The sequence below is a fragment of the Orcinus orca genome, chromosome 9 (assembly GCF_937001465.1).
Source record: "Orcinus orca chromosome 9, mOrcOrc1.1, whole genome shotgun sequence".
NCBI classification, from domain to species: Eukaryota; Metazoa; Chordata; class Mammalia; order Artiodactyla; family Delphinidae; genus Orcinus; species Orcinus orca.
In genome coordinates this window covers 34,547,069-34,619,157 of record NC_064567.1, presented here as the reverse complement: position 1 = coordinate 34,619,157, position 72,089 = coordinate 34,547,069, and the positions used below count along the sequence as shown (strand labels likewise).

Sequence of the window (72,089 nt, the reverse complement as noted above, 5' to 3'; positions counted from 1 at the left end):
CTTAAACCACTGACTTCTTTTATTTGGTCTTTGGGTGCTAATAGACGAATGACAAATCTATTTAAAAGTAATTCTTTGGCTTCCACATATTCCCATTGATATTAATAGATGTTTAATTATGCACAATGAGCACAGAAAACAAGGGAGGGCAAAATATGTGTTGGCATGTTGTTTATTTCTCTGTATGTTCATCATTGGTGGTACTTACTTTCTTCTCACAGTGTCTTTTGCTCTGTGAGTTTGAACTGCTTTTTCAGTCTTTCACTACACAGCTGAGGAGACTTTTATTATTGCTACTTCTGAAAGAACAGACATTTTAAATTTTGGTGCAGTCATAAGAATACTAATAAAAAATGTTTCCCTCTCTGTGAATCAGAAGCTGACTTTAAAAAATCCAATTATAATTAAACAACATGGATGGACTTGAGGGCATAATGCTTAGTGAAATAAGTCAGACAGCAATAGGCAAATACTGTCTGACATCACTTATGTGTGGAAGCTAAAAACTAAAAAGCTAGTGACTATAACAAAAAATAAGCAGACTCACGGATGTAGAAAACAAACTAGAGGTTACCAGTGGGGCAAGGGAAGGGGAGAGGGGTAAGATAGCGGTAGGGGATTAAGAGGTACAAGCTACGATGTATAAAATAAATAAGCTACAAGGATATGTTGTACAGCACAAGGGATATAGCCAATATTTTATAATACTTATAAATGGAGTATAACCTTTAAAAATTGTGAATCACTCTGTTGTACAATTGAAACATAAATATTGTAAATCAACAATTCCTCTGTTTAAAAAAAAACCTTAAAACTCCAATTATCATTAGAATTAGAGAATATGGATACTATCCTATAGTGATGTTTAACAGATATGTGGCATTTCCTGACCTCAATACCAAATACAACATCTTGTTTTTCAGAAGGTGATTTTCAAAAGCCTACAAAGTAACTTGAAAAAAATAACAATAAGGCTAATGTAACTAAAGGTACTTCGCAATTGCTTGGTTGAACTTCATGAGATTCTTGAATTGCAGTCATAAGTTAAACTATTTTTTCCTCTTTGTAGTATGCCCAATGAGTCAAAATTTTTAGCTAATTGAAATCAGTTTGAAAGCAGCTGTCAGTTAAAATCAAGTAGCCCAATCAGCTCAGAGGTTTGCTTCCATCATTATAGGAGTAGGTCACAGTAGAAAAATTGGCAACTCTGCACATGCATAGGTTTTCAATTACATGATATATCTGTACCTATAAGCAGAACATAAACTAAAAGAATGTTGTTTTTTTTGGGTTTTTTTGCGGTACGCTGGCCTCTCACTGTTGTGACCTCTCCCGTTGCGGAGCACAGGCTCCTGACGCGCAGGCTCAGCGGCCATGGCTCACGGGCCCAGCCGCTCCGCGGCATGTGGGATCTTCCCGGACCGGGGCACGAACCCGTGTCCCCTGCATAGGCAGGCGGACTCTCAACCACTGCGCCACCAGGGAAGCCCTAAAAGAATGTTTTAAGAAGCGTATCATGTGGCTCAATAGTGAGGTAATCAAAGTCTTAAATACCCGTATGCAAAATTAAGGAGCATTTACTTTAAAGGAGTTTTTATGACACTTGAGTGTGTTTATGTGTTGAGGACAAATTGGGCAGATGGTCAGAAGATAATTCAAAGAAAATGACTAATGTGCCCGGACACTGGAGAAAAAGTGGACAGAAAGATGGTCAGTAACCCTGGTGCAACCCACCAGCCAGATCTCATACACTCATTTCGATATATATCGGCCCCTAAGGCAAAGCTTCTTCAAACAATATATATATTATTTATTTTGAAATGTGGAGATCTCTAGCTGCTCTATGAGGGGAAACTCCTCACATGGTGATGGAAAGACACCCAGGCTCAGCACACCCAACGTGCCAAGGCAGAGATGCCCCCAAAAGCAATAAAAAAGAGAATCCCTTCTTGGTTCTTTTTATCTCTCCTTTGTGTTAAGTCTATTTGATTTTGCTATCAGTGTGGCTTATCATGTTCTGAGTGCAATGAAAAATAATTCTGTGAATCTGCTCAATATCTAAAGGAGGTTTCAAACCAACAAGGGTAAAGGCTATTTCCCTCTCTCTCCTGTTTTAATTGTCTGAAAGATATGCATAGGCTGTTTAGAATGACTATAAGAAGGCATGTGTGCAAAGAAAAATCCTGGTCAAGTGCTCTGCACTTTGCTATTTGCCCAGGGATGGACAGTCCAGAGATAAGGGGTAGGGGGGAAACCTAAAGCGCGTCAATCCCAGAAATCTTTTGGTAAGCAGTAACCGAGGGCAAAATAACATGCAGCAGACTGACATAAAGCGAAGCTACCTTGCAAATTTAGGGTCCAATTCTCTTCGCCCGTCTCTAGTTAAAAACCAAACAATTTTTTTTCATGTAGCTTCCAATTGCAGAGCCTGTTGAAAACTCATTATCTTCAAATAGGATTACATTCTGTTAATATGAGAACATGCATATTACAATATCTAGTAAAAATCAAAAGTTCCAATTTGCTCACTACATGTAAAATCCAATTCAAAATATTTCCATAACATATATCTGCTGGATGTTACACTATTTGTGTGTCACTCCGGAATGGATTAACTCCATGACAGGCTAGGCTCAGTTTTTCTGCATTTGGTGTTTTTAAACAGTTTATATTTGTTATCATATCAAAGACAGGCTTGCAGTTTTCAAAAGGAAGAAGAGAACACAGTGCCCAAGGCTCCTCCAGCATTACATTTCTTATTCCATTTTATCTTTCTTGGTTTTGACTAATGTCAGTAACAGCTACTGGTAATAAACTGCTTGTTACAGCCTGCTGTTGCCTTGAAGCCTGCCTTTGATACATTGTCAGCCAATCGGAAGCATTTCCTGATTACATTTCCAAATTGCTTGTTTATTGATGGAGAGTTAATAAAGCAAAGGACAACTTTACGCCTTAAATTAAATGAAAGTTTCCTTTGATGTTCAAATTATCCAATCAACCAGTATGCAGTGAAATGTAAGCATTTGAAAGTTTTATCTGAAAAGAAGGAAAAAACTGTATGAGATAAATGGATCTAGTATAGACACGGTGGCTAAGTACTAATGAAAAATATGTGCAACTTAGCATACTACGATTTCATTTATTTCTCAGGCAAAGGAAATGATGTTGTTATTCAATCCACCCTACTTCCCAAACCTGAACAAGGGAAAGTACTTCTAGGATGTCTGTTATTTGGCTGACGACAATTTTTTAAAACTGGAACCACTTTAGTAAATACAATGAAGTATACGAAACTTCATGGATTTGTTAAAGTTCTAACATTTAAAAATAGTAACACAACTTAGATGCTCTCTTTGGAATATCACAGTGTAGCTGTTTGGATGACATATACGGCCAGCTCATTGTGGAAAAGAAGTTGGCCTATTTGAAATTTTAATAGTTTTGACATCCCTTCCTCAATGAAGGAGCAATTCCTTATGAATGTAAGGGGGGGAGAATCAGACATTTCTGTCAATGATGAAGATAAATAAATATTCAAAAAGTTTGACAATGCCAGGACTCACAGGAGGCCAGCACTTCATCATTTGTGACCTGTAAGCTGCATATTTGATTAGAGAGGAGAAACAGGGTTCCTCGAGATCTTGGGTAAAGTCATAAAGAGACAGTTTTTATTTCTCATGATTGTGTTAACTTATTAAGTGAAAAGAGAAGTAAATGAAATTGTATAAACAGTGCAACAAGAAACCTGTTAAAAAATGAAGAAAGCTTAGTCAAAAGTATACCAAGAGGGCTTCCCTGGTGGCGCAGTGGTTGAGAGTCCGCGTGTCGATGCAGGAGACAAGGGTTCGTGCCCTGGTCCGGAAAGATCCCACATGCCGCGGAGCGGCTGGGCCCATGAGCCATGGCCGCTGAGCCTGCGCGTCTGGAGCCTGTGCTCCACAACGGGAGAGGCCACAACAGTGAGAGGCCCGCGTACTGCAAAAAAAAAAAAAAAAAAAAAAAAAAAGAAGTATATGAAGAAATATAGTAAAATATTAACAGAGGCTATTTTGGGGAGCTACTAAAGGTATTTTTTTCTACTAGTTTTCTTCATTTCCTAAATTTTTTTTTTACAATGAACATGCATTATACTTAAATTGGGGGGAAAAGCCATTAGTTTAAAATTGTAGTTAATAAAAAAGAATGGCATTTTCTTAGCTGTTTCTTTGATAGTGAAATTATTTGATAGTTAAATATCTTGGGAAGCCTGGAATAGGTTACCTAGATGTTTGAAATTACATGCCAAATATTTGAGCTTCTTGCCTACATTGCTGCTGCTGCTTCTTTCTCCCCCTCTCCTCCCTTGCCTTCCCCCTCTCTTCTCCTTCTCCTTCTCCTTATTCTTCATCCAAACCTCTCCAAAGACAATTATTCGGACTATGTTATGTTTCTAGATGGCGTAAGAAATGTTAATTAACTGCAAGCAGAAAGTGACCAGTGTCAGCCCTTGGCTGACCTCCTTCAACCTAGTCATTTGTCACAAGCAGTCAGGCTGATCTCTTTAAGATACAGTCTGATCATGTCTAACCTGCTTTAAACCCTTCCGGAGTCTCTGTCTACAAGGCCCCGCAGAGCCTGCTTCCAGCCCTCTCAGCCTCCTCTCCTCATCGGCCACCCCGGCCCCTCAACTCCAGCCACAGGGGCTTCTTTTGGGTCCTCTCATTACAAGAACTTACTCCTGCCAAGTTCATGCCTTTAGCCCTTTGCTCAAGAATTTCTTCCTCAAAGGAAGCCCTCCCTGACTTTTAGCTCACATTAGGGTCCTTTGTCATTTGCTGTCATCAAATTTTTTTCTGCTCTAGCACCGGCACTGTGTAACTCACGTATCTGCTTATTAGCACAATGCTTGGCACAAAATAAGCGCTAAATGTGTCCAAGGAGTAAAGGAACCATAAGGGAGAGAACAAATGAACTAATTGCTTAACAAAGTTACCCTATATACCTCTTGAAGTTTTCCTGAAATATCTAGAATAATTCACATAGAAAATTTCCGTTCAGTCATTCGTTATTATCTTCTTGAGTATTTAGATGCAGTGGCACATTTGGTACTGTAGGGGATGAAAAGATGGATTTGGGGCTTCCCTGGTGGCGCAGTGGTTGAGAGCCCACCTGCCGATGCAGGGGACGTGGGTTCGTGCCCCGGTCCAGGAGGATCCCGCATGCCGCGGAGCGGCTGGGCCCGTGAGCCATGGCCGCCGAGCCTGCACGTCCGGAGCCTGTGCTCCGCAACAGGAGAGGCCACACAGTGAGAGGCCCGCGTACCGTACCGGGAAAAAAAAAAAAAAAGATGGATTTGATATGGGCTTTTTTCTAAGAGTTCATGATAAGAATCAGCGTTTCCCTTTGTCCAGGTCAATTGCTCTTTGATCAAATCATGAATGGACGCTTGAAAGTGAAACTGTGCTTCCATTTCAATAACTGTATTTATATTACTATGCACCCAATTTTAGACCAAATCCAGGAATTACTCCTCAATTCTCTCTATCACTCCCCACCTTCTCAACCTCAAAAAACCTTTAGCAACACTGGCAACTTACCTCCAAAACATGTTTGAACTCCATCTAATTACCTCTGTTTCCCCTGCAGTCACTTGGTCTAAGCAGCTGCCGTCTCTTTGTCCCTGCTGGGCTCCTGTTTCCCTGCATTCTCTTTGCCCCCAGACAGCAAGAGTGATCTCTTTAAACACGATTCAGGTTTATTTTCCAAATGCCTTCCCTTTGCACTTGCAAGCAAATGCAGGTTCTTCCCCTGAGCTGCAGTACCCTGCCTTAACTGCCTGGCCTAAGCCCACGACTGAGCGTCTCTCTCCCTCCTGATCACGACTGCCAGCCACAGACCAAGCTGGTCCCTACACCAGGGCCGCACCTGCTTCCTCACATCATTTCCCTTCATGGATGCCTGCTTCTTTGCATTCAGGTCACAACTCACGGTCTAGCTCTTCCGAGAGTCTTGTCGAGAGCAGCCATCCTCCAGTTCTCACTAATGTGTCACCCTTTCAGCTTTCCTTTAGAGCATTTATCGCTATCTGAAAATAACCAGTTTACTCATTTGTTGGTTTTTAAAAGAATTCTGCTTCTCCCCCACCCCCACTAGAATGTGAGCTTTATGAGGACAGGCTTTTGGCTAGCGTGTTCCCTGGTGTGACTCAGCATCTGAGCAGTGCCTGCCGTGGAGTATATGGGCTATAGATACTGGTTGAATGCGTGAGTAAGTGAATGAATGAAGAGCTTTCACATTCTCAGCAGGTCTCTCTTGGCTGGTGTTTGAGCTTCAGCTATAGCCTGTCTCTCCTTACTGGTTCCCACCCTGCCATCAAGTCACCTTACAAGTCCCACTGTTTCTGTGAAGCCTTTCCCAAGTCTAGCCTATAGACATCATCCCCTTTTATGAACCATTGTATATAATTTATTATCCAGCCAGGGGCAGCAGGCATACACTGGGATGGTCCTGGGAAAACTGGGATGTATAGTCACCCTATATATGCCACTTCCTTCTCCCTTAATATATATACACTTGGTAGCTTATCACAAGTATGCTATCTTTTCCCTTATTCGAGCATAAATGCTTACTTAAATTTATGTTTACCAAACGAATGGGGTCCTGGGAGTGCCAAGAAAATGTTTATTATTGTTACTTACTATGTTCAGTCAGTAGTACCAAACCCCTCTTTTTCTCTGTTGCATTATGCAGTTTACTTATCTTGGGGAAATTGCTTTAAAAGGGAGAGACTCTTTTATGTGTCATACTGGGTCTGATGTCCAACACAGTGTTTTCTAGTTCATGTAAAATCAGTAAGAAACTCTAGGCTGTAAACTCCTTGTAAATTTTGTACGCAGCTCTTACTGTGCACTCCCCAAAATTTATGCTTCATTTGCTTGGCATACTCTCTCCATCTCCATCCTCCTTTGACTAAATTCCTGGCTGTACACTTTACAGACCTCAGCTTCTATATCCCTTGCTCCTCAGGATGTGTGTAAGTGTTGCTGCCCAGCTCTCCAAAGTACACCACGCTGCCCCACTGGGCCATATCACACTCGACTAGGTAGAAACTCTGTTTCCTTTCTGTCTCCCTGGGACCTGAGGTAAGCTCTGTGAGAGCAATGACCCTGTCTCTGTAATTCATCTTTCTGTCCCTTGGGCTTAGTACAATGCCTGTCTCATAGACATAGCCCACTCTCAAAAACTTGTCAGATAAGTGAATGAATGAAGGAGTTTGCCTGTGTTAGGCTTCTGCTGTAGTAAGAGGAAAATGTATCTGATTATTATTATCAGCTAATTTCAGATAGCAAAAGATTATTCTTTTATATAATATCCTAGTGCAAACCTTGGACTAAGTCATTAAATCCAACAAACGTTGCTATAGTCAACTGACCTTGTTCACATGGGTCAAGCCATTTTTAGTTAATTGAGTGCTAAGAATTAATTCATTATTTGTTTAATTTTAATTTTTTGGATATAAAGGAACTCTCCACTGTGACCATTTAACTACCAAAGTTATAAGCGTTAATAACTTTCTGGTGGCAGGGTTGAAATTAGACCCATAGGAATTTGTTTATAAAGCTATACATTTTGTGTTATAGCAGGTAGTTGTAATAGTTCTTGTATTTGATACTTTATAAACCATTATTGTAAGATGAATCTGGAAGTAATTCCAGTCACCCTGGCTTCTTAATCATGCAAAAAGAAATGCAGTGATAAAAATTTACTTTGAAGTATTTTGAAAAACAATTTTTCAAAAAATGAAAATACCTCCAAAGATCCTGCCAATACTTTCAAAAGCAAAATCTCATAGGAAATATGAGTTAACATGTTAGAAATTGTATTTTTATATTCAATTCTTTTAATGACTTTGAAACCCTTTAAAAGCATTATCTGGTAATAGTTCTAGTTATTAGACAGTATATATTGAATGATTTTAACTTCCATATCCTCTGTTTTTATAATGGATCAGGCACACTGATATAGAATGGCGTATGGCATAGTATATGTACACTGATATGGAATGGCGTATGGCATAGTATATGTACCCTGATATAGAATGGCGTATGGCATAGTATATGTCTGTCTTGAAGTTCTCTGAATGGAAGAGAAAGAAATGATGATGATAATGAGCAGGAGCGGGAGGACAGCAAACACCTGAAAATATTTTCAACATTCAAGACATTGTTCTAAGCATGTCACATATCTCAAATGATTTCATAACACTAACAATCCTCTGCGGTAGGGTCTATTATTATCCCCAGTGTTTGGATGAAGAATGTGAGGCTTGGAAAGACTAAGGTACTTGTCCAAGATCATACAGTTACTAAGTGGTTGAATTCAGATTCAAGTCCAGGTTTGTCAGGTGCCAAGGTCCACGTGCTTTCTATTATATCACAGTCATTCCCAAAGAAGTTTAGTGGCTTAAATTCCTTATTATAAGGCAATGTCATCTAGAGGAGGATATTACCACGTGGATCCAGAGAACGAGAATGTAGTTAGATCCTTTGAGATTGGCTAATTAGGCAGCACTCAGCCACTCACTTTGGAAAGGCTTCATGTCACAGTATATCATTTGAGATGGCTTTGGCTGCAATTAACAGAATGCCCAACAGTAACTTAGACTATAGGAGCATTTCTCTTTTTATTTTTTGGTCACATAACAAGAATTCTTGTAGAGGGTGGTAACAGTAATGGTTCGGCCACTCCAGGATTCCAGAGTGCTGGGTTGGGGGTGGGTAATTCTCTTTCTCCCCGTGCTCACATAATGGCTGCAGTGGCACCAACAAAATATCCTCACATGACAGCAATTAAGGAAGGAAGAAGAGGGGTTACTTCTCAGTTATGAGTCCTTCTCATAGAAAGGACTCTTTCTATGAGAGAGGAAAATATTCCCCAGAAGCACCCTAGCATATTTCTCCTTTGTTACTCATTGCCTAGAACAATGTCATATAACCACATTGAGTACTTGGCCAAAGGGAATGGGATTAGCTTGATAGACTTTGAGCAAACAAGATTCAGGCCCTAGAGTTGTGCACAGTGCCACATGAAGGAAACTTCGTGTACCCTGCGCACGATAGGTGACCAAAGTCTGCCCTATGTGAGACCAATAAAGTAGAAAAGCAGAGAGACACTATTTTAGAAATGATTGAAAGGGAAGTTATGACTTGCCCAAATTTGTACATACAGGTTCAAGATGAAAGTTCAACTCAGAATCTTTTGACTACTCTAGTGGTTTTCAAACTGAGCACCTCAGGGTTTCTACAAAAGTTTCACTAGAATGTCATTTTTTTTTTTTTTTTTTTGGCGGTGTGCAGGCCTCTCATTGTTGTGGCCTCTCCTGTTGCGGAGCACAGGCTCCGGACGCGCAGGCTCAGCGGCCATGGCTCACGGGCCCAGCAGCATGTGGCATCTTCCCGGACAGGGGCACGAACCCGTGTCCCCTGCATCGGCAGGCGGACTCTCAACCACTGCACCACCAGGGAAGCCCTAGAATGTCATTTTTAAAACTCTTTTAAGTATGTTTTTTAAAGTGCAATTAAAAATACAAAGCATGTGTAATTTTCTCATATATCAAAAGTTGACACAATGGAATCCCTACTATACAAACCATGTTAGCCTGTGCTGTCAGTTAACTTGGTTTTTGTTGCAATTTTTCAAACTTGGAGCAAAGCTCCTCCTGCCATCTCTCTTTAATCATGAAGTCTCCTGGGATTGCTAGGTAGTCTATTAAAAACTATTTGTAACCATTTGTTCATGTTAATCTGGATTTTTTCAATACTCAACAACCACTATAAGATAATCAATTGAATGTTGACAGTGATCTAAGACTGCAGCAGGTGCAAGCAGATTTGCAATAATCTCTAATTTGAAATTGTTGTGTGTATCAGAACAGCTGCATTATTTTCTGCAACTGACTTAATATCTCCCTAGGCCCTGCCTACCTCTCCAGCCACTTTTCCCTGGCTCTCCCCACTCCAGAAGCATCTGTTTCAATGCTAGGAACACCTTTCTTGCCTCAGGGCTTTTGTACATGTTGGTCCCTCTAGCAAGTGTTCCTCATCTACCTAGATTCAGCTCATTCTTAATGTCCTAGTTAAATGGTACTTTCTTCCCTGACCTCACTGCTGGTTTTCACACTTCCTTTGCTACCCTCGTCATTTTATAATTATTTCCTCTACAGCTGTCTTTCCTGCTAGGCTGAGAGCTGTCTGAGGGCAGCAACCATGGATGTCCAATTCACTGCTGAGTCTTCAGTTCCTGGCACAGTGCAGGCTCCATGGACGTGATCAATTATTTTTGAAGGAATGGTGTTACATGTATAAATAAATTTGAATTTAGATGTAATATTGATTAAAAAACAGAAATGAAAAATTTTCTGATAGTTAAAGAAAAGCTGATTAGATTGAAAGTGACATACAAACAGTGAAACATACAAATGTACTTATTTTATCTGTATAACTAGATGCAAATTTCCATATTTGGTTAAGCTGCGTCCAGATGACCTGTAAAACACTTTTAGCACCTCATAACTTTCCTCCTGTCTACTCCTAGTCATACCCACTCCCTTCCATCCACTCCCAGAGGTAAATACTGTTCTAACTTCTAGTACTATCAGTTAGTTTTTGCCTGTTCTTAAATTCCATGTAAGTAAAAATTACTCAGTATGTACTCTTTTGTGATGGTTTCCTCCATTCAGCATAATATCTATGAGATTCGTCCATGTTATATGTACCCTTTTATTGTGTTCTGTTCTATACTCTGTGTAGTTATTCATTTTCTTATTGATAATTTTTTTTCTCAATTTAGAGCTTGAATGAAAAAAGATGCAGTGAACACTCTTGTACAGGTCTTTCTATGGATATATGACTGTTGTAAGAGCTCTGCTTTTTTTCCCCAGTGTTAGAAGAAAAAATTGAATCCCCATATGCTCTATTGACGTTCAGAAATATCTTTTCAGTTCTTAAAAACCAAAAAGAAATCAGAATAGCATTAGATGTTACTGAAGAAATAAATGAGAATCCTAATTGACAACTGGGCCAGAAGTTAGCACCCTGTCAGAGATAGAAACAAATGAAAATCTAATGAAATGGGAAACTCATTACATATGGTAATGTACCTAACAAAAACGTGTCCACAAAAAATGTATACAAAAGTGTTCACAGCAGCTTTATTCATTATAGCCCCAAAGTGGAAAAAATAACAACGGTCTTTAAAAGATTCTGCACAATTTTATTTATGTGGGGGAACAAGTAAGGATTCTGCTATCCTGAGTGTGTACCAACAATTCCATGACTGTCCTGGATTCTAATAATGCCCTACATTTATCTAGAACTTTAAAATTACAAATTTCACACACATCACATAGCTAATAAGTGGCAGAGCAGGAGCTCAAATGCAGGACTTCTGATGCTAACTTTAGTGTATTTCCCCATGAGATCCTGATTACACCTCATCAGAAGAAGCAACTCTCAACATGATTACTTATGACAAAGTGTATTTAATTTTTAACATTTTTAAAGCCGGGTCTTACACTTTGGAGGGTTTTTCTAATTAGCAATAATTAGTTGCATATGCATTCTGATCGACCCTTGTCATTGGGTCCCAACCTTTCCTAGCTCATGCCTTGCCAATCACCCTATCAAAGAGCTTGTACCCTGTTCACACACACTTTCCATTCCACCAAGAAAGAAGTTTGTTCTTGTTTGTCAATAAACATTCCGTTATTATTGTTTGCATTCATGGGAAATTCAGCTGAGCAAAAAACCACAATCATTTGTTTCTTACTAGAAGACTTCTCAGAGCTTTTAAAATGGCAGTGTACCTGGTGACTTTATAAGAGCCAGCTAGAATGTGCTATACTTCCTAATGGAATCCCATTAATAGCATTTAGAAATTTCTAGAGAACAATGGGGGAAACTCCTTTCTACACTTTTGTTTTCTTGGTTATCTCTTGAAAGCTTCACTTTCAACTATGCTATTTCCTCAAAGCTTTGTTAAGTGACTGCCTAGAAATTCTACCAACAAATGATACTTACGGATGGTAAGGACCTCGAGTGTTACACCCCCTTCTAGATAGAAGATTAGAACCTTGACAGGAGTTATCAGGACTGAACTGAAAATGTAAGCTCAGGCACTGTGCTGACAGAGGAGAAATATGTAGTGGGGTTGGGGGAAGAAGCTTAAGCGAGAGCCTAAGCTGTCGAAGAACAGAGACCCTGGGGTCTGGCTTGGGTTCTTTCTAGAGCCTAATGAGTGTGCTCAGTGCGGTAAATGAGCACACAAGAAACACACAGTGAGAAATGTGAACTTGATGCTGTTATGTCATCCTAAGGAGCAGCACATAATATTTACCTTTTCATCTACCTTGACTTTAACCACCAGCATCTTCAAGCTCTATACCCAGCAGGGAAAATTGCTTTCTACCCTGATCTGTGTAGAAAACTTTTTTCTAGGCTTTCAGTCAGGGTCGTTTGGCTGATAAAATTCATCTGTAAATAGTTGGGTTTATTTTTATCAGCCATGAAAAATCACTCTTTATTCTGCCTGTAGTTGGAGATTTGGAGTCTTGTTCATTTCTTCAAAAACATATCACTCTTTTGTTTTTCAATGACTTGTCCTCCCCTCAAGGGTGCAATGGTTCTTTCTACTAGTACCAGTGGAGCTGAGCTGGGTTTTTTTCCAGTTTGGTTGAATTAGATATGCTAATCCCTTGTTGATATATATTTTAAATGGATATAATTATTATCCCCTTAATTTAGAGTTGAAATAATTTCTTATTCCACATACTTTAATTCTAGATATAGCTTAAAAAGGAAGAAAAACATACAACCACTAAAAATGAAATAATTATTATTTTAAAAGGTGTATGAAGTTTAACAATCTAGGCATTGGGATATAGTTTGATTTATATACTTTTAAATTACTTTTGTGTGTATCCCCATTTCTACAAAAAGAAGATACTGCATTCATGTGTATAAAATACATTTTATATTTGTAATTATTTTTACATCTATTCCACCTGTTAATATTTTTGTTTCCAAAACAAGAAAATACACTGAGAGTGATTAACCGATGTATGTAAATTATATGAGCTTGGAGTCAGTTCTATCCTCCTGTTTTATGACACTAATTATTTCAAGTAGTGTGACTGGCAGTACTAACAGTAGGTTTAATAATCTGGAACAAGACCATTTAGCATTAAATTCTAGTTCCAACCCTAACCAGCTGTAATTTGGAATTGGTTATTTAATCTCTTTGGGCCTTAGTTTCCTCATCTGTAAAAAGAAGGATGCCGTCTCATATGGCTGCTCTGAGGATTCATTTAGGTTAATACAGATAATTCTCTAAGAACAGTTATTCTACATAAATAAAAGTCAATAAACATTATCATGTTGTCATCATCATCAACATTGTTTAAGAAGGCAATAGAAAAACTGGTCCAGTTATATGACCAGACAATTTATAGACTGGGGAACTCAAGAGTAGACATTTGAAAAGATGTTAATCCCCACTTCTAATAATCAGGGACATAAATATATAAATAACAGTACCAGTTATCATGTATCCAATTGGTGATAATTTGAAAGTCTGACAATGTCAGAGGATTTCAGAAAACAGGAATTCTCTCATATTGTGGGTAGGAGTGTAAATTGGTTCAATCACTTTTCGGTGTCAAACAAAATTGAAAGTACTCATAATTTACAATCCAGCATTTCCCCTTCAAGGTATATATCTACTAGAGAAAACTCGCACATAAGCCTAAAGAATTATGTGTAAGGATATTTATGGTAGCACATTTTTTAAAAAAGAGGAAATAATCTATATGTCCATTAATAAGGGAATATATAAATAAATAAATATATATGTCATGGACTACTACATAGCAGTTAAAAATGAACTATTTATATTGCAGCATGGATCTGTCTCACAAACAGAAGGAAAAGGCAAGTTGAAAAATGATATACACAATATAATAATTATTTACGTAAATAAAAAGCCACACAAAACTATACTATATATTAATCACAAATCATTTTGAAAGTTTACTTATTCAATGAACTGGAATGATACACACCAAATTCATGGTAGTGTTGTTTAGGAAAAGGGAGAATTGGAAATGGGAAGGAAAAAGGCAAAAAAGAGGACTTAAATTTATTTCCTTTATTAAAGTAAAAAGGCTTGACATATAACTATATAAATAAAGTTATTATTTGATATTGCTTGGTGGCAAGTACACAGGCCTTTATTGTACATGTCTCTGAATGTTTCTGTGCTTTAAAATGTTCTCAAAATGTGTATCTAGACTAATTTTTAAAAAGATACTCTTCCCAGAAGAGGTAGGTACTATACAAATGTCAATTGATTGTCAAGAAGGGAAAGAAATAACTTTCCATTTTAAATTAATAAAGGACATTGAAACATATTCTATTTGATGAGCTCCTCAAGATCAAAATCATGCTTTACTCACCATTGTACCTCTTAGCCCCCAGCACAGTACTTGGTATATAGTAAGTGTTCAACAAACATCCTTTAAAATAACCTGGACTACTACTTAAGATATGAAAATTTTTTACTCTCATTAATTAAATAAATAAAATAACACAAAATAGAAAGGAACAATGAGGTATCATTTTAAATATGTTAGCAAAAATTTAAAATGATAATACCCAAAGTTGATGGAGATGTGGGAAAACTAGCAAACTCACAAATTGCTGCTGACAATTTAAAATGGAAAACACTTTGGCCATATATTTTTAGAGACAAAATGTTCCTTAATCCAGTAATATCCTATTTTTGGAAATTTATCCTAAAGAAATAATCCAAAGATGAAAATGACTCATTATGTACATATGTTTACCGCAGGGTTACTTATGATAGAAAATGGGAATCAGTGCAAATGTTCACCAATCACAAAATGGCTAATTAAGTTATGGTATAAAAATGTGTTAGAACATTCTGCAGCCATTAAGACAATAATTATGAGGGTATGAAGACAATCTGGCTGAAACATCTGATACTCAATTTTTTTGCTACAATTGAGTCATCTGGTGATTATAAATATATGGGGCAAAATTTATGAAATTACACTAAGTGAAAAAAGCAGACAATGAAAAAGAGTGTATGTGTTCCTGATTTAAACTATGTAAAAATCACCTATGCAGACACCCAACATGAGAGGAGAAAACTGGGGGAAAAAGTATTTTCCCTAATAGTTAAAATCTATTTTTTATAGTATTTTAAAAAAGAAAAAAGGAAGAAGTCTGTTATCAAAATGTCCATTGCATACCTACTATCATGAAATCCAATCATGACAAAATAAGAATGCTCTTAGTTGACAATTCAGCACTTAATATGGAATATAAAAATGGGCAGAATAGATTCTGTTTGTCATATTTACCTTGAAAAACATACACTAACAAATCTTAAGAAAGAAAAGTATTTATGACTCCTCACAAATTGATTTGGGCATCAATTTATGACATAATAATGTCAAGCTGATAATTTTAGTTGTTATTTGTGCTTTCAGTGTAAGTGTTTTGTTACATTTTTAGAAATCAGTACCCTCAATTTTTAGAAATTTTGTGAAAAATGGGATATCTCTATCCACAATTGTTTAATTTGTTTATTGTGTTCCACAGAATACAAGTGTGTCTCACAAACAGATCCTGTAATGAAGTTCCAAAAATTTGAGGTACATTGGCTAGTGGGACCAGAGAAAGACATGATTCTTTTCAGCAAAAATATGATAAATATTAAAATAATATTAAAATACCTAGGGGAAATGCTCTTATTTATGTATTGTGTGAGATTACTAGAGAAGGAATTATGTTATCCAGTATTAACCAAAGTAGAGAAACGAGAGAGAAAAATGTATGCTTTATTCTCGAAATCTGAGACAGAGAGAGACCAACGGAGATTTTCAGATAATGTCATCCCCGGATGTGCCTCTCATTTACACATTACCTGGGAGAGCATCGTGCAGCCGCATATTCTCAGCTGTTGAATGTGTTCTGCTCATTTTCCAGTGAGGAGGACGGGTTTAATGCTTTCTCGGCAGTGTGTACTTTTTCACTTCTGCTGTTTCTGTTTACCTGTCTTCTTGCTTATTTATTGTTTGCATTTAGCTTGTCCTGCAAGTGGTTCTGAGGATTGTAGTGTGACTGGACAATACCTGTGCAGGCCATAAGCTTCACAAATAAATCTCTCTCTCCAGTTTTTTATATTGGATCTGCGTGGGGTATTCATGCCTCCTTACTCCTTTTCTTTAACTTGATGAAATTTTCTAAAGGGTCATGCATATTTAAACAAAATGTGAAGGATATGGGTTTTTTAAATCAAATTTATGAAACCTGCCCTTAGACCCCCAGATTCTTCCAAAGAAGTTCAATTCTAATGAGTAATTCTGTCCTCCACATTTAAAACCAACTCCTCTTTTTACTTACGTAAAAGATAGTGTGAATTCCAAGGTCTTGCGCAAGTCATTAAACCTCTTTTTAGACTCATCTGTAAAATGAGAGAATTGGATAACAAGAGTCTTATAGTTCAGTGAAAGTTCAATGATTTCCAGAAACCTTCTACTTCATGAGCTTTCCAAAGAATAGCTTCACAGAGAGATTAAACTCTGGGGGAATGTCACTTGGTGAATAAATACTTAGCAAACAATTGGAAGACAGACATGGGAAACAATCAGAGCCCTGGCTATATCAATAGCCATGGACCATATTAATGATTTTGGAGGGAAGCTCAGCAAAATGTTAATTTATTTAATAAATATTTAATAGCATATTATTTCAATAAATAAATTAGTGTTTATACAGTAAAGAATACAAATTTTGTGTGCACACATTCTTGACCCACTTCCATAGTCCTTCTTGGACATTTCCCCAAGAATTATTTAAAAAAAAGATGAACATCAAAATATTTCTGTTTAGAGAAGTTTGTGATTGGTGGTTAAATCTATAAAATAATCCAATGGTTTATCCCTCTTATCTTGAGAATGTTTAATCATTTTTGATATTTGCTTTAAATTAGCACTCTCAAACGTACATTTGTATAAAATCTCCCAAATCATGAAAGATATATAATTTGAAATGTATTTGGAGTATTCTCTAGTTAATCAGCTGGATAAAAATTAGGAGTACTGGGCTTCCCTGGTGGCGCAGTGATTGAGAGTCCGCCTGCCGATGCAGAGGACACGGGTTCGTGCCCCAGTCTGGGAAGATCCCACATGCCGCGGAGCAGCTGGGCCTGTGAGCCATGGCCCCTGAGCCTGCGCGTCCGGAGCTGCAACGGGAGAGGCCACAGCAGTGAGAGGACCGCGTACCGCAAAAAAAAAAAAAATTAGGAGTACTGTAACTAGAACAATTGAGCTGAGTTTAGTGTTATAAAAAATGAAAAAAATTTTTCATGGTATGCTTTAGCTACTTAAACTAAAAGCCTGTTCATTTTCACAGAATTGGTGTGATAAGAGAAGCCCTATGTGTCCTTTTCAGGAGCCCAGGTTAATAGTCAAAGCATAGATCAGAAGAATAGGGGTCAGGAGTGGTACATTCTTTTTTTTTCTTTTAACATCTTTATTGGAGTATAATTGCTTTACAATGGTGTGTTAGTTTCTGCTTTATAACAAAGTGAATCAGTTATACATATACATATGTTCCCATATCTCTTCCCTCTTGTGTCTCCCTCCCTCCCACCCTCCCTATCCCACCCCTCTAGGTGGTCACAAAGCACCGAGCTGATCTCCCTGTGCTATGCAGCTGCTTCCCACTAGCTATCTATTTTATGTTTGGTAGTGTATATATGTCCATGCCACTGTCTCACTTTGTCACAGCTTACCCTTCCCCCTCCCCATTTCCTCAAGTCCATTCTCTAGTAGGTCTGTGTCTTTATTCTCATCTTACCCCTAGGTTCTTCATGACCTTTTTTTTTTCTTCCTAGATTCCATATATATGTTTTAGCATATGGTATTTGTTTTTCTCTTTCTGACTTACTTCACTCTGCATGACAGACTCTAGGTCCATCAACCTCACTACAAATAACTCAATTTCGTTTCTTTTATGGCTGAGTAATATTCCATTGTATATATGTGCCACATTTTCTTTATCCATTCATCCAATGATGGACACTTAGGTTGCTTCTGTCTCCTGGCTATTGTAAATAGAGCTGCAATGAACATTTTGGTACATGACTCTTTTTGAATTACGGTTTTCTCAGGGTATATGCCCAGTAGTGGTATTGCTGGGTCATATGGTAGTTCTATTTGTAGTTTTTAAGGAACCTCCATACTGTTCTCCATAGTGGCTGTATCAATTTACATTCCCACCAGCAGTGCAGGAGTGTCCCCTTTTCTCCACACCCTCTCCAGCATTTATTGTTTGTAGATTTTTTGATGATGGCATTTCTGACTGGTGTGAGATGATATCTCATTGTAGTTTTGATTTGCATTTCTCTAATGATTAATGATGTTGAGCATTATTTCATGTGTTCGTTGGCAATCTGTATATCTTCTTTGGAGAAATGTCTATTTGGGTCTTCTGCCCATTTTTGGATTGGGTTGTTTTCTTGTTATTGAGCTGCATGAGCTGCTTGTAAATTTTGGAGATGAATCCTTTGTCAGTTGCTTCATTTGCAAATATTTTCTCCCATTCTGAAGGTTGTCTTTTCGTCTTGTTTATGGTTTCCTTTGCTGTGAAAAAGCTTTTAAGTTTCATTAGGTCCCATTTGCTTATTTTGTTTTTATTTCCATTTCTCTAGGAGGTGGGTCAAAAAGGATCTTGCTGTGATATATGTCATAGAGTGTTCTGCCTATGTTTTCCTCTAAGAGTTTGATAGTTTCTGGCCTTACATTTAGGTCTTTAATCCATTTTGAGCTTATTTTTGTGTATGGTGTTAGGGAGTGTTCTAATCTCATACTTTTACATGTACCTGTCCAGTTTTCCCAGCACCACTTATAGAAGAGGCTGTCTTTCCTCCACTGTATATTCTTGCCTTCTTTATCAAAGATAAGGTAACCATATGTGCGTGGGTTTATCTCTGGGCTTTCTATCCTGTTCCATTGATCTATATTTCTGTTTTTGTGCCAGTAGCATACTGTCTTGATTACTGTAGCTTTGTAGTATAGTCTGAAGTCATGGAACCTGATTCTTCCAGCTCCATTTTTCATTCTCAAGATTGCTTTGGTTACTCGGGGTCTTTTGTGTTTCCATACAAATTGTGACATTTTTGGTTCTGGTTCTGTGAAAAATGCCAGAGGTAGTTTGATAGGCATTGCATTGAATCTGTAGCTTGCTTTGAGTAGTAGAGTCATTTTCACAATGCTGATTGTTCCAATCCAAGAACATGGTATATCTCTCCATCTATTTGTATCATCTTTAATTTCTTTCATCAGTGTCTTATAGTTTTCTTCATACAGGTCTTTTGTCTCCTTAGGTAGGTTTATTCCTAGGTATTTTATTCTTTTTGTTGCAGTGGTAAATAGGAGTCTTTTCTTAATTTCATTTTCAGATTTTTCATCATTAGTGTATAGGAATTTCAGAGATTTCTGTGCATTAATTATGTATCCTGCTACTTTACCAAATTCATTGATTAGCTCTAGTAGTTTTCTGGTAGCATCTTGGGGATTCTCTATGTATAGTATCATGTCATCTGCAAACAGTGACAACTTTACTTCTTCTTTTCCGATTTGGATTCCTTTTATTTCTTTTTCTTCTCTGATTGCTGTGGCTAAAACTTCCAAAACTATGTTGAATAATAGTGGTGAGAGTGGGGAACCTTGTCTTGTTCCTGATCTTAGTGGAAATCGTTTCAGTTTTTCATCATTGAGGACGATGTTGGCTATGGGTTTGTCATATATGGCATTTATTATGTTGAGTAAAGTTCCCTCTATGCCTACTTTCTGCAGGGTTTTTATCATAAATAGGTGTTAAATTTTGTTGAAAGCTTTCTCTGCATCTATTGAGATGATCATATGGTTTTTCTCCTTCAGTTTTTTAATATGGTGTATCACGTTGGTTGATTTGTGTATATTGAAGAATCCTTGCGTTCCTGGAACAAACCCCACTTGATCTTGGTGTATGATCCTTTTAATGTGCTGTTGGATTCTGTTTGCTAGTGTTTTGTTGAGGATTTTTGCATCTGTGTTCATCAGTGATACTGCCCTGTAGTTTTCTTTCTTTGTGACGTCTTTGTCTGGTTTTGGTATCAGGGTGATGGTGGCCTCAGAGAATGAGTTGGGAGTGTTCCTCCCTCTGCTATATTTTGGAAGAGTTTGAGAAAGATAGGTGTTAGCTCTTCTCTAAATGTTTGATAGAATTCTCCTGTGAAGCCATCTGGTCCTCGGCTTTTGTTTTTTGGAAGATTTTTAATCACAGTTTCAATTTCAGTGCTTGTGATTGGTCTGTTCATATTTTCTATTTTTTCCTGGTTCAGTCGTGGCAGGTTGTGCATTTCTAAGAATTTGTCCATTTCTTCCAGGTTGTCCATTTTATTGGCACAGAGTTGCTTGTAGTAATCTCTCATGATCTTTTGTATTTCTGCAGTGTCAGTTGTTACTTCTGCTTTTTCATTTCTAATTCTATTGATTTGAGTCTTCTCCCTTTTGTTCTTGATGAGTCTGGCTAAAGGTTTCTCAATTTTGTTTGTCTTCTCAAAGAACCACTTTTAGTTTTTTTGATCTTTGCTATCATTTCCTTCATTTGTTTTTCATTTATTTCTGATCTTTATGATTTCTTTCCTTATGCTAACTTTGAGGGTTTTTTGTTCTTCTTTTTCTAATTGCTTTAGGTGTAAGGTTAGGTTGTTTATTTGAGATATTTCTTGTTTCTTGAGGTAGGATTGTATTGCTATAAACTTCCCTCTTAGAACTGCTTTTGCTGCATTCCATAGGTTTTAGGTCGTCGTGTCTCCATTGTCATTTGTTTCTAGTTATTTTTTTTTCCTCTTTGATTTCTTCAGTGATCACTTTGTTATTAAGTAGTGTATTGTTTAGCCTCCATGTGTTTGTATTTTTTACACATCTTTTCCTGTAATTGATATCTAGTCTCATAGCGTTGTGGTCAGAAAAGATACTTGATAGAATTTCAATTTTCTTAAGTTTACCAAGGCTTGATTTGTGACCTAAGATATGATCTATCCTGGAGAATGTTCCATGAGCACTTGAGAAAAATGTGTATTCTGTTGTTTTTTGGATGGAATGTCCTATAAATATCAATTAAGTCCATCTTGTTTAATGGATCATTTAAAGCTCGTGTTTCCTTCTTTATTTTCATTTTGGATGATCTGTCCATTGGTGAAAGTGGGGTGTTAAAGTCCCCTACTATGAGTATGTTACTGTCGATTTCCCCTTTTCTGGCTGTTAGTATTTGCCTTGTGTATTGAGGTGCTCCTATGTTGGGTGCATATTTACAATTGTTATATCTTCTTCTTGGATTGATCCCTTGATCATGATGTAGTGTCCTTCTTTGTCTCTTTTAATAGTCCTTATTTTAAAGTCTATTTTGTCTGATATGAGAATTGCTACTCCAGCTTTCTTCTTATTTCCATTTGCATGGAATATCTTTTTCCATCCCCTCACTGTAGTCTGTATGTGTCCCTAGATCTGAAGTGGGTTTCTTGTAGACAGCACATATATGGGTCTTGTATCCATTCAGCCAATCTGTGTCTTTTGGTGGGAGCATTTAGTCCATTTACATTTAAGGTAATTATCGATATGTATGTTCCTATTCCCATTTTCTTAATTGTTTTGGGTTTGTTATTGTAGGTCTTTTCCTTCTCTTGTGTTTCTTGCCTAGAGAAGTTCCTTTAGCATTTGTAGTAAAGCTGGTTTGGTGGTGCTGAACTCTCTCAGCTTTTGCTTGTCTGTAAAGGTTTTAATTTCTCCATCAAATCTGAATGAGATCCTTGCTGAGTAGAGTAATCTTGGTTGTAGGTTTTTCTCCTTCACACTTTAAATATGTCCTGCCAGTCCCTTCTGGCTTGCAGAGTTTCTGCTGAAAGATCAGTTGTTAACCTTGTGGGGATTCCCTTGTGTGTTATTTGTTGTTTTTCCCTTGCAGCTTTTAATATGTTTTCTTTGTATTTAATTTTTGATAGTTTGATTAATATGTGTCTTGGCGTGTTTCTCCTTGGATTTATCCTGTATGGGACTCTCTGTGCTTCCTGAACTTGATTAACTATTTCCTTTCCCATATTAGGGAAGTTTTCAACTATAATCTCTTCAAATATTTTCTCAGTCCCTTTCTTTTTCTCTTCTTCTTCTGGGATCCCTATAATTCGAATGTTGGTGCATTTAATGTCCCAGACGTCTCTGAGACTGTCCTCAGTTCTTTTCATTCCTTTTCTTTCTTCTGCTCTGCAGTAGTTATTTCCACTATTTTATCTTCCAGGTCACTTATCTGTTCTTCTGCCTCAGTTATTCTGCTATTGATACCTTGTAGAGTATTTTTAATTTCATTTATTGTGTTGTTTATCATTGCTTCTTTCCTCTTTAGTTCTTCTAGGTCCTTGTTAAATGTTTCTTGCATTCTCTGTATTCAATTTCCAAGATTTTGGATCATCTTTACTATCATTATTCTGAATTCTTTTTCAGGTAGACTGCCTATTTCCTCTTCATTTGTTAGGTCTAGTGGGTTTTTACTTTGCTCCTTCATCTGCTGTGTGTTTTTCTGTCTTCTCATTTTTCTTATCTTACTGTGTTTCGGGTCTCCTTTTTGCAGGCTGCAGATTCATAGTTCCCGTTGTTTTTGGTGTCTGTCCCCAGTGGCTAAAGTTGGTTCAGTGGGTTGTGTAGGCTTCCTGGTGGAGGGGACTAGTGCCTGTGTTCTGGTGGATGAGGCTGGATCTTGTCTTTCTGGTGGGCAGGTCCACGTCTGGTGATGTGTTTTGGGGTGTCTGTGGCCTTATTATGATTTTAGGCAGCCTCTCTGCTAATGGGTGGGGTTGTGTTCCTGTCTTGCTAGTTGTTTGGCATAGGATGTCCAGCACTGTAGCTTGCTGGTCGTTGAGTGAAGCTGGGTGTTGGTGTTGAGATGGAGATCTCTGGGAGATTTTCCCTGTTTGATAATACGTGGAGCTGGGAGGTCTCTTGTGGACCAGGTCTCTTGTGGACCAGGTCTCCCTGTGGACCAGGGAAGTTGGCTCTCCCACCTCAGAGGCACAGCACTGACTCCTGGCTGGAGCACCAAGAGCCTTTCATCCACACAGCTTGGAATAAAAGGGAGAAAAAGTAGAAAGAAAGAAAGAAAGAAAGAAAGAGAATAAAATAAAGTAAGTTAAAAGAAAATAAAGTTATTGAAATAAAAAATGAAAATTAAGAAAAAAAGTTTTTTTTAAGTAAAAAAAACAAACAACAAAAACACGGCTGGACAGAACCCTTGGACAAATGGTGAAAGCAAAGCTATACAGACAATATCTCACACAGAAGCATACACATACACACTCACAAAAAGAGGAAAAGGGGAAAAAATCATAAATCTTGCTCTCAAAGTCCACCTCCTCAATTTGGGATGATTCGTTATCATTTCAGGTGTTCCACAGATGCAGGGTACATCCGGTTGATTGTGGAGATTTAATCCACTGCTCCTGAGGCTGCTGGGAGAGATTTCCCTTTCTCTTCTTTGTTCGCACAGCTCCTGGGGTTCAGCTTTTGATTTGGACCCACCTCTGCATGTAGGTCACCTGAGGGCATCTTTTCTTCGCTCAGACAGGATGGGGTTAAAGGAGCCACTGATTCGGAGGCTCTGGCTCACTCAGGCCGTGGGGAGGGAGCAGTATGGATGCGGGGCGAGCCTCCGGCGGCAGAGGCCGGCGTGACGTTGCACCAGCCTGAGGCGCACCCTGTGTTCTCCCGGGGAAGTTGTCCCTGGATCACGGGACCCTGGCAGTGGCGGGCTGCACAGGCTCCCAGGAGGGGAGGTGTGGATAGTGACCTGTGCTCGCACACAGGCTTCTTGGTGGCTGCAGCAGCAGCCTTAGTGTCTCATGCCTGCCTCTGGGGTCCGCGCTGGCAGCCGCGGCTCGCGCCCGTCTCTGGAGCTCCTTCAAGCAGCGCTCTTAATCCCCTCTTCTCGCGCACCAGGAAACAGAGGGAAGAAAAAGTCTTTTGCCTCTTAGGCAGGTCCAGACTTTTTCCCGGACTCCCTCCCGGCTAGCCGTGGTGCACTAACCCTTTCAGGCTGTGTTCACGCCGCCAACCCCAGTTCTCTCCCTGGGATCCGACCGAAGTCCGAGCCTCAGCTCCCAGCCCCCGTCCGCCACGGCGGGTGAGCAGACAAGCCTCTCGGACTGGTGAGTGCTGGTTGGCACCTATCCTCTGTGCGGGAATCTCTCCGCTTTACCCTCCGCACCCCTGTTCCTGCGCTTTCCTCGGTGGCCCCGAAGCTTCCCCCCTCCGCCCTTCGCAGTCTCTGTCCGCCAAGGGGCTTCCTAGTGTGTAGAAACCTTCCCTCCTTCACAGCTCCCTCCCACTGGTGCAGGGCCCATCCCTATCCTTTTGTCTCTGTTTATTCTTTTTTCTTTTGCCTTACCCAGGTACGTGGGGGGGTTTCTTACCTTTTGGGAGGTCTGAGGTCTTCTGCCAGCGTTCAGTAGGTGTTCTGTAGGAGTTGTTCCACGTGTATATGTATTTCTGATGTATCTGTGGGGAGGAAGGTGATCTCCGCTTCTTACTCTTCCGCCATCTTCCCTTTTCCTGGGGAGTGGTACATTCTTGCTATTAAGTCTATTGCTGGCCCTTTATGGGCTTGTGTAGGTTAATTAACTCTGGAAAGACTCAGTTACTTTTCTTGAGAAGTGTGATGAAAAACTGTCATTTGCCATTCAATTCAGCAACAAGGTGTAAATGCTGGTTCTAGTGGTGTGTAGTAGGTGTAGCAAGGCCCTAGCAGCCAGGGAGAGGTGCCAAGCTGGGGCGGGGGTAGGAGCACCAAAGTAGCCCGAAGAGAGGGGTGCTCCGGACACTGACACACCTACAGATTGGTTGAGAAGTGCAGCCAACCAGGTTGATTGTGCACAGTCATGGCCCCCCTCCTTCCTAAGAGGACTCTCGTTTGTTCAAGTATCCATACTCCTTGTGGCCACGCTTTTTAGGGGAGGTATGAAGGATCCCTAGCCCCTTGAGCCTGCCTTGTTCCTTTGGTTCACTGAGGCCTGGGAATACAAAACAACTTGGGTTGAAGAAGTACAAGTCCAAGTTGGCTTGAGGATGGAGTGGGATGGGGGTGGTTCTGGTGTTTTGGGGAAAGGATTTCCTCAAGAGAAAGTTCCTTTACTGCTTTTACTCCCTCTGGATATCGACCTCAGCATATGATCTCCGCTTCAGGCATCTTGCATCCAGGAGGCCAAGAAGTGAAAGATAGCAGAGCAGAAATGTGACTTAAACTGGACCTAGGAGGAAGGATGGATTTGCACAAACAACAAAACAGTGAAGAAGCAAGAGCATTTCAAGACATGGTAAGAGCATAAATAAGAAAAAAAAAGTGGACTGGAGCTGGCTTATTAATTGAGCAGTTTTGAAACCACTAAGTCTGGAACCATAGGAGGAAAAGTTTTGTTAAATGAGGAGAATTCACAGTTGCTCACCTGATCACCTCTCCCTGCAGGGCGGTGGTGCCATGTAGGATTCTTGGGCTTCCTACTTGCCCTGAGTCACCTGTGAATCTTCAGACGAAGAGTAGGGAAAGCCAGGAGGCTTAAAGGAGTCTTGTGAGTCTACACCTATTGTAAAGTTAAGGGAGTTGTGCATGAGAATCACCGTGCTCAATTTTATCTTAACGTGGTCTTTTAAAAATGATTACTGTGAGCTTATGCATTTTCTCTTTTTTACTTCATGGTGGGAGAGGTATTGATCTGGTTGCCATGTAAAAGAGAGAAACTGACTTCCCATAGAAGTAAAAAGAATATGGTATTTGTAAAAGGTTTTGGAATCTCAAAGTTAAAAATGCACCTTATAGAAAAGCCAGATCACATAGATAAATAGCATTATTTAAAGTCGAATACCACCAAGATGGAACGAAACTGCTTCAGAATTTTGTGACTGTTCGTTCAACAGCAACTCTTTGACTCCAGTGATCCACGTGCCTGAAGACATATGAAGTAGACAGTGTTTTATGATAGGAGATAAACTCTTAAGTGCATGAGCTACTACTGAAAATATATGAAAGCTAAGTTATTATTAAACATACAAAGCATTACGAAGATCACTTTGTTGCTGTCATATACATCATATTTAAGAAAATCTAAAAAGCCATTGACTATTAAAGGCAGTATTCTTATTTTGGTTTGGTTCTGTTTTTACTCGGTAAAAACATGTATGAAAATTTTTTATTTGATTTCAGAGTGGAGTCCTTGTGAAGCATTTCTTTAAAAAGTCCAGAAATCATCAAAGAAAGGAATGGTAAACTTGACCACAAATTGATCTTTACATATTCCACAAGCAAAGTCAAATAACAAATGGGTGTGTGGGGAACATTTGTGCAAATTACATGTGTAATAAGAATATTGATGTCAGCATTACTTCATATAAAAACAGAGCATTACAAAAACATAGCCATTAAGAGGAACCAGGTAAATAAATTCTAGTTAGTACACCCCCAAAATGCATTGTTATCAGTTTGTGTTTTGGTTACTGATATATTTTTTTCTTTTAAAATCTTTATTGGAGTATAATTGCTTTACAGTGTTGTGTTAGTTTCTGCTGTATAACAAACTGAATCAGCTATAAATATACATGTATCCCCATACCCCCTCCCTCTTGCCTCTCCGTCCCACCCTCCCTATCCCACCCCTCCAGGTGGTCACAAAGCACCGAGTTGATCTCTCTCTGCTATGCGGCTGCTTCCCACTAGCTATCTATTTCACATTTGGTAGTGTATATATATCCATGCCACTCTCTCACTTTGTCCCAGCTTGCCCTTCCCCCCACCGTGTCCTCAAGTCCATTCTCTACATCTGTGTCTTTATTCCTGTCCTGCCCCTAGGTTCTTCAGAACCATTTTTTTTTTGTTTTTTCTTAGATTCCATATATATGTGTTAGCATCCGGTATTTGTTTTTCTCTTTCTGACTTACTTCACTCTGTATGACAGACTCTAGGTCCATCCACCTCGCTACAAATAACTCAATTTTGTTTCTTTTTGTGGCTGAATAATATTTCATTGAATATATGTGCCACATCTTCTTTATCCATTCATGTTGATGGACACTTAGGTTGCTTCCATGTCCTGGATATTGTAAATAGAGCTGCAGTGAACATTTTGGTACATGACTGTTTTTGAATTATGGTTTTCTCAGGGTATATACCCAGTAGTGGGATTGCTGGGTCGTATGATAGTTCTATTTTTAGTTTTTTAAGGAACCTCCATACTGTTCTCCATAGTGGCTGTATCAATTTACATTCCCACCAACAGTGCAAGAGGGTTCCCTTTTTTCCACACCCTCTCCAGCATTTATTGTTTATAGATTTTTTGATGATGGCCATTCTGACTGGTGTGAGGTGATACCTCATTGTGGTTTTGATTTGCATTTCTCTAATAATTAGTGACATTGAGCATCTTTTCATGTGTTTCTTGGCCACCTCTATGTCTTCTTTGGAGAAATGTCTATTTAGGTCTTCTGTCCATTGTTGGATTGGGTTGTTTTGTTTTTGATATTGAGCTGCATGAGCTGCTTGTATATTTTGGAGATTAATCCCTTGTGGGTTGCATGATTTGTTCACAATATTTTGTCCCATTCTGAGGGTTGTCTTTTCAGTTCATTTATGGTTTTCTTTGCTGTGCAAAAGCTTTGAAGTTTCATTAGGTCCCATTTGTTTATTTTTGTTTTTATTTTCATTACTCTAGGAGGTGGGTCAAAAAAGATCTTGCTGTGATTTTTGTCAGAGTGTTCTTCCTATGTTTTCCTCTAAGAGTTTTACAGTGTCCGGTCTTACATTTAGGTCTTTAATTCATTTTGAGTTTATTTTTGTGTGTGGTGTTAGGGAGTGTTCTAATTTCATTCTTTTCCATGTAGCTGTCCAGGTTTCCCAGCACCACTTACTGAAGAGACTGTCTTTTCTCCATTGTATATCCTTGCCTCCTTTGTCATAGATTAGGTGACCATATGTGTGTGGGTTTATCTCTGGGCCTTCTATCCTGTTCCATTTGTTCTTTATACTTTCTTTCAAGTTTTGCCCAATGGCAGTATTGTAGCCAGTGAGGTTTATCCGAGGCACAATTATTGCTATTTGAAAACTATATTGTCTTTCATTGAACATTGTTATCACATGTAACTTCTTTCACTTTATGGCTTGCATTTTTTTTCTTTCAGTAACTAGAAAATGTGAATTTTAATATTGTCTAGCTTAGCAGGTTTTTTGCTTTATAGTTAGTGATTTTTTTGTGTGGACTTTAAGAAATCTCTGCCTCTCCAAGTTCAGAAAGATAAACTCATATCGTCTTCGAGAAATTTCATTGTCTTACCTTTTACATTCAGAGCCTCAAAATGTGTAGTTTTGTCTGTAATTTATTCTTGACCATGATGTGATCTAGGGAGGAATCCAGATTTGTTTCTTTTCCATATGGATATCCAGTGACCCAGTACCACTTATTTAAAAAGACCATTCTTTCTCTCACTGCAGCATATGAATCAGTGACTAAATTTGGACAGATACACTGTTAGAGCCTGCATTCTGTTCCATGGTAAATTTGTCTAAGCTTCTGCCTTTTTCATACTGCTCCCCTATTGCAGCAACATAAGTCTTGATTTTTGGTATTACAGGGTCTCTAACTTTATTATTTTTTGTTCATAATTGTGTTGGTTGTCCTAGTCCCACTCATTCCCATATAAATTTAAAAATCACCTCATTGACACACACAAAATGTTGCTAGGACTTTTTCTATTAGGACTAAGTTGAATCTATATTTCAGCATGGGAGAAATTAAAATTTTTATAATAAGTCTTCTAACATGAAAATTCATACAATTCCATTAATTAGATCTCCTTTAATTTTATTCAGTAATGTTCTGTGGTTGTCTTTGTAGATGTTGTGATTTTTCTTAGACATATTCCTGGAAATTTGGTGGGTTTTTTTGTTACTATTTAAAATGGCATTATTTTACTTTTTTATTTTATATTGGAGTATAGTTGATTTACAATGTTGTGTTACTTTCAGGTGTACAGCACAGTGATTCAGTTATACACATACATGTATCCATTCTTTTTCTGATTCTTTTTCCATATAGGTTATTATAGAATATTGAGTAGACTTCCCTGTGCTATACAGTAGGTCCTTATTGATTATCTATTTTATATATAGTAGTAAATATATGTTAATCCCAAACTCCTAATTTATCCCTCCCCCCAACATCTTTCCCCTTTGGTAACCATAAATTTGTTTTCAAAGTCTGTGAGTCTGTTTCTGTTTTGTAAATAAGTTTATTTGTATCATTTTTTAAGATTCTACATATAAGTGATATCATATGATATTTGTCTTTCTCTGTCTGACTTACTTCACTTAGTATGATAATCTCTAGTTGGATCCATGTTGCTGCAAATGGCATTATTTCATTCTTTTTTATGGCTGAGTAACCTTCCATTGCATACATGTACCACATCTTCTTTATCGATTCCTCTGTCGATGGACATATGCTTGCATGTCTTGGCTATTGTAAATATGCTCCTATGAACTTTGCGGTGCATGCATCTTTTCGAATTATGGTTTTCTCTGGATATATGCCCAGGAGTGGGATTGCTGGATGATATGAAAATTTTATTTTTAGTTTTTTAGGGAACCTCCCTACCTTTCTCCATAATGGTTGTACAAATTTACATTCCCACCAGCAGTGTAGGAGGATTCCCTTTTCTCCACACCCTCTCAAGCATTTATTGTTTGTAGACTTTTTGATGATGGCCATTCTGAAAGGTGTGAGGTGATATCTCATTGTGGTTTTGATTTTCATTTCTCTAATAATTAGCGATGTTGAACATCTTTTCATGTGCTTTTTGGCCATATTTATATCTTCTTTGGAGAAGTCTATTTAGATCTTATGCCCATTTTTTGATTGGGTTGGGGTTTTTTTTTTGGTAATATTGAGCTGCATGAGCTGTTTGTATATTTTGGAGATTAATCCCATGTAGGTCGCATCATTTATTCACAGTATTTTCTCCCATTCTGTGGATTGTTTAGTTTTGTTTATTGTTTCCTTTGCTGTGCAAAAGCTTTTGAGTTTAATTAGGTCCCATTTGTTTGTTTTTATTTTCATTACTCTAGGTGGTGGATCCAAAAAGATACTGCTGTGATTTATGTCAAAAAGTGTTCTGCATATGTTTTCCTCTAAGAGTTTGATAGTGTCTGGCCTTATATTTAGGTCTTTAATCCATTTTGAGTTTTGTGTGTGTGTGTGTGTGTGTGTGTGTGTGGTGTTAGGCAGTGTTCTAATTTCATTCTTTTCCATGTACCGGTCCAGTTTTCCTAGCACCATTATTGAGAGGCTGTCTTTTCTCCATTTTATATTCTTGCCTCCTTTATCAAAGCTAAGGTGACCATATGTGTGTGGGTTTATCTCTGGGCTTTCTATCCTGTTCCACTGATCTATATTTCTGTTTTTGTGCCAGTAACATACTGTCTTGATTACTGTAGCATTGTAGTATAGTCTGAAGTCCAGGAGCCTGATTCCTCCAGCTCCATTTTTCTTTCTCAAGTTTGCTTTGGTTATTCGGGGTCTTTTGTGTTTCCATACAAATTGTGAAATTTTTTGTTCTAGTTCTGTGAAAAATGCCAATGGTAGTTTGATAGGGATTGCATTGAATCTGTAGATTGCTTTGGGTAGTATAGTCATTTTCACAATGTTGATTCTTCCAATCCAAGAACATGGTATATCTCTCCATCTGTTTGTATCATCTTTAATATCTTTCATCAGTGTCTTATAGTTTTCTTCATACAGGTCTTTTGTCTCCTTAGGTAGGTTTATTCCTAGGTATTTTATTCTTTTTGTTGCAGTGGTAAATGGGAGTGTTTCCTTAGTTTCTCTTTCAGATTTTTCATCATTAGTGTATAGGAATGCAAGAGATATCTGTGCATTAATTTTGTATCCTGCTACTTTACCAAATTCACTGATTAGCTCTAGTAGTTTTCTGATAGCATCTTTGGGATTCTCTATGTATAGTATCATGTTATCTGCAAACAGTGACCGCTTTACTTCTTCTTTTCTGATCTGGATTCCTTTTATTTCTTTTTCTTCTCTGATTGCTATGGCTAAATCTTTCAAAACTATGTTGAACAATAGTGGTGAGAGTGGGCAACCTTGTCTTGTTCCTGATCTTAGTGGAAATGGTTTCAGTTTTTCACCATTTAGAGTGGTATTGCCTGTGGGTTTGTCATATTTGGCCTTTATTATTTTGAGGTAAGTTCTCTCTATGCCTACTTTCTGGAGGCTTTTTACCATAAATGGGTGTTGAATTTTGTCAACAGCCTTTTCTGCATCTATTGAATTGATCATGTGGTTTTTCTCCTTCAGTTTGTTAATATGGTTTATCACATTGATTCATTTGCATATGTTGAGGAATCCTTGCATTCCTCGGATAAACCCCACTTGGTCATGGTGTATTACCCTTTTAATGTGCTGTTGGATTATGTTTGCTAGTATTTTGTTGAGGATTTTCGCATCTATGTTCATCAGTGATATTGGTTTGTAGTTTTCTTTTTTTGTGACATCTTTGTCTGGTTTTGGTATCAGGGGGAGGATGGCCTCATAAAATGAGTTTGGGAGCATTCCACCCTCTGCTATATTTTGTAAGAGTTTGAGAAGGATAGGTGTTAGCTCTTCTCTAAATGTTTGATAGAATTCACCTGTGAAGCCATCTGGTCCTGGGCTTTTGTTTGTTGGAAGATTTTAAATCACAGTTTCAGTTTCAGTGCTTGTGATTGGTCTGTTTATATTTTCTATTTCTTCTGGTTCAGTCTTGGAAGGTTGTGCTTTTCTAAGAATTTGTCCATTTCTCCCAGGTTGTCCATTTTATTGGTATATAGTTGCTTGTAGTAATTTCTCACAATCCTTTGTATTTCTGCAGTGTCAGTTGTTACTTCTCCTTTTTCATTTCTAATTCTATTGATTTGAGTCTTCTCCCTTTTTTTCTTGAGTCTGGCTAGTGGTTTATCAATTTCTTTTATCTTCTCAAAGAACCAGCTTTTAGTTTTAGATCTTTGCTATCATTTCCTTCATTTCTTTTTCATTTATTTCTGATCTGATCTTTATGATTTCTTTCCTTCTGCTAACTTTGGGGGTTTTTGTTCTTCTTTTTCTAATTGCTTTAGGTGTAAGGTTAGGTTAGTTATTTGAGATGTTTCTTGTTTCTTGAGGTAGGATTGTATTGCTATAAACTTCCCTCTTAGAAGTGCTTTTGCTGCATCCCATAGGTTTGGGGTCATCGTTTTGTTTTTTGTTTTTTTTCCATACACGGGCCTGTCACTGTTGTGGCCTCTCCCGTTGCGGAGCACAGGCGTCGGACGTACAGGCTCAGCAGCCATGCCTCACGGGCCTAGCCACTCCACAGCATGCGGGATCTTCCCAGACCGGGGCACGAACCCATGTCCCCTGCATTGGCAGGTGGACTCTCAACCACTGCGCCACCAGGGAAGCCCAGGTCGTCTTTTTTTCATTGTCATTTGTTTCTAGGTATTTTTTGATTTCCTCTTTGATTTCTTCAGTGATCTCTTAGTTATTTAGTAGTGTATTGTTTAGCCTCCATGTGTATGTACTTCTTAAAGATTTTTTCCTGTAATTGATATCTAGTCTCATGGTGTTGTGGTCAGAAAAGATACTTGATATGATTTCAGTTTTCTTAAGTTTACCAAAGCTTGATTTGTGACCCAGGATATTATCTATCCTGGGGAATGTTCCATGAGCACTTGAGAAGTGCATTCTGTTGTTTTTGGATGGAATGTCCTATAAGTATCAGTTAAGTCCATCTCGTTTAATGTATCATTTAAAGCTTGTGTTTGCTTATTTATTTTCATTTTAGATGATCTGTCCATTGGTGAACGTGGGTTTGTTAAAGTCCCCTACTATGTGTGTGTTACTATCGATTTCCCCTTTTCGGCTGTTAGCATTTGCCTTATGTATTGAGGTGTTGCTGTGTTGGGTGCATAAATATTTAAAATTGTTATATATTCTTGGATTGATCCCTTCATCACTATGTAGTGTCCTTCTTTGTCTCTTGTAATAGTCTTTATTTTAAAGTCTATTTTATCTGCTATGAGAATTGCTACTCCAGTTTTCCCTTTGCATGGAATATCTTTTTCCATCCCCTCCCTTTCAGTCTGTATGTGTCCCTAGGTCTGAAGTGGGTCTCTTGTAGGCAGCATATATATGGGTCTTGTTTTTGTATCCATTCAGCAAATCTGTGTCTTTTGGTTGGAGCATTTAAACATTTACATTTAAGGTAGTTATCAATATGTATGTTCCTATTACCATTTTCTTAATTGTTTTCAGTTTGTTATTGTAGGTCTCTTCCTTTTCTTGTGTTTCCTTCCTAGAGAAGTTCCTTTAGCATTTGTTGTAGAGCTGGTTTGGTGGTGCTGGATTGTCTTAGCTTTTGCTTGTCTGTAAAGGTTTTAATTTCTGTGTCAAATCTGAATGAGATCCTTGCTGGGTAGAGTAATCTTGGCTGTAGGTTTTCCTCTTTCATCATTTTAAATATGTCCTGCCACTCCCTTCTGGCTTGCAGAGTTTCTCCTGAAAGATCAGCTGTTAACCTTATGGGCATTTCCTTGTATGTTATTTGTTGCTTTTCCCTTCCTGCTTTTAATATTTTTTCTTTGTATTTAATTTTTGATAATTTGATTAATATGTATCTTGGTGTGTTTCTCCTTGGATTTATCCTGAGTGGGACTCTCTGTGCTTCATGGACTTGATTGACTATTTCCTTTCCCATATTAAGGAAATTTTCAACTATAATGTCTTCAAATATTTTCTTAAGTCCCTTCTGTTTTTCTCCTCTTCTTCTGGGACCCCTATAATTTGAATGTTGGTGCGTTTAATGTTGTCCCAGACATCTCTGAGGCTGTCCTCAATTCCTTTCATTGTTTTTTCTTTTTTCTGCTCTGCAGTAGTTAATTTTATCTTCCAGGTCACTTATCCGTTCTTCTGCCTCAGTTATTCTGCTATTGATTCCTTCTCAAGAATTTTTCATTTCATTTACTGTGTTGTTCATCATTGTTTGCTCTTTAGTTCTTGTAGGTCCTTGTTAAACGTTTCTTTTTTTCTCCATGTGTTTCCAAGGTTTTGGATCATCTTTACTATCATTATTCTGAATTCTGTATCAAGTAGACTGCCTATTTCCTCCTCATTTGTTTGGTCTGGTGGGTTTTTACCTTGCTCCTTCATCTGCTGTGTGTTTCTCTGTCTTATTTTGCTTAACTTACTGTGTTTGGGGGTCTCCTTTTCTCAGACTGCCTGTTTGTAGTTCCTGTTGTTTTTGGTGTCTTCCCCCAGTGGGTAAGTTTGGTTCAGTGGGTTGTGTAGGCTTTGTGGTGGAGGGGACTGGCGCCTGTGTTCCGGTGGATGAGGCTGGATCTTGTTTTTCTGGTGGGCAGGACCTCATTCGGTGGTGTGTTTTGGGATGTCTGTTAACTTATTATGATTTTCGACAGCCTCTCTGCTAATGGGTGGGTTTGTGTTTCTGTCTTGCTAGTTGTTTGCCATAGGGTGTCCAGCACTGTAGCTTGCTGGTCATTGAGTGGAGCTGGGTCTTAGTGTTGAAATGGAGATCTCTGAGAGAGCTTTTGCTGTTTGATGTTACGTGGGGCCAGGAGGTCTCTGGTGTACCAGTGTCCTGAACTTAACTCTCCCACCTCAGAGGCTCAGGCCTGACACCCGGCCGGAGCACCAAAACCCTGTCAGCCACATGGCTCCAAACTGCAGAACTCCACACTCCAGAGGCCCTCCTTTCAACATGATGCCTCTCCCCTTCTGCTCCTCTAAGAGTTTTACAGTATCTGATCTTACATTTAGGTCTTCTTTTTTTTTTTTTTTTTTCTGGTACGTGGGCTTGTCACTGTTGTGTCCTGCCCCGTTGCAGAGCACAGGCCTCGGACGTGCAGGCTCAGCGGCCATGGCTCATGGGCCTAGCTGCTCCATGGCATGTGGGATCGTCACGGACCGGGGCACGAACCCGTGTCCCCTGCATTGGCAGGCGGACTCTCAACCACTGCGCCACCAGGGAAGCCTGGGTCATCATGTTTTCATTTTCATTTGTTTCTAGGTATTTTTTGATTTCCTCTTTGATTTCTTCAGTGATCTCTTAGTTATTTAGTAGTGTATTGTTTAGCCTCCATGTGTATGTACTTCTTACAGATTTTTTCCTGTAATTGATATCTAGTCTCATAGCATTGTGGTCAGAGAAGGTACTTGATATGATTTCAGTTTTCTTAAGTTTACCAAGGCTTGCTTTGTGACCCAGGATATGATCTATCCTGGGGAATGTTCCATGAGCACTTGAGAAGTGCATTCTGTTGTTTTTGGATGGAATGTCCTTCCATCCAAAATCTTCCTGGACCGGGGCATGAACCCATGTCCCCTGCATCAGCAGGTGGACTCTCAACCACTGCACCACCAGGGAAGCCCACATTTAGGTCTTTAATCCATTTTGCGTTTATTTTTGTGTATGGTGTTAGAGAATGTTCTAGTGTCATTCTTAAGCAAACTTGCAAAATTAAAATAGAGCTGGAGGAATCAGGCTCCCAGGCTTCAGACTATACTACAAAGCTACAGTAATCAAAACAGTATGGTACTGGCACAAAAATAGAAATACAGATCAGTGGAACAGGATAGAAAGCCCAGAAATAAATGGTATTGTTTTAAAATTATAATGTGTCTGTTATCCTGGCATATAGAAATAGAATTTGTTTTTGTATATTAATGGTTTCAGTTCTTTGGAAAAGGTTTTTTATTTATGAATTGACTAGGAATGCTGGGACAGTATTGACAATAGATATTCTTATCTCATTCCCAACCTCAGAAGGAAAGCTTTAAATAATAACTTAGGATGCTTGCAGTAGGTGTTTTTAAACATACTGTTTAATCAGTTGAAGAAAATTTCTTCCTATTTCCAGGTTTTAAAGTTTTTAAAGTTTAGTTTTGTTTTTAATCATGAATGGATATTCAGTTTTGTGAAAAGCTTAATTTTCTATAATTGGAGATTTTTCTAGTTATATTTCTGTTGTAAGTTTCTGGTGTAAGTCCACTGTGTTCAGAGAAGATACTCTGAATGTTTTAAATCAATCTGAAAAATTTTGAAAAGTTTTAATTATAAAGTATATTGTAAATTTTGTCACATGCTGTATTTACACTTGAAAAGGTTGTTCTGTCATTGTTGAATGCAGCGTCCTATATACACCCATTATATCAGTGTACTGCTTAGTTTAATTGTGTTATTCAAAGTTTGTATACACTTAACACTTAATTTTTTACTGCCTACCTGTTCTGTCTCGTGGTAAGTGGACTCACAATCTGCTGAAAGTTTTCTGGCAAATGTAGCTTAGGAATAGAAAAACAAACTAGGAAGCTTCAATTAGGTCTCCTAATTGAATCTTAGGATAAATTTTCAGAGCCTTGCATTCTGTCCTTATTTATTAAAGTGGTAATTTGTTTCCCATTTGACAAATGTTTCCTGTGTCTGAGCTCTCTTGGTATAAAGCCCTGAAAGGCAAAAAGGATAGTGAAACACTTCAGGGTTTTAAACCCCCCTGAGCCACTCACATTGTATTTCTCAGTTTTTCAAAATATGTTATTCTTGGTCGTACATTAGTGTTCTCATTAAAAGAAACTTTAAAAAAAGACAAACACTTTTGCAAAATATTCATTGTTGTTTTCGAAAGTGTAGATTATCAGTATCTTATAATATTAAAGTTCTTATTAAAATATTAGCTACACTCTAGCTATATACATCTTCCATATCTTCAACATGGATAATGAAATGAGCCTTTGAAAATCATGTGTACAAGGTTAATGTAAAGATCAACAGGTTAATAGGATGTCAGTCCAAGCTTATACCTTCATCAGAATATTTGTGTTGTTCTCAGAGGTTTACTGGAGATCAAGATGTTCTCTTAACATCAAGTGGTATCACTTTAAAGGAATGGCCTTTCTGGTTATTTCAGTTTGCATACCTCTTCTCTCTCAAAGAGTTAAAAGAACTCCCTGGGCTGGCTCTCAGTGGGATCTGTTTGGTGCCAGTGATGGAACTTGCAGATAAATCAGTATAAAGCGGCATGCTGACAACATTCAACATTCCACATGGCAGTTTCTCAGAATGTCTTTGGGGATTTTATCCACACAAGGAGTTTCCAGAAGAAAGCACACCAAGTCTGGTGGTGGAGCAGACTGGGATAGGTGTCACAACTGATGATCTATGGTGCATGGGGCGGTGAGTGAGCATCACACCCACACCTGCCAGCATTTCTCAAAAGATGCTGTCAGCGTAATACGATGCTAGATGCTGAATATCAGAAAAACACGATGGGAAGATTCAAGTTCAACAAATGTAGACATGTGGACCAAACAAAACAAAACTGGCTAAAAATCTAAAGAAAGGAGAGCTACAGTGTCTGCTACTGAGAGAACACAGAAACGGAACTTGATACACGGAACTCAGAAGTTCACACTATGGTTAAATACCTCAATTATACCAGTATTATTAGACGGCAAAAGAAGCTGGCTTTATTTTTGTTCCTTTTCTTCATAAACAATGTTTTTGAGGGCTTTTTTTTACCTCTCCTGATTAAAGTAGACTGTGCTGATTGTAGAAAATCAGGAAAATGGGGAAAAGTACAATGAAAATAAGTTCACCATAATCCCCAAAGAGAAGCACAGTTAATAGTTTGTAATATATGCTATCAGTCTTTTCCACATAAATACATATGAATTTAAGAAGCCAATTTAATCACACTGTATACAGATATACCAAATATAAGGCAATTTATTTCTCCTAACTGTTCTGATGCCTGTTTTGAGACCTCAGCTCTCTACCTCGCCTCCACCATGGGTGGCAAGAAAAGAAAAAAAAAAAAAATAAGAAAAACGTTCAGTCTCTAAGGTTTCTCATTCTCTTGTCCAGCTACTTCCTGACATCTTAATTTAAAACTACGTATTTATTTCCCCACTCCCCTTTCCCCATCCTGCTTTATTTTTTATCTTTTCCCATAGTTCTTATCATTATGTAACACGCTATATATTTTGCTTATTTTTTCTTTTCAGTTTTTTCTTCCCCAACTAGAATGTAATTTCCATAAGGGAACAGATTTTTAGATTCTTTTTTTCAACTGTCTGCCCAATACCAGGATCAGTGGCTTTTACAGAGCAGACCCTGAATCCATATTTGCTGAATAAATGAATGAATGCAGAGCCATGGTGGGGCTTAGCTTCTGGATCCTCTGTGGTCTTTCTTGCTGAAGTGGGACTGCTCTTGTCCGCCTGTGACCTTAAACATTTGTCCTGATCTTGGAACCACAACCCTTAATACCCTCTTGTTCCAGGCCCAAACTCTTTGAGTCTACTTCTAATACCAGTAAGTCTATATCTGGTCCCTGGGCAGGGCAACTTCAGGATCCTCTAGAAGCTACTGGCAAGCCTTGGTGGAGATGGCAGGAGAGGCTGTAGCATTGCCTAGGACTCGTTTTCTTCTCCTCCCTTGGCCAGCTTCCCACTCCCAATGCTGTGTCATTTAGGTCATGGAAACAAACTGAGGATTGGTACTTTGCATGTGTATCTTACGATCTTCTAGGCTGTGCTATCCAACATGACAGTCACGGGCCACCTGCACCCACTGAATAGTTGAAACACGGCCGGTATGAATTGAGATGTCCTGCATATGAAGGATACACATCAGATTTCAATGACAATATAAAAAAAATGGCAACTATCTTGTTAGTAATTTTATGTTGATTATATGTTGAAGTAATAATATTTTGGCTAGGTTGGGTTAAATGAAATGTATTATTTACATTAATTTCACTTGTTTCTTTTCGCTTTCTCGTGTGGCAACTAGAAAGTTTGAAAGCACAGAGGTAGCTGGCATTTGTGACTCACATGATGTTTCTCTTGCTGACACTGTTCTAAAGCTCCCTCCACCCGCCCCTGGGTGGGGGTCAGGGGGGAAGCAGCACCTTGGCCCTGACCTCTGTGCGTTCTCCCTCTCTCCCCTTTCTCAGGGGACAGTTCAACTCAGGACAGGCTAGGGCCAGCTTTGGGCTCTCCTTCCTTCTTCCTCCCCTTAGGGTAGCATGGCCAGAGGCTTTTCTGGGCAAAAGAATTATCTTCCCTAAATTTATGGAAAATAGTGTGATTTAATTTTTTGGCCTGGTCTTTATTATGCCAAAAGAATGCAGAAAATTCTCTTTCCCTTTCCTTCCCATGAAGCCTGGCTTTAAAGGTTTATTGTCTTTGACCGTCAAAGCTTTGCAGTAGCTCAGGTCTTCTAGCTGGTGTTTGCCGTACCTCTGAAGCACCCAAATCCTGTCCTTTGCTTTTCTTTATGGGAAACCATCTACTATACATATAAAATACATGTATGTGATATCCTACAGTATTTCAGGAAAAATACTGTCATTACATAGGTATTATTCTACATTTTACCTAAGGAGATTTTTGAAATCTGCATTTTTCTCTTTAGGATGTAGTGTGACTGGAGGAGGGAAGCGGGACTGCTTGGCAGGAAGGAGATGTAAGTGACTATCACGGCTGTCAACACAAAATAGTTTCCGTTTACACCTGTGATCCCCTCCCTCACCCCACCCATGACAGGAATTCTGATTTTTCACTCCGCGTACCCCTCAACCTCCCCCATCTATAGTATTGCTCGTGGAAATAGCACTCCAAAGCTATCGACACGGAAGTGGTTTGTTTTTGCGTGATTTGGACAGCTCCAAACACTTTCTCAGGCCCTAGTGTGTGTCTTGAGGGTGCAGCACTTTGCTTTGTGCTCATAAATGTTCTCCTCAAAACGCAAACACCCTGGATGGTTCATGTGCTTCGCTCAGTAAGCTCTCCACGCTGTGGAATGGGTTATTTCATCCTTATCTTCTGTCGATGGAAATGGGAATTTGAGTGGCCTTGGAGAGTGGCCCAGGGGAGAGGGAATGTGGGTTTGAGTAGAATATTCTAGTCCTGGTCCAGGGCAGTACCAGGGTCCCAGCTTTCTGAGCAGAGGGGCTGGAAAGAGGAACACGAGGAGGAAGACAGGGTCTGGGTCAAGTAACCCTGTGTCATGTGTTCTTTCCCAGGCCGGTGTCTGGCCCTCGCTGCCAATCCACCTGTGAGTGAGGGGCAGATCCCCTTTCTTTCTATCGAGTAAATACATAAAATATGGTTTGAACAGAAAGTAGAGTACTTCCAGGGGCTGCAGGGAGGGACGTGGGGAAGAGGAGTTACTGGTTAATGGGTATGGAGTTTCTGTCTGGGAGGATGAAAAAGTTCTGGAAATGGAAAATGGGAAGAGTGGTGGTAGTCACACAACACTAAATGTACTTAATGCCGCTGGACTGTACACTTAAAAATTGGTAAGATGGTAAACTTTATGTTATGTATATTTTACCACAATAAAAATTATATATATACATATATTTCATATATATGTGTGTGTATGTATATATATACACACACATATGAAATTCTATGAAAATAAAAGTTTAAAAATAGTAGTTGAGATTCATGGATCGCAGGTGCTAAGTGGGCAAAAGCTTGACAGCTGCTCATGTGAAAGGAATGGAAGTTGCAAAGAGGAAATGTCACCGGAGGAAATGATGCGGCAGATGCTCACAACAAGTGATAGAGAGGAGCTACCAGAGAACAAGTGACCCCTGGGCCAGTCCGAGGTAAAACGACTAGAGGAACGCCCCTCCCATCAGAAATATTTACAGCAGTAATTTGCAATTGATTGAATGAATAAAGCCTGAGAAAAATGCATGTACTTGGCAATAGGTGGTACCTGTAACACCTCAGTGTACAAACCTTATTTTAAAATGAGCACATTGAAACTGTCCGTAACATCAATACCAGCTGTCTCTACACCAAGAGTACTTTTGTAACACAACTTGGTTGGTTTCAGGACTAGGAGGCAAGGAACCCTGGAGTTCCTTTGGTGTTTGGCCCAGATCTCACACACTATGCATTGTCAGCACTTAGAGCTCCTGTCCCAGGTTGGAGCATGAATAAATTCAGCTTCGTTTGACAATAATTCGGAAGGTGGTGCTTCTATACAACTGTCCAATCATTAGATTTCTATCCCCAAAGTATAATTGGCAATGCATATATCCAACATGGCTCCATTGGTAAAAAACAAAAACAAACAAACAAACAAAAAACGATAATGTGATGTGAACACACAAAAGAAGGAGAAATCACTAGATTACCTGGCAAAAAAATATCCACTGAGATGATTAAAATATATGGCAAAGAAATTGTACCCTTTTCCTCAAATAGGGTGTTTACTATTAACAACCCTCACACCAGCCAATAACTCCGAACAGCTTAAGGAGACATGTATTGGAGGAAAATGAGAAGTTTTCCTCTGTGGCTTTATCATGAGGTCAGTTCTACTCTTAGCCAGAGGCTGTGCTGGACTTATAAATATAGAAGTTTTGCAGGGACAACAGGGCAACATTGTCTCCCTAAATAAGCTTTAGAAGGTTGTCAAGGACAGAATCGCTTGACAGAAAAATTCCATACTACGAGTGCCAACTTGCCCAAGTACTATACTTAAGGCTGCCAGCTATAAAATATGTTGATATAAAACTGACAGCGCTGGCCAAGGCGTTCAGAGGATCATTCAGACATGATGATGTTAGACATGGAGTATTCAAAGATTGACATCATGAATTTGGTCCAAATTGGGAGCACATTTCACAGCTTCCCCCCTTTCCATGGTACAGTTCTGAAGGTGCCAAAAGGGAACCTTGACTGCCTGCAGTCCTGTACAAGTGGTCCTGGACTTACTGGATGGGGACAGGAAAGCCTTACGTGTGTTTCTTCCTCGTGCTTGTCATTAGCATCTTCCCTTCATCCTCCACCTCTTGCCCCTCTTTCCCCTCACCATCACCCTCATAGAAGGCAGGACTCTCAGCTTGGGTTCATGCTGTTCATACTTCTCCTCCTTTACTGCTTCCTAACTCCCTTTCCTCAACCCAGGGCATCTGGCCTCACTTAAGTGATGGCAACAATGGTGGCAACCCGGCTTCTCCTATTTCTATTACTCCTACCCCATAACTTTATTCCCACTTAGGTTTCATGTCTCCTAGAATACTCTTAAGATATGAAGACAAAAGCTAAGTCTGGACATGTTAGTCCCACAAAATCCACTTAGACAATTCTCACTAGTGTCACGTTCATAGGTAAACTAGTGTGTCCCCATAGTGAACATCACGTATTGCTGTAACAACACATTTAAGGCATGCGGGTTAGGCTAAATTCACTGCACCATCTCTTACGATGGGGCATAGGGCTCTTTGGAAAAGACCTGTTTTACTCTTTCCCTTCATTGCTTAGTTGAGTAGCTATTTCTAGCTTTATCAGCCATCCTTCTAATCACAGCCTCCTGTGTCAGTAAAGAGCAACAATCCAACATACTGCTTGTTGGATTCTTGAATAGATTTCAACCCCTCCTTCTTTGTTACTTTCCAAAATGTTAAACTCGTAAAACATAGGTCTTCTGATTCACAGCTGGATGTGCTTAACCCGTCCTAGAAGCCTGTGCTTTGTGCTTTTAAATTATTTAGACCTGCCAGAGAAGTCTGAATCTGTTTCATCTTCACCTTGTCTGTTTTAATATATTTTTTTTCATCTTACATTGTTCCCATTAGTCCTCATGGGCATGCTTATGGGCTAATATAGCCCTCGAAATCACCTTCTGGCATTGAAGATTCTGCCTTGGGGCTTCTAAAGCCCTGGAAAGTCTGCAGGGAACCCGCTCCTCCAGGCCAGTTGAGTCGACTCCCTAGATCTTCAGAGGAATAAGAAACGCACCCTGACAGTAATTCCCTCCATTGGTACACGGGTGCTGCATGCCGGCAATTGAATGTTACATGCGGATTTTGGTTTATTTTATTTCAAACCTACACATGCATACGATCAGAATGTCCCTCTCTCTACTGTAGTTGCAAAGGTGAACTATGTTAAGTGAAAAGCAACCTGTGCTATAGCAATGAAACAAATGACAAATACAGTTCAGTACAATGTTGTTGGGACCGAGGCCTGGCAGTGTGGTGTCACTGTGCCGGCATGGGTGCCAGAAGCCCTGCCCTTTAGCGTGTGATGTCGGGCCTTGCTGGATGATACAAAAACTTCAATATGAAGAGCAAATTCCTCCTATTCTTAGAATACCCTCTTAAGATATTCTTCTCTGAGAAAGCAGACATTTTCTGAGTTTTCTGGTCAGATTACTCTGTGTGTGTGTGTGTGTGCGTGTGCGCGTGTGCGTGTGTGTGTGTGTGACTTCCAATTTGGCTTGAGATGAAAATTTCTGATCTTATAGAAACAAAGAAAACTTCTTCAGGAAGAATACACATGTCTGTGGCTCTATCAAAACTTTGAAGAAGGACACGACCCAAGTATAAAACGTGACCGGAATCCCTCATGCCTTTCCCACTGCTGGAGCCACACATGGGCCTCTGGGGCTGGTCTACTGTGTGAGCAAGAGCTCACACACCATCCTAGCAGAGCTAGGCTCAGTCAGGTGGGATTACCTACCTGTAGACGTCGGAAGACTGGCCCTATCACTTGTGTGCACCAGTGACTCTGCACAGACCTCTGCTAGAACTTTCTACAATATATCAGAACAAAACAAAATAAGTCAACTGGGAATTACATATTAAAATGGTAACTAAGCATTTGAGAAGTTTCCTTCATATAATGCTAAGTGGGAAAGAAAGTTTGCAAAAGATTATGCATCGTAGTATTCCATTTTTATTTAAAAATATTCACAGAATAAAAGACTAGAAGTAAACACAACAAAATGTTCATAACAGCTCTGACTGGTGTCATTACAATGATATGAAAATTGTCAGTTTCTTTTTTATCCTTCCAGTGTTCTTTTACAAAACTAAATGCAAATGTGATATATATTCTTTTTTTTTAATTGAAGTATAGTTGTTTAATGATGTATTAGTTTCAGGTGTACAGCAAAATGATTTAGTTATATATGTACGTGTATCTATTCGTTTTCAAATTCTTTTCCCATTCAGGTTATTACAGAGTATTGAACCGAGTGCCCTGTGCTACACAGTAGGTCCTTGCTGGTTATCTATTTTAAATATAGCAGTGTGTACATGTCAATCCCAACCTCCCAATCTATGCCTTCCCCCACTCCCCACCTCCGCCGGAAACCGTAACTTCGTTCTCTAGGTCTGTGAGTCTGTTTCTGCTTGGTAAATAAGTTCATTTGTATCTTTTTTAAAAGATTCCACATATAAGCAATATCATATGATATTTGTCTTTCTCTGTCTGACTTACTTCACTTAGTATGATAATCTCCAGGTCCATCCATGTTGCTGCAAATGGCATCATTTCATTCTTTTTAATGGCTGAGTAATATCCATTGTATATATGTACCACATCTTCTTTATCCATTCCTCTGTTGATGGACGTTTAGGTTGCTTCCATGTCTGGGCTAATGTAAATAGTGCAGCAATAAAGATTGGAGTGCATGTATCCTGTAGAATTATGGTTTTCTCCAGATATATGCCCAGGAGTGGGATTGCTGGATCATATGACAGTTTTATTTTTAGTTTTTTAAGGAACCTCTGTACTGTTCTCCATGTTGGTGGTGCCAATTTACATTCCCACAGCAGTGTAGGCGGGTTCCCTTTCCTCCACACCCTCTCTAGCATTTATTGTTTGTACATTTTTTGATAATGATCATTCTGACTGGCGTGAGGTGATATCTTTTTGTAGTTTTGATTTGCATTTCTCTAATAATTAGTGATGGTGAGCATCTTTTCATGTGCTTCTTGGCCACCTGTATGTCTTCTGTGGAGAAGTGTCTGTTTAGAGCTTCTGCCCATCTTTTGATTGGGTCGTTTGTTTTTTCAACATGGAGCCACAGGAGCTGTCTGTAAATTTTGGGGAATAATCTCTTGTTACTCGCATTGTTTGCAAATATTTTCTCCCATTCTGTGTCTTGTCTATTCTTTTGTTATGGTTTCCTTTGCTGTGCAAAATGTGATAGATACTCTTCTTAATCCTCTTTCTTATACAAAGGATAACTTATATTTTTACTAGATTGTTTTGTGTGAATACAAACAAGCTCTAAACCTCAGGGGCACACTTTTCAAAGCACACTTTTCTTTCTCAGTCACTTTTTTTTTTTTTTTTTTTTGGCAGTACACGGGCCTCTCACTGTTGTGGCCTCTCCCGTTGCGGAGCACAGGCTCCAGATGCGCAGGCTCAGCGGCCATGGCTCACAGGCCCAGCCACTCCGCGGCCTGTGGGATCCTCCCGGACCGGGGCACGAACCCGTGTCCCCTGCATCGGCAGGTGGACTCTCAACCACTGCGCCACCAGAAAAGCCCTCTCAGTCACTTTTATAAGGGCTGCTCTGCTCCAGCTGCAGCTCTGCTCCTGGCTGTACGTAGGCTTCCTAGGTCTCCTTTTTCTGGGATCCAGGCCAAAGGAGCAGCTGCTATCTGAGACATGCTCTTCCTATGGTAGAGGGCAGGAACAAGAGAACTGGCAGAAATTCATGATGCCTCAGGAAACTCAGACATGACATACATCACATTGCTCCACTCGCTGCAGCCTGTCACATGGCCAAGCCAACATCAGGGATGTATTGTCTTACTGGAGAGCAGTGCTTTGTACTGTGTGTTTTTCATCTTAAGAATATGGCCTAGGGATATACTCATGTGAATATAGAAAGGGCTTCTTCATTTCTTAAATACCTACATGGTACTTCATCTTGTGGATATGCTGTAGCTTATTTAACCACCCCTCTATTGATGGAAATTTGGGCTCTTTCCAATCTTTTACAGTGTCAAAACAATGCCAAGATGAATAATCTTGTCCATATGTCATTTCATATGTGCACAGGTGTATAGTAGGATAAAGGCTAAGGTACCCTAAGAAAAAGATCCAGATGTATAATGGCTTAAGGTTATTTCCTTCAGGTAATTGTCCCGAGGTGTGGGGTATGGTGAGTCCAGGGATGGTGGACTTGTTTCTTGTGATCATTCATGGGTATCTAAGTCCCTTTGGGTGGCTATAATAAGCTACCATAGACAGGGTGGATTGAAAAACAGAGACTTACTTCTCACAGTCTGAAGGCTGAGTTCAAAATTAGGCACAGGCAGATTCAGTGTCTGTTGGGAGCCTGCTTCCTGGTTTACAGACAGCTGTTGCCTTGTGTGTTCTCACATGGCAGAGAGGGCAAGAGTGCTCTCTGGGGCATCTTTGTGTTTTTTTTTGCGGTACGCGGGCCTCTCACTGTTGTGGTCTCTCCTGTTGCGGAGCACAGGCTCCGGACGCGCAGGCTCAGCGGCCATGGCTCATGGGCCCAGCCGCTCTGCGGCATGTGGGATCTTCCTGGACCGGGGCATGAACCTGTGTCCCCTGCATCAGCAGGCGGACTCTCAACCACTGCGCCACCAGGGAAGCCCTGGGGCATCTTTTATATGGGTACTAATCCCATTAAGGAAGTTTCCACCCTTATGACCTAATCACCTCTCAAAGGTCCTACCTTATACTACCATCACATTGCAGGTTAGGATTTCAACATATGGATTTTGAGGGGACACAAACAGTATATTACAGGGGGCCAGGTTCCTTCCATCTCATTCCTCCTACTTTTCTCAAGGTCTGAGTCTGCATGATTGAAATTGGATCATGGACACACATCCATCTTTCAGGTTACAGGAAGGAAAAGAGAGATCATGGAGAAGCACATGCCCAGCATGTGAGGACCCAGACCAAAAAGTGGCAAACATCTCATCCCATCATGTTCCACTGGCCAAGACTTAGTGACATAGCTACCACTAGCTGCAAAGGAGGATGGGAAATGCAGCGTCAAGCTGGGCAGCCGTGTGCCAGACGCAGTTCTGTCTTCAGGATAGAAGGTGAGAATAGGCATATCTGTAAGCTAAACTAGAAACAGAACGACTGGATCCAAGGATAAATATATTTGTAATTTTGGAAGATAGTACTAAATTGTACTCGCTAGGAGTTGAACCATTTAGTACTCCCACCAGCGCTGTAGGAGAGTCTGGCTCTCATCTTCCCAGCAATGATCAGACAGTGTGTGGTCAAACTTGGGTGTGTTTTTTTTTTTTTTTGCCAATTTACACGTTTAAAAAAAATAGTTTAGTTTTGATTGAATTTCTCTTATTCTGAATGAGGTTGAGAATCACTTCATATGTTTAAGGGCCATTTGTATTTCTTTTTCTAAGAATTATCTGTTCTGATCTCTTGCCTATTTTTCTTTTGGATTGTTAGTCATTTGCCTGTGATACGAGTTGCAAGTATTATTTTTCCTGCAGCTTGTCACTTGTCCACTGACTTTGCATAGGATTCTGTGTGTGTGTGTTACCATGATCAGAAAGCCCCTACCCTCCTCTGACTCTAGTGTCTAAAGACATTTTTGATTGTCACAAATGGGAAGATAGGGTTTCCAGGTATCTGGAGGGTAGAGGCCAGGGATGCTGTTATATATCCTACAACGCACGGGAAAGAATCCTACAGTAAGGAATTATCCAGCCTGAAATGTTACTAGTGGTGAGGTGGAGAAAATTTGTTTAAAGGAATCAGCGCATGTTTTTTGGTAATAATTTAGAACATTTCATATTTTACATTTAAATCTTTGATCCATTTAGAATTTATCCTGCTCAACAGTATAAAGTATGTGTACAAGTTTATCTTTTCCAGATGAGTTCCCATCAGTTATTACTCCATATTATCTGTCGTTACGTAACAATATGCCCAAATCTTATCAGATTGAAACATCAACATTTATTGTGATATATAGTTTCTGATGGTCAGGAATATGAGAGTGACTTTTCTGGGTGGCTCTGACTTAGGGTTGGTGTTAAAGTTATAGTTCAGCTATTGGCTAGGAGTGCAGTCATTTGGAGGCTCAAAGATTTGCTTCCAAGATCATTCCCTAGGTTGTTGGCGGGCTTTAGTTTCTCACTGGCTATTGTCTGGAGGTCCCTGTTCCTCGTCATGTGATCCTCTCCATAGGGTACATGAGTGTCCTCATGATATGGCATCTGGCTTCCCCAGAGTGAGCGATCCAAGACAGAAAGAGAGCACCCAAGACAAAGGGAGGTTGTTCGTTTTGTAGTCTTAGAAGTGACATATGATCACTTCTGCAATATTCTATTTATTAGAAGTGACTAAGTCCAATCCTAACTCAAGGGCAGGAGAGTTAAGCTCCATCTCTTGAAAGGAAGAGCATCAAAGAATTTGTGGACATATCTTTAAAACTACCATACTCTGCTTATTTAGTATGCCTCCTTTATCATATACTTAATTCCCATGGGTACTGGGCTAATTTCTAGAATTAATGTGCATTGCTTCTGACAGATTTTTACAAGGTAATTTAAAAAATCATGCCTCTGTCCGTGTTTTGTGTTAAGGGACTTGTTTATATTCACAAACTATTTTATGTACTTCTACTAGCCTGGTGGATCAAATGAGATTGTGGATATGAAAGTGCTTTGCAAACTCTAAAGAAACACACTACTGTAAAATTTTATTATTATTATTTTTGTGTGAAGATATAGCCAAAAAATTTCATATTAGATTTCCTATTTGATTTGCTGAAATTGTTTCTTGGATCCAAGTTGGAATGTAAGTTGTGGGCCAGTTGTGGAATTTTCCATCATAACATTTCCTGCGGATTCAAACCGAACTGAAACCCAACCCAGGAAACAAACATAAAATATGTCAGCTAGTTGATATTCTCTGAGTCTTATCTGCCACTTTTAGGGGTGTCAGTTTATCTTTTATGTTGCTTTTTTGGGCAATCACAGTTATTACAGGTGTGTATAAATATGTGTGGCTGTGTTTGGATATGAAAACAGGAATGTGTGACTCTCACATGATAAAACACCAGCAGGATTTGCTAAAGATCTATTGTGTGATATGAGATGTGCTGTACTAAGCCACGCCATCCAAATCTCTCCTCTAAAATTCTGCCTATAGAGTCCTTCCTTGGTTCTTGCAGAACTGTTTGTTTGTTTGTTTGTTTTTTAATTGTATGAGCCTTTTTAGATATAAGTAATATGAGGGCAGGTAATACTTCAATCCTACTGATGAATAAAGCCTAGTTGAGGAGGAGAAAAAGGACAAAAGAAATGATAAGAACCTTAGAGATGGGCAAGGAACCAGGAAAGGAGGAAACAAAGATTGAGATGGAAAGATGAACTTTTTCTGTCATAAGCATTCATTGTAATTATTAACATATTTAGATTTTTTAAATATGAAGTCTCCAGTTGGCAGTCCACGTGTTGGATCCAACCCACAGACATGCTTTGTCTAACCAAAAATATGTTTTAAAAATGTGAAGATTTCTTTAAAAATTGCTGGCTTTCCTTGAAAGAACTTGAATATCTCACCATACTGGGCCAGCATGGTAGCAATCAACCAGAGCTGTATAGGGCCAGTGACCTTTAGTTGGGGTGAGAACCATCCAGTTCGCTACAGTCTCCGCTAGTCCTTTATGCCCCCGCCCCCCACCCATTACGGAGGTCACATAGTAGTTACCACTTGTCATCTTACTTGCACTGTTATTCATGTAGTGGGAAAATATTTTTGTGTGTACTTAAGAGTCTAATAAAAGTTGGACAGAAAAGACAGATTAAAAGGACCGTATTTTAAGAAAATGACTAGCAGCTTCATGGTGGGCATCTACCCTGTGGGCATGTGAGTGTGCAGTCCTGGGACTCAACAGCGCTACCATCTGCAGCATCATTCGAGCCCTCTGACAGTCCGTGTGCCTGAGTGTTCCTAACATTACTTCAGCAGCCAATAGCTTGCATGGCCTTTCCTTAGAATACTTGTGCTGCACCTTGCTGCTATGAGGAAACCATGTGCACGAAGTTGTGTTTAAATTGCAGTGACACTTTGCACCAAATGAACCACATTCTCCCTTGGTCCATTGTAGCTGACCTATCAAAGGAGACCACCTTTGGATTACAGAGAGAGGTTTTCCACATGCTGTTTTTTTTTTTTTTTAATTAATTAATTTATTTTTGGCTGTGTTGGGTCTTTGTTGCTGTGCGTGGGCTTTCTCTAGTTGTGGCGAGCAGGGGCTACTCTTTGTTGAGGTGCACGGGCTTCTCATTGCGGTGGCTTCTCTTGCTGGGGAGCACGGGCTCTAGGCATGCAGGCTTCAGTAGTTGTGGTCCGCAGGCTCAGTAGTTGTGGCTCATGGGCTCTAGGGCGCAGGCTCAGTAGGCGTGGCGCATGGGCTTAGTTGCTCCGCGGCATGTGGGATCTTCCCGGACTAGGGCTCAAACCGTGTCCCTTGCATTGGCAGGCGGATTCTTAACCACTGTACCACCAGGGAAGCGGCCTCATCCATTTCAGATGCCATCATTGGAGGCTTTATGTCCACCTCTTTTCAGGTTTCCTAGCCCTGGATGCTTTGGGTGACAGGAGTCAGGAATTATTTTTGTAGGATGTTCTTCAGCTGAGTGCTTCCAGAAAGGCACCTGCAGCAACAACCAACACCCCTACCCCGTCCTCTGCCAGAGGACTCAGAAGAGCAGTTGCCCTCACTCCACTCCTGCTCAGCTACCAGGGAGGGACTAATTACTCCCTGAGGGACAGTGAAGGCGCCCCAGGCACCTCACGTGTGAAGAAGGATGCTCACTTCTTCAGCCCTCTCTACCCACCTGCCCAGAATTTGACCTGCCATTCCTGGGTGTGAGCAGGTCGAGATCTCCATGTAGGCTCAGTTTCTCAACTAAAGCACATTGTGCTATTTATGTGGCCACATATGGCTTCTCTACCCTGATTAGAAGACAGAGATCAGGACAATAATGACCACGCACCCCCCCAAAAAAAAAATCTTCAGTGAGCACAGTTAAAATATTCCTGAAGGTTATTTGAACCACACATGGCAGAGTTGTTGGAGGCAGTTTCACTGTGGACACACAGATGTTTTGTTTCTGTTTTATTTTTGTTTTATCCTCTGCGTTTTCTGGGATTCAGCTATATGTTATAGAAACTCAATAACATCAGTTTAACCAAATAGGAATTTATTTTTCTCCCTTAGCAAGAAGCCTGATGTCATCAAATACCCAGTGCCCTGTCTTTCTGCTCCCCTAGATTTAGCATGCAGCTTTCATTCTCAAGTTGGTTGCCTCATGGGCACAAGAAGGCTGCTACATCTTCAGCCTTATCTCTGCATTCGGGCAGAAAGAAAAAACAAGGAGAAGAAAGGGTCAGTGCTTGTATTGGTAAAGCAAAAACTCTCCCAGAAATCCCTAACAGAAGTTTTCTTACATGTCGCTGGCCATAACTATGTCAGAGTAGCCATCCCTAGAGGAAAGGAAATCTGGTAGAGTATTTTAAGTGAGTGCACTTCTGCCCTCCTCTCTCCCACCACCCACCAGTGTTATGTGAATAAAGAAGGAATAAGGGGATAATGGACATGCAATTAGCAGTGTCTGCCAATTCTTATTAATTTCAGAAAAACATATAAGCTTATTTTGGAAATTATTTATTTTCCCATTTTCCTTCACTCTTAATTTCCGACTACGTAATGCCTCCTTTGAAAGAGGAGAGTCGGTACTCTGTGGAGGTATTTGAAAAGAGGATTTGGGGTGCATACAACAATGTGGTAGGTCTAACAGCTAAATCTGAAACACTTGGGGATCTGGCTGTTCTCTGAGCCTCATGGCAGTGTCTGTACAGATGGAAGTGGAGTGAAGCTGTGTAAATGTTGTTGTCTAGCAGGTACATTTCCCCGCCTAGGAACAGTTTTTATTTTCTCTGTACTAATTGCCCATCTCTGATTCTCCCAGACATTTCTCTCACCTTCTCTGCAGATCAGTGAAAGGCTGAATTGTATTTTTTTTATTATTATTAGTATTGAACATTGGGACTATAGCCTGCTGCAGTGTGCAAACACAAGCAAAGCAAATACATGACAACATGAATAAATTCATTTAAAGTAAACTACACACTTATAATTACTTTCTTGGCTATTCCGCATAGTTTATTCTCCTCAGGCAGCATGGATAGTCATAACTGTTTGTCATTATTGCTCATATCATTAATATTTAACAACAGTAGCATTTGTTGAAAACCTTCAATATATCATAGCTCTGTAAAGAACATAGCTGGGACTCTGATGGTGGGCTTCTACTCAAAAATAAATGTGTACAGAGGAGGCTTCAACATCCTAGGAGGGAAATAATAATTTCTTTATAGAAATTTCATGTACTGGTTGCATACAACCAATGAAATTAGATTCTTCTGGAATTTCCTCTGGACTCTTGGATATTTTCCTAAGGGTTAGGTATGATCAGTTAAGTCAAATATTTAGTCAAACCTCTTGGGTGTCATCCCCTAACTGAATATTAAGCCATCAGTACAACCAGATTACTGGATATTTTGGCTAAGCCAGAGGTAAAAGAAGAGATTAAAGTATTAGAAGGTAGATGCTTGAAAAGGTGGAGAAAGGGGACTCAGACGTGCTATTATCCAAATTCCAATCGAACCCATGTATAGAAGTCTCCACATGTAATGCTGGGGTTTGGAAGTTATAGTTCATTATGCTCGTGGGGGCATCTTCATTCACAGTGGGAAAACTGGGAGCTCCTTTATAGCAGGGGTTGATATTCATCTCTGAATTCTCACACCTAGCACAAAATAGAAAGTGTGCCCTGAAAGTTGGTTGAATAAATAGATGAGTGAAAAGGGGAGTAAACTATTGAATTGTATTTGATTTAACTAACTGCTAGGTTAACACAACTAAAATCTGAATGGGATAGTAGGAGAAATGCATATGTAGGATTAGCTGTTTTCTCAATAAAGAGGATAATTACAGGAGATGAAGGAGAAGCACTATAAGTCCTCCTCCATGACTCTGGGCAAGTTACATAACATTTCTAAACCTCAGACAGTACGTAACTCATGGAAATACTAGAAAGGTAAAAAAAGAAAAAAGTATATTTAAAGCATTGAGCACAATACCTGACACTCTGTAACTTGTATCTCAATCTCAGATGTTACAAATTTGTTTTGACTCCTCTGGGCACTGGAAGAAATTCCGGGCCAAGGGTCAAGTTGAGGAATGCAGTGATATCAGTAAGTCTTGTGATTTGGGGGGCTGCTCTCTCAAGTATAGATCTGGTTCTGGACCTTCCTCAAAAGAGCAGTGCAGGGAGAACTTCAACCCTGAAGCCAGGCTGACCTAGGTAACTCCAGCTACAACTCTCATAGGAATGGAGATGCTTAATGAGAAATTACAATGACACTGGGGAGTTTGGAGAGAATTGTCCAGGTCAAAAAGTCTTTTATAAGGAACCCCAGTGGGGAGGAGAAGGGAGATGTGAGGAAATTATCTCTGAGGATGAGATTTGGATTCATTCTGGGGAGAAATGGGGACCCTTTCCTGTCAAGATGGAAGTGTGTTCAGGACAGACCGTGGCTTCCTGGGTTAAAAGGAAAGTGCTCCAGTTCTAAGATGTGGGGGGAGATACTAGAAAAAAAATGAATGTGATTCAAACCACAGGGCACCTGTGAGTGAATGAAGTGGAATACTCATTCCACTTGAGTTTGGCAAGAAAGATCATCCTTCCACATTATCATCACCAAGGCTTTCTGAGGCCCCCTTCAAACCTGCCATTAGCTCCCTGACCATCTGGTCTACCCCTTTAACATCTCAGCCCCCAGCTACTCAGTTCAGTACTCTGCTGGCTCTGGAATGCATGCTTTTCATTCCATTCTGTATCAGGATTCTGGTCTCTGTTTCCAACTCATCCTCCCCACAGCAGCCAGAGTATTTTCTAAAAGACTGAAGGTCTTATTTCCTTGTTAAAATGCTAATCCTTGGCTTTCCAACGCTTTCAGGGTACAGTTTTCACTGGCCACTAACATCACATCCCAGCAACATGGAAATGTTTACGTATTGCTTCTCCTCTCTCCACCTTTCCCTAATACACATAAGCAGTCTTTTCCTCTGTTCTTCTCCTACCTGGTTAATTTCACTCACCTTTCAGTAATTCCACCAGCAATCTTTCAGACCCCTTTCCCCTCATCCATAAACTAGGTTAGATGCTGCTCCTCTGCCTACGTAATCCCCTGTGCCCCTCTCTTATCACCAACCTTCCCAGGTCTCATTATCTTTTTATCTGTCCTTATCACTCATGAGTTTGTGTGTGCCTCAAGGGTCTTATTTATTTTATATAGACAGTACCTGGTACTTGGTAAGTGAAGGAAATATTTTTCTAGAATAACTAGAGGGGTGGTATAGGGAGGGTGGGAGGAAACTCAAGAGGGAGGGGATATGGGGATATATGTATACATATAGCTGATTCACTTTGTTATACAGCAGAAACTAACACAACACTGTAAAGCAATTATGCTCCAATAAAGATGTTAAAAAAAAAAAAAAAAAAGACAAATGAATGGATGCCTCATGACTTTAGCCAGAACACATACTGAGAAATCAGACTCCCGTTTAAGATTGTTTTCTATGAAATCCAAGGTGTTTCTTCTGTCTGACCTTCATAGCTTCACTTGTTGGTCCCCGCCATGTGTCTCTTTTTCTAATTATTTACGGCAGCAGGTCTTTTCAGTCATTCTAGATTTGATTTGCTTAATTTATCCTTACTCCCATCCTTAGGATATTTATTGGGTAGCCAAAAGGGCAAAGGGAAATTTTTATGCAGGTCATGCCTTCACCTGAATAAAAATTCTTCATGGCAATGAAGTCAGCCTCCTTCTAAAGAGATTAAAAGCCTTACATCTGGGGAGTCATTTAATAAGATGTGAACATTCATATGTTGTTTTCCTGACTTTTAAAGGTAATTAAAGTTGTAAGTCAGCTAACAGTGAAGGTTCTTCGTTGGTAGGAATGGTTGTTGTTCAGAAACACTCTAGAAGCTGACTAGTTAGAGAAGCAACTGTCCCAGAACCTCCCAAGCAAGAATCTGTGACATCTCTAGGAAGGAAGCTCATAAATCAAACTTACCTCACACAGTCATCACGCTCAGTGGAGTTTTGAAGGTTAAACGTTTCAGTTCCTAATTTGGTCTTATTATTTTAAATCAGATTGCATATAGATTTTGGTTAAAGGATTAGATACGTCGCTAAATCAACAGAGCATTTTCAACTATGAGATAAAAATAAAAAATATTCAGTGTATAGAAACACTTAGAGGAGATATTTATTTTTATCGTTGTTATTGGTAAAGTAATCAGCAGAACCTGTAGGATTTCATAATTTATTGGTCTTAAGAGATAGTGATTGGGCTTCCCTGGTAGTGCAGTGGTTAAGAATCCACCTGCCAATGCAAGAGACATGGGTTCGAGCCCTGGTCCGGGAAGATCCCACGTGCTGTGGAGCAACTAAGCCTGCGCGCCACAACTACTGAGCTTGTGCTCTAGGGCCGGCGAGCCACAACTACTGAAGCCCGCACGCCTAGAGCCCGTGCTCCACAACAAGAGAAGCCACCGCAATGAGAAGTCCACACACCACAACGAAGAGTAGTCCCCGCTCGCCGCAACTAGAGAAAGCCCGCGCGCAGCAACGAGGACCCAATGCAGCCATAAATAAACAAACAAACAAAACGAACAAATAAATAAATGGGCAGTTAAAGACTGTTTCTTTGCTACTATCTTTAGAATAGTGTATTTATACTGCTGTCCCCACTCACAGCTCAAGTGTTAAATTATAATAATTGACAGTGTTTCTAAATTGTAATATACCTTTTTTTTTGAAGTAGTGTTGATTTCCTCCCTCCACGCCCCTTCCTGTCCATTTTCCTCATGGTTTCCTTTGTTTAAGTTTCTGTCTAGAACTAAACCCTGAAATGGAGAAGTGAAGAATACATTCTGTAATAATCAAGCAATTTGTTTTTTCTGTTAGTTGTGGCAATTTTTTTGAACTAGAATTTTCCTGATACTTCCCCTCAACTGTGTACTTCCCACTGTTAATACTAGCAACAGCTGCGAATATTGAAAGGAGCTTAACACATCTGGCTGCCACTTTCTGAGAATGTAAAAATCTACCATGCCTTTTCAAATATTCTGCTTTGGGTATTATTCATTTACTTTTTAATTATTAGTATTTATAATCTTTTTTCTATCTTTACACATTACTTAAACGTTCAAAAGAAATACTCCCTTGCTGCCAATCTGAAGAGCTTCTTGTTGAAGACATGAGCAGGGTGAGGAGTACCAGCATGTGCTGAACTGAGCCAATCTAAATAGTTGGCAGTTGGCTGCTGTCTGGAGTAATTTTTTTTTTTTTTTTTTTTGCGGTACGCGGGCCTCTCACTGTTGTGGCGTCTCCCGTTGTGGAGCACAGGCTCCGGACGTGCAGGGTCAGCGGCCATGGCTCACGGGCCCAGCCGCTCCGTGGCATGTGGGATCTTCCCGGACCGGGGCACGAACCCACATCCCCTGCATTGGCAGGCGGACTCTCAACCACTGCGCCACCAGGGAAGCCCTGTTGGAAGTAATTTTGAATCATACTATATTTGCTTTTCAAAAACAAGTGAAACGTGTATTAGTACCTCTTCCCCAAACAGTGCTCATTGGAATCTCTTAATTTATCACTGTGTCAATTTTTTTCATTTATCTATGTAAGTATTTCCTTACAGTAAACCTTGAGACTTGTGTGATGTGGAGAATTGGAGAATGAGAGATGCCTTACAAAGTGGAAGCACATGACTAGGTGCTGAATGCTTTGGAGAAGAATTCCCATGCATTCATCACCTCAGATCATGCTAATTCCCAGGGGACTTGTGTCTTCAAAACCCAAATCTCTGCATTTACCCAGCCACCAACTAGAAAGCTTTTGTGGCTTTTTTGGTTAATTTTGAATTTGTTAAATTATCATAGTTCCCCAGCATTTTTTTCTTCTTTTTAAATTACATATCAGAATAAAAGAGATATACACTTTACAGACACACATGTACCTTAAACTAGCACAGAATGGGATGAAATGCCTAAATCCTCATTGCTGCAATCTCTTTTTCTCAGTAATTTTTCTTTAGGCTGAGAACTTAGCTTTCTGATAATCATGTTGGGACCCAATCTTATTTTAATGTCTAAATTAACATTTCTCATTTACCTGGGTGAAGAATAATATTAAGCACTGGAAGTTTTTATTAGAAATGGATAGAAGTACAAGCAGGTCTTTCCAAGTTAATTTTGCTTTACATTAGGCTCATGATCTCAAGAATTTGATCATGGATGTCCGTTTCAATTAGAGTTTGCTTTGTTTTAGAGTGACCAAAAGTTGCAACCTTCTAGTAACTGACTAGCAGGTCATACTTAAAGAGTAGATCACCCCAGTGAGTTTTCTGAGAGATAATTCAGCCACCCAAAGGCCAGCTTTTTGATTTTCACCTAAAAGAGTCAGGATTAAATCCAGGTTTTTACTATTGTGGAGGATATCATGTCTATTGTTCTAAGGTAAAATGTTTATTTTAAAAATACAATAGGTGGGCTTCCCTGGTGGCGCAGTGGTTGAGAGTCCGCCTGCCGATGCAGGGGACACGGGTTCGTGCCCCGGTCCGGGAGGATCCCACATGCCGCGGAGCGGCTGGGCCCGTGAGCCATGGCCGCTGAACCTGCGCATCCAGAGCCTGCGCTCTGCAACGGGAGAGGCCACACAGTGAGAGGCCCACGTACTGCAAAAAAAAAAAAAAAAAAAAAATACAATAGGTGTCAGTAAAAATAGGCCTAGCAGATTTAATAAGTACGGGGTAATTCCTTTCCTGGTGATATGTGACAATCACGAACATTTCTCCTGATATCTTTATGTGTTGATGAATTAGCCAATTTGCACTGGTAAGCCATGTCTGATCCAGTTATTTCAGTCACCTTAATAACCAATGCAGATCACTGCATCATCGATTCAGCAGTAGAGATGGGAATTAATCATAAAGACAGTTCCTAGACTGTGGTCAAATGCTCTGCCCACGAATAGATGTGGTCTATGCCAAGGATTCTTTTCACAGGACTGTTCCTCAGGTTCCTCCTTTTTGATCTTCCTTTCGTTGGTGTAACTACAACTCCAGTTGAAGTCCTAAAACATCAGAAGCAACATTGTGTTGATGACATCACACTTAGATGACAACCGATTTGAACTTTAGGATAGGTACGTCGGTTTTTTTAAAAAGCCATCCAAAGGTAGTTTAAAAATTAAATCTTAAAAATGACTTGACAGATTTTTTTTTTCCTCTCCTGGCCTGTCAAAATCGTTGAAAGTAAACATTTGCTAAGCATGCACACACACTTGTGCTAACATACTTGATCTGTTTGATCACTTCCACGTGTTTTTTGGCAAACACTATATTTTAAATATGGGATTGGGATTTTCTAAGGGTATTTTTTCTCAAATTTGTGGTCTTCCTGGTGTTAATACTTTTTGTACGGCTCTTCCTGCAATATCTGCGAGGATAAGTGTGGCCCGAAGTTTTGCATGGCTATGTGGACTCTGTCAGGTGACCTTCATGCCCACTGGCACAACCGTCATTCAAAGCAACTGGATTGTACTCCCTGTAAAGTTTGTGCCTGGACAAAGGGTTAGGAAGTCTGAAGAAATCTGTAGCTACTATGATACTGTGACTTACAAATACTCGTTCCTCAGTGAACTTGAAGTAAATGACTAAATTAAGTGAAACTGAGAGTCTTTGAGAAGTTTCCTAATGTGAGTAAAATATGTGAGAAGAAAGGACTCGATGGAAAAACATGACACCACAGGGTGTTTTTCAAGTTTTAGCTCCACTGAACACCATGTGAGAAGGTGAAATTCCTCTGGAGAAAGCTGAAACCCACTCTGACATCTCCCTAGCCTGAAGCTGTGTTTTACAGAGGTTTCTTCACCTACCCTGAGTTTAACAGTGGGGCGTGCATTGACTTTTCGGTACGGTGTTTAGTAGATTATATTCTGTGGAATAAGTAGTTTGCCATATTCTAGAAAAACCCTTTGAATTCACAAAGCTTTATGGAGTGTCTAGTTCATACTGGCCACAGCAGGACAAGATCCACTCGGGAGCACTATTCCCGGAAGGCTGTCAGCTGCTTTGCCTGATCATACTTTGTGTACCTTCTTCTTCGGGATCCACGTATTAGCGGGCCTGACTTTTCTTTAGACCTGGAGAGAGAGTAGTTTATGACAACAGTTAATTAGTGTGCGTTGTGTGTTTTTTCTGTGCATAGCACTAAGCTTAGGTGTTGTCATTTTTTTCTTTCTCTCACGTGTTCGCAGAAACAGTAAGAGCAATCTGAAGGGCAAGAACACATTTAATGGTCACAGGCCTTGGACCTGACGAAGTTGGGTGCTGAAGGGCAAAAATCTGAAGATGATGAAGCTTGAGAGCTGTAGCCTCAGGAAGGTACCTTTACCTGGCCCTTAATTCCCTTTCCAAAGGGTTGTCCTGTCATTTGCCTTCCGGCGCAACCTACCACTAACTCAGTAAGTAACAAACCCAAGAAGTAAGGCAAAGATTTAAGTCCTGTGGGCTGTTTTAAATGCAGCTAGATGGGGGACTTCCCTGGTGGTCCAGTGGCTAAGACTCTGCACTTCCGGTGTAGGGGGTGTGGGTTTGATCCTTGGTCGAGGAACTAAGATCCCACATGCCACGGTGTGAGGCCAAAAAAAAAAAAAAAAAGCGGAAGAATAAGGAAACAATAAGACTAGCTAATAAGTTAATATCCGTTGATTACTCACTACAGATGAGGCACCAGGCCACAAACTGCACAGGAATATCTCATTTGATTCTAGCAAAGAAAAAAAAAAGTTATAAATGCAGCCAGAGAAAAATATTTTTTTTTAAATGTTTGAGTTGTTTTTTTTTTAAAATCTACATGCCAAATTACCAGTTGTTTCTTTGAAATAAACATTTCAATTGGTTAAGTGAACTAAGGTCATTTTTAGACATGGCTGTTGGCCTGAGTTTGATGGCATAACATCTTTTTTCAATTTGATCCCCAAATCCAAGTAAAAGCAGGCCTAAATTAACAAATTCTCCGAAGACTTTACCCAGGACTCAGGCCTCATCTCCATTTGCCAATGGAAGGATTTTTTTCTTAGTCCCCAGTTTCACTGACTTTCTAGCCCCTTGAAGGGCCCAACTTTGCATGGGGATCTCAGTTCTAACTCCCTACGCTGTGTGAAGACCTAAGGCATTGTCCTATCCTTATGAGGCACTTGGTGATCAGAAATGGCAGGTCCTCAAAAGTAGCCCTTGAGTCAACTTCCATTTGTCACTCTGGTTAGAAATTCTCCCTCATCTTGGGACCCTGGGAGTTTCCATTAATTTATTGCAAGCTCAGCTCTGCATTAAAAAAAATATTACTGTATTTTGCGCAGCATTTCTAGGTGTTCTCTTAGGAAGATTTTTAGGCTATGTAGCTGGTTATATTGCCAGAAATAGAGGTTCACAGATGCTTAGAAAATGTTTAGACTAAAACTACTCAAGTTGATCTCTCCAGCTTTAAAAAGCCTCAGGATGCAGAATACATGTCACTATAGCTTTTGTGTGTAATAGTTGAGGCTATTATGAATTAGTCTACGTAGCTTGATGTTAGGTGGTATGTACTATTGAGTCTGTTTACTTAATCTCTTGAAGTTTGTGGACTGCATCTTCTTTTGCTTCTGTATGTCCCACGTGCCTAGGACAGTGTCAAGTACATGATAGTTTAATAAACATTCGTTGCTTGATTGAAGCAATCATCACCTTCTGTCTTGTGAGTTGAGAAAACCACTGTTGCCATCACTTTTTCTATCATTTCTTTTTATTTAAGCATTTGAATTTTCTTCCTTCCCGTGAAAGGTATTGAATACTTATTATTCAATAATCCCTCATCCTACTGAAGGCGGTCTTTTACAAGCAGTTAGTATGGAAACTGAAGACCCAATCTAATCTTTTTACTTCTCTCTCATTATTGACTGATATAACCCTGGACATTTCAGTGTTCTAAATTTTGGTTATGTTTAGTCCAGTTCAGTTCTTTTAATAGCTGTGATCTGATTTTTCAAAAAGGGCGTTTGAAGAGAAAGGTAAAGTTAGTCATTTTTGAAGAATAGAGGAATGCTTTTTGAAGATAACCAGTGCAAAGGCCTAGTTTTATGTGCTAGTTAACCTACAAGAGCTTAGAAGTTCTGAAACACATGTGATGCACACCATCAAATAGGGGGTTTCTGAAATTATAGTTGTATGCTAATTATTCATTTTAAGCTGTGGTTTTTTGAAGCAGTAAATGATCCTAAACCCTCTGTCTCAGTGAGGGAGAAAAAAAAAACTTCGAAGTCGGGGACTGTTAGTCACCAATATAGGAAATGCCACTTTTCTAAACCTGAATAGAAATGAATTCAATAAAAAGAGACATAATGACGGATTTATAAAAGTAACGTTCCTTCACGTAATGGGTTTCCTATTCTAATGCTTCTTTACTGTAATCCTTTAAAATTATGCAAAAATTTATTATTTAAGTGATAGTAAAGAATTCATTAAAAGATTAATAGTTCTGGTTTACCAATTCACTTACTAGGTCACTTAATTATTTAGTTCATTAATTCTGTAAATGTCAGACTTACCATGAACTCCGGTGATTTGCATAAGTTAAGGTTATAGTTCTACTGGTAATCACAGTCTAACAACTTCAAATAGGAATTTGGCATCATTTATACATTTCAAATGAAATAAAGTTTTTTTTTCTTTCAAACCAACAAGGGAAATCCAGCAGCTGAGAAATCGTAACAATATAATCTAGCTATTCAGCCTCCAACTTTATCCATTAAAAGGACCATGATGGGCAGGTGTAATGAAAAAAAATCTCCAAAGAACAGGTCAGAAATAGCTTCTAGATTAAGCAATAGGAAGGACTACTTTTGAGATACATGCATTACTTTTAAAAAATATTCCTCTCAATGAAAGAACTATGAAGTCTTCTAGGGATCCATATTTTATTTTATTTATTAAAAATGGTTACTCACTGGGAAAGCTTCAGGGAAAGCAACATCTCATTATCATAAGGGTCCTAGAGCAGAGCTGGCGGTTCCTATATAATGAATATCATTTACACCACGCTGATGCATTCACATCACTCATCAGGCACTGTTTACATTTAATACAAGTGAATCTATACAATATAAAATTGGCACATTATTAGATTTAACAATGGAATTAGTATAAATAGCCATCAGCTATTATTTAAACTTCACCAGAAGTCACTTGGACAATGCATAGAATAAGATTTTCTTTCTATTTTTTTTTCCCTTTATGCAGTTTAACATTATCTTAGCAGGTCTGAATAGAGACAATCTGCTGTTTATTAAATAAAATGAAGAATTTGGAACCTTTGGACTCTGTAAGGGCACTTATAATGTATAAGCACTTTCTTGGGGTGAAATTCTTTTCCTAAGGCCCCCTGGGAGAAGTGCAGCCATTTATTTCAGGCCTGTTTCTCAGCAACCCATAGCCCATTGGTTTTTCCCACGACAGCACTATATGTACTCAGAGTCCTAGATTCGTTAACATTTGCTAACGGAGAAAGTGACGAAGAGTTAGGAATGAAGAAATAAAGAAAAATTGGGTTCTCCTAGGACAATATTTTACATCACAGTCATTCACAGAGGAGGTTGTAAAATTCTGCTGTTTCTACAAATCCATGAGTGTGTGCATATATTCTTAGCTTGGCATGTATGTTCATGAAGGTAATGAAATCATGAGAAATAGAAACCTGCTTTCAGAGTTGTACTTTGCTTAAAAAAAAGAGGCAGTAACCCAGTTACTTCCATATCTGTGTGGTCATTTGCTGACAAAAATATCTACATTTGATTTTATTGAAGGAACAGTTGAAATTATGGTTCCTAGGAAAAGTTTGTGAGGGAAACTCCTCATCTGGGTCATTCACTTTGCCAAAAATATGGGAATTAATTTGCAAAAATAAAGACTCAAGCTGATGTTATCAGTTAGGAAGTTATCATCTGCAAGAAACAGAACCCCAACTCAAATGATCTTAAATAATGGGAATGTATTATTTCACCTGCTGGTAAGTCAAGAGGTAGGAAAGTCTTCAGGACTTTTCAAGGCAGAAGTTTCAAAATACCATCAAGTCCTCAAGTTGTTTTCCATCTCTCCTTGGTTCTGACATCTTTATTGTGATGGCGTTACACTTATGGACATAAGATGATTAAAGCAGTTCTAGCAACACATTCAGACATAGCATCTCCCTCAGAGTGAAAGGGGAGCATCCCTTCCTTATCTCCTTTTTTAAAAAAAAGAAACCCATTCTGAAGATTCCACATGTGCCTCCTAGGACATGGGTCAGACCCCTTACCACCTCCCTCCCTTGCCCAAATTCCAATCACAGGTAAAAGCAACTGGATCCCGTCAATTAGTCTAGAACAATCAGAATTTAATAAGGGTCACCCTTTCCTGAGTGAAGTCTGGGTTTGCCAACAAGGGGAGGGGAATTGACATTGGGGAAAAACCCCAGTGATTCTTACACCTGTTATCCCAGAGGACCTTGAGGGAATTCTGGGCTTGCAAACCAAGGCTCTTGGTCATCTGCCATGAGACCTTCATCTGGGCAAACGTTATCCTTGAAAAATTGTTTTCTGGGGAGTATGGTTCCACAAAGCTTGGGCCATTCCATCTCCAAAGGGGACAGTAGCAAGGGAGCTTTCGTAACTGTGCCAGCATGGGATTGTGGAAGGCAGGTTGACCTTGGCAATAAAGTCACCTTAGCTTGAATCATTTTTCTAGCACTTACCCATGGGTTCATTGGCTAAAGCAAGAGGCTCTCTGAATGTCAGTCCCCTGATCTGTAAAAAGTCCCCTTATCTATAGTACCAGCCTCACAGGGTTGATTCGAGGATTCAGAAATGTATATGAAACTGTTTTGTAAACTGTAAAGCTCAGGACTGTGTAATTGAAGGGTATGATTATCTAATGAACCAGTCAATTTTAACCTCTGCATGTCACACTTTTCCAGCCGTTTAGTCTTGTTTTCCTGCTGGCTCACCAAAGTAGCTTCCTGCTGTCTCATTACCACCTCATGTTTAACATGGCAAAGATCAAGATTTTAATTTTTTACTGGAACACACTCTTCTCTTTTCAACTCTGCAGTCCCCATGGGGAATATTACTCCAGTGCCAATCACACAGGCCTGAGTCTGAGGCTGTTTTAGAAGCTGCTCTTTCAATCTCTCCCTTCACAGCCATGAGTTCGTTAAAGCCTGCCACTTCCTACATAGCTTCTCTAATTTTCAGCCTCCCCCCTCCCGCCCTACCCCCCCCCCGCCCCGCCAAAAACAAGTATCTAGTTCAGGTTCCTGTCATTTAACACCTAAACCTTCTGCAACATTTTCATCAGATTTGCTTCTTCAATTTCATGTGAAATCTCCTGCCAGACAAGATTTAAAAAGTGAGAATTCCTACAACATGTCTCTTCCCACATGCTCTGCAAACCTGACCACCTCTCTGTTTTGCAACAATGTAAAAGCTACTGGGAGGTGGGGTTTCCCCCACCGCCTGGGGTTCTTCTTTTTTTTTTTTTAAACATCTTTATTGGAGTATAATTGCTTTACAGTGGTGTGTTAGTTGCTGCTGTATAACAAAGTGAATCAGCTATACCTATACATATGTCCCCATATCCCCTCCCTCTTGCATCTCCCTCCCACCCTCCCTATCCCACCCCTCTAGGTGGACACAAAGCACCGAGCTGATCTCCCTGTGCTGTGTCTCCCTGTGCTGTGCGGTGGTCTGGGGTTCTTAAATTGACACAAGACAGATTAACTGGAGGAAAAAACAAATTTAATTTGTATGTGCGGAGGTCTCATAGAAATAGGACTTAAGAAGTGGCCAAAGCAGACAGCTTTTATACTTCTTGTAGACAAAAGAAAAATAAGTTTGTGAAGAGCTGACAAGATAAAAAAGCTTCGGCTTGGGTGCTTAGTTAGTGAAGAATCTAAATAGAGTTTGTGCTTGGGGTAGTACATTAGTAAAGAAGTAACAGGGTTTGTTTATATAGGCTGTTAGCCCTGAATTCCTTATCTCTGGTGATAAGGATGTTTCTCTACCTCTTGGTGAAGGGAGGGTATTTTTCTCAGGGGCAACTTATTTCCTGCTTTCATGGAGAGAGAGAGGAGGGTCTAAGTGTCCTTCTTGCCCTGGCTGATGCTTAAGTAAAGGTAATTCAAAATAATCAATATGTCACTTGGGCATATTTGGGGCCAGCCTGCCCTGAACTCCAACACTACTAAATGTAGACGCTTGATGTTGACATTGGACACTTGGGAAGCAGGGCCATTCTGCCAATCTGGGCCAGTGAGCTCTTTGAGAACTTTCTTCTCCCCTTTGTTTTTGCACTGGGGAGGGCAGGCAGAAGACCTGATCAATCCTTGGGGAAATGTAGGACTTCCAGAGCAAATCAGAACATAGTTTTCATTCTTTTTGCCCCAAGCCTCTGAATACTCATCGATGAACTCTAGGATGGGGCAAGGGTACCAAGGGGTAGGTACCAAAGTTACCTACTCCCAAGGTCAAGTTGGAAAAAAAAAAAAAAGAGATTGAGATAATGTTTGATTTGAGGAAATGGTGGACCTCAAAGATATGATCATTGTAACCCATTTACAATGATAGAGACACATTTGACCTTCAGTTTGGATGGGGGGAGAGCTTTGGAGATGTAAGGAATCCATCCTAATTCATAATGGAATGAATTGGTGAGTATGATGGCAAGGAAAGGTCATGAGTGGAAAAGGGGAGTTTGACTAAGGTGTGTGATTGAGCTAAAGGCGGGACACCTGGAAAGTAAGACATAACATGTCAAGTTGTTAGTGGGTAGTGCATGGGAAAATGGAAGATATGGAATGGACCATAGAGACATGATGATGGCTCAGATTGTTAGATGCAGAGTGAAGGGCAGTGACGAGATAAACTCCGATTTCAGAAGTTGAGGGGATGGTATGGGAAAGGAGTGGGACAAATATGTGTTGAGCGCATACATTAGACACTCTACTATGTTCTTTAAGTACATCATCTAATGAAATCTGTAGCAATTCTATTAGCTAGGTATTATTATTATAGTTGTTACAGATGAGAAAAGTAAAGAAGCTTGCTCAAAGTCACAGAGCTGGCAATTGGCCTGACTCCAAGAACTTGCAAATTTCTACCAAATCTCTGAATTATATTGTATGACCACCTTTGCAATGACCACAAGGGGCAAGCAACAGCAGGTGATTTTAGATTTAAAGGGACTGAAGCTCAGAGAGGTTAAATGCCTTGCCACACAGCTTGTTTTCTTTGAATCTGGAGTTTATTTTTTTTAATTTAATTTAATTTTTATTGTATATTTAAGTATAGTTGATTTACAATGTTGTATTCATTTCAGGTGTACATCGAAGTGATTCAGTTATACATATATCCATTCTTTTCAGACTCTTTTCCCTTACAGGTTATTACAGAATATTGAGTAGAGTTCCCTGTGCTATACAGCAGGTCCTTGCTGATTATCTTTTTTGTATATAGCTGTGTGTATATGTTAATCTCAAGCTCCTAATTTATCCCTCTCCCCACCTTTCCCCTTTGGTAATCATAAGTTTGTTTTCAAAGTCTGTGAGTCTGTTTCTATTTTGTAAATAAATTCATTTGTATCATTTTTTAAGTGAATCTGGAGTTTAAATTGGAATCAGCTTGGCTTCCAAGCTCACTAAATTATACCAATGAATATGACAAGAAAAAAACATAGCTTAACCTTGGCCTTTATATAGGGCTTCATCTATTAGCCATCATTTCACAGATGTTAGCAAAGAGATTTCGAAAAGAGATCAGTGAATCAAGAGAGTGTTTTTGTATTGGGTAAGAAATGGGGACGCTATGTCATCCTTCTACACTTCTGGGCTTTGCCTTTACTTGGTATCCACAGTGATGCTCCCAGCAGCTTGACAACTCTCCCAGTGAGAAGACTAGAAATCAGGGCCCCTCTAAGTCTTCAAGGAATTTAGAGGGAAACCTTTGCTCCTTCTTAGGTGCTTCCTTTATTCCAAGTGCCCTTAGCAATAGCCACTCTCCTCTCCCTACTGTCTTTAGGTACTGCTTTCAGTCGATAAAGATCATCTTAGCCTCAGGAGAGCAGAGGTTTTCTGAACTGATGGGGAAGGAGTGGGCAGGGACAGGGCAGAAAACTGTGAGACTGTTTGGCACATACATTCACCCAGCAAAGGTATGTTGAGCATCTACTGTGTGTTAGGGACGGGATGGTGAAAAAATATGGACCAGGTCCCTGCTTTACTTTAGAGCTGGGGTCCAATCCCCATCCTGCCACTTATCTGTGTGATCTTAGGAAGATACTTCATTACTCAGCGCCCAGAACCATAGGTGCTGAACAAATACACAGTGCAGGGAGCAGAACGGGTAGGGCAGAGCACAGAGAGAACATGCAAATGCAGATGTTTCTAAATGGTCAACTAGACTGTAATTATGTTAAGTAACAAGTTCCGTAAAGAAATGCCTGGTGACCACGGAAGCGTATATCACGTTGAACAGGTTTATCAAATGAGGGATCAATTTTGAAAATATGAAGTTGCTGAGCCTCCCCTCAAGAATACTGCTACTCCATTTCACATTTTCCCCTCCTATTTATCATCATGCAAAGCTGCTAAGCGCCGACCACCTATTGAACCACAGCTTCTTGTCTCTATTTACAATGAGTTCAGCTAAAAGATAGCTAAGAAGACTGTGCCCACCGTTCCCCCCTGGCCCAGGGCCAAAAGGATATTATTAATGCTCCTGGGCAAAGATGTCCTCAGCATTTATTGATCCATGGATTGGATTATTAACATGATGCTTGCTTAATGTGACTCTCAAAAACATTTCTTTTGCTCTCCGGACCAAAAATGAAGTGGAGCGTAAACCTCTTGTTAGATTTTTTTCCTCTGCTCTTCTAAACTACCTGCGTCCTACAGCATCTCCCCAGCCCACACTGAATCTTTTATGTTCCAGTATAGCGTTAAGAAAAGAAGTGCACAAGGATTTTATAGAAAAGTTTCTCTTCTATAAAGTATATTTTTTAGATATTTATTCTCACTTGCCACTTACCGGAAGCAAAAGCGTTGCATCAGAAAAAGCAAGAGGTATGATTTACACTTGTTGTTGTTTGTTTGTTTTTCTTTTTTTCTGCTTGATAGCTGGGCTACCTTGGGCAAGTTCCTTAACTTTTTCTGGGCCTCATTTATTAGTGTTTGGACTTTGAAAGCAGCCAAAGCAAAGACTGGTAAAAGGTGCTGAATGTAAATCCCCCATAGGCAGACTTGATTTATTTAACAATACAGGACTGAAGAGACAATCTTTTATAATTCATTCACTTGTTTGTTAGTTTTCTCATTCCTTTGACAAACAAGTAATCAGCCTCAACTGATTTGTTCTTCAGATTGTACAAATGAATGATTCAAGTTAAATCCTGTCTTCAGGGAGTTTGCTGCATGATGGGAAGGAGCCAGATTGATAAGAAAGAAACCATAATGCAATGTGATGGGTGCCCAAAGTGTGTGTAAATCATTATGTGGGTAGAAGGAACTGAATGATTAATTCTTCCTAGGGGAAGGTTTCAGATGATGGGTAAATGGGATGTAGGAACTGAGGGAAAAAAATAGTATGGGCAACAGAGAAGAGAAAGCGTAGGAATATTCCAGAATGTCTAATAGTATGATTGCAACAAGAGAGGAGGGTAGACACAGAGTTTGGGATCAGATAGTCTTTGAAGGTTTTTTAAGAAGTGGAGTGGAATGATTAGTGGGGTGACTCTGGAAGCTGTGTGATGAGGGAAGAGAAAGGAGATGGGATGTGGGCCATACTAGTTTTAAAGAAACTAGTTAATAATTGATTTCATTAAATTAGGAGAAAGATCAAAAGGCTGAATTAAAGCAGGGGCAATAGTCTTGGCAAAATAGAGACCTCCAAAGGGATATTTCCAAGGAAGAAGATAAAAAGTTTGTTCCTGGGGATGAAGGGGGAGGGCAGAGGCAGTGGACGATAACTTACCCAGAGCACACATCTATCATTCTGTGTTTGTTGCTATCCCATTCACACTGAGTCTTCAAAGATTGGAAAGCATTTGACTCATGAGATCACATTTGAGAATTTACATAATTGAAATACATGTTTCATCATAGATTACTTTTTTATATCAATATGAGAATCAGGGCACTATTTTGATTTTTAAAATTATGTTTGTGGGGCTTCCCTGGTGGTGTAGTGGTTGAGAGTCTGCCTGCCGATTCAGGGGACGCGGGTTCGTGCCCCGGTCCGGGAAGATCCCACATGCCGCAGAGCGGCTGGGCCCGTGAGCCATGGCCGCTGAGCCTGCACGTCCGGAGCCTGTGCTCCGCAACGGGAGAGGCCACGACAGTAAGAGGCCTGCGTACCACAAAAAAAAAAAAAAAAAAATTATGTTTGTAGGTGAGTTATATTATCTATGAATTCTATATCACTATAGTATTGGAAATGTTGCAAAAAGATGGATTATAAAAAGGGATATGGTTCTGATAGGGTTTCAATTCACTGGACTAGAAGAAAGAAAGAGAAGGCCAGTTCAGATTTATCAGTAGCCTGGAAAGGTGCTATGTGTGTAGACTCCTGAATTTCAATCAAGGTTTTTCTTATTATGGTCTTGGTGGGGAGCTGAATGATTTTTGGTAAGCTCTAATGTTCTAACAGCCCTATAATGCACCCTTAAAATGTTGATGAATTTGGTTCTTCATTCTTTTCCCAACTATATTGCATATTCTATGGTGTGTGCGTGTAAAACACATGGGTTCCCCTCAGCATATTTACATCAACCATAGCTACTTGCCTTGGTCTATTCCTTAGTCCCCATTGTGTTGGTGACAACCTCACTGCTGAATAGCCACATTCCTTTTCCTCCCCTTGGTCAGTTTCAGAGCATCCTCTAACAGTAACATTGCATTCCTCAATGACCGTGACTTAGCTATAGATAGGATGACCCTAAAATTTATCATTCATCTGGAATGCTTTTGAGAATGAAAAGGGATGCTATTAATAACTACTTGGGGACGATAAGAATAAATTGGGAGTGTCCTGGAAAGCCAGAATATATAGTCACCCTACCCATACTTTCCAGGTGTGGTGAGGAATTTGTAATTATTTATTCATCATGGATGTGACTGGGCGTTTTTGCCTAGACCAAATGGTAACTCAAAACAAACCCTTTCCAGAAAATTAACGCTTGAGGCCAGGGGCCATTTAATTCATCTTTGTGTCTCTAGTGTTCAGCTTATATATGAGAAATAGGGTTCAGAGCCCAGTCAAGAGATTTGGATCAGCTTGTAATTAACTGATCCACCTGATACCAAAGTCATCACCCAGCGATCAGAAGACCTAATAATGCTAATAAACAGCTCCCACCTCCCAGAGTGGAAAACAATGTTTAATACAGTCATGCAGGTGGTTGTTTAGGAAATACAGTTTCTTTTACAAAAAACAGAGGCTCTGAACAACAGAAATACAATAGTCAAAATCTGGGCCTTTCCTTACAGCCCAGCCCAAAGCTGAACCCCCCTAGAGTAGCACATCTCAAACTTCATGTATGTGTGAATGACCGGGAGATCCTGTTAAAATGCAGGTTCTGGTTCATAGTCTGGGTGCAGCCTGAGACTGTGTTTTAATAAGCTCCCAGGAATGCCAATGCCACTGGTCCCCAGGCCACACTCTAAGCGGCAAAAGTCTTAGAGTATTTCAGATCCAGTCTAGGTATTCACTTCCTGCTTTTAATTGTTTGCTTTCCCTCCCGCGGCCAAGCACTCCTCTGAGGACTTAAAGTATTTCATTCATCTTTCTGTCCCCAGGCCTTAGCACCGCACCTGGCATGGCTCTGTGCCTGGCATATGGTAGCAGCTCAGTATAATTTTATTGACTGAAAGACAGAAAGCACTTCAACCTGTGTCTTCTTACAGAACCTGCAGCCAGTAAATCACCCCTTTCCTCCTCTAGGAAGACCTAGTAGATGATAATTGCCTTGTCTTTGGATATGATACACCCGATCTTTAGCATATCCTTTTCCCTTTCAAAGCCAATTTCTTTCTTTCTTTCTTTCTTTAGTAGCAGGTTCTTAATTAGTTTTCTATTTTATATGTATTAGTGTATATATGTCAATCCCAATCTCCCGATTCATCCCACCACCACCACCCCCGCTTTCCCCCCTTGGTCAATTTCTGATTCAATTTGACTTTTTTTTTTTTCCTGCGGTACGCGGGCCTCTCACTGTTGTGGCCTCTCCCGTTGCGGAGCACAGGCTCCGGACGCGCAGGCTCAGCGGCCATGGCTCACGGGCCCAGCCGCTCTGCGGCATGTGGGATCTTCCCGGACCGGGGCATGAACCCGTGTCCCCTGCATCGGCAGGCGGACTCTCAACCACTGCGCCAGCAGGGAAGACCTCAATTAGACTTTTAGAAAACAACTTCCACTGAGTAGGATGGCCTGTCTCCAGACTCCAGCTAGTAAGTAAGCCCAGCTTAGCTTTAGCCCTTGACTAGGAATGTTGCCTAGACCCAAACTAAAACATCAACTCAAGAAGCTGCTCTTCATGGATTTGCCAATTCTGGATATTTCATATAAAGGGAATCATAAAATGTGTGATGTTTTGTGTCTGATGTTAACTGTATTTCTTGTTGAACTGTCTCTCTCGTTGATCATGTGAATTTTTGAAATTATGACCAATTCTTGGTAAAGATCTGAACAAACCTAAATCAGTTTTCCCTTGAGTTACACACTAATTGTATCCCTGGAAATCTGTATGTATGAAAGCCATTAGGAGGCATTTGGTGCTTATTGTACAATAGAGTTTTCATCACAAACAGATTATTCAACTGCATGAATGTCCCTTGGGAAATTTGATAGTTGTATGG

The 72,089-nt window shown here is 39.7% G+C and overlaps 1 non-coding gene across 1 annotated transcript; it reads left to right on the top strand.

The window, feature by feature from the left end:
- Positions 1-28,174: 28,174 nt before the first annotated feature.
- LOC117201378 (U4 spliceosomal RNA) lies at positions 28,175-28,312 on the top strand. The gene has a single exon (XR_004483396.1). It is a non-coding gene; the product is annotated as a U4 spliceosomal RNA (small nuclear RNA).
- Positions 28,313-72,089: the final 43,777 nt, after the last annotated feature.